Source organism: Sorghum bicolor, chromosome 3 (assembly GCF_000003195.3).
Source record: "Sorghum bicolor cultivar BTx623 chromosome 3, Sorghum_bicolor_NCBIv3, whole genome shotgun sequence".
NCBI lineage: Eukaryota > Viridiplantae > Streptophyta > Magnoliopsida > Poales > Poaceae > Sorghum > Sorghum bicolor.
Genome location: NC_012872.2, coordinates 59443036 through 59513622, shown reverse-complemented (window position 1 = coordinate 59513622; position 70587 = coordinate 59443036). Strand labels below are relative to the sequence as shown.

General features: G+C 42.9%; 6 protein-coding genes, 2 long non-coding RNA genes and 2 pseudogenes across 10 annotated transcripts; 5 read left to right on the top strand and 5 right to left on the bottom strand.

Moving 5' to 3' along the window:
- LOC110433739 lies at positions 8976-10060 on the top strand (annotated as a pseudogene).
- Positions 10251-12294, bottom strand: LOC8061866 (UPF0678 fatty acid-binding protein-like protein At1g79260). The gene is made up of 4 exons (XM_002456097.2): positions 12044-12294; positions 11782-11922; positions 11195-11263; positions 10251-10731 (listed from the first exon to the last, which is right to left on the bottom strand). The coding sequence occupies exons 1-4, from the start codon at positions 12215-12217 to the stop codon at positions 10612-10614; spliced, it is 504 nt and encodes a 167-aa protein (XP_002456142.1). The 5' UTR covers positions 12218-12294; the 3' UTR covers positions 10251-10611.
- LOC8061865 (aspartyl protease family protein 2) lies at positions 13338-18022 on the bottom strand. The gene is made up of 2 exons (XM_002456096.2): positions 16966-18022; positions 13338-14480 (listed from the first exon to the last, which is right to left on the bottom strand). Exons 1-2 carry the CDS (start codon positions 17613-17615, stop codon positions 13571-13573), a joined length of 1560 nt encoding a protein of 519 aa, XP_002456141.1. The 5' UTR covers positions 17616-18022; the 3' UTR covers positions 13338-13570.
- LOC8068018 (DNA-directed RNA polymerase III subunit rpc3) lies at positions 27286-37291 on the bottom strand. Its single transcript, XM_002456095.2, has 14 exons — positions 36913-37291; positions 36647-36791; positions 36457-36563; positions 35102-35189; positions 34807-34955; positions 34132-34275; positions 33350-33457; positions 32363-32462; positions 31109-31249; positions 30713-30750; positions 30264-30356; positions 29979-30062; positions 28361-28516; positions 27286-27589 (listed from the first exon to the last, which is right to left on the bottom strand). The coding sequence occupies exons 1-14, from the start codon at positions 36979-36981 to the stop codon at positions 27491-27493; spliced, it is 1521 nt and encodes a 506-aa protein (XP_002456140.1). The 5' UTR covers positions 36982-37291; the 3' UTR covers positions 27286-27490.
- On the top strand, positions 39833-41971 carry LOC8068017 (annotated as a pseudogene).
- Positions 42459-43501, top strand: LOC110433948. The gene is made up of 2 exons (XR_002451402.1): positions 42459-43078; positions 43233-43501. It is a non-coding gene; the product is annotated as an uncharacterized LOC110433948 (long non-coding RNA).
- LOC110433947 lies at positions 45398-49694 on the bottom strand. Of its 3 annotated transcripts, none has more exons than XR_002451401.1 (7): positions 49478-49694; positions 49309-49403; positions 49171-49221; positions 48630-48730; positions 47134-47223; positions 46022-46075; positions 45398-45752 (listed from the first exon to the last, which is right to left on the bottom strand). It is a non-coding gene; the product is annotated as an uncharacterized LOC110433947 (long non-coding RNA). The 3 variants fall into 3 exon arrangements; XR_002451400.1 differs by having other exon boundaries at positions 49309-49373; positions 49478-49692; XR_002451399.1 differs by having other exon boundaries at positions 49309-49690.
- LOC8068016 (heavy metal-associated isoprenylated plant protein 2) lies at positions 58599-59870 on the top strand. Its single transcript, XM_021455306.1, has 3 exons — positions 58599-58892; positions 58974-59046; positions 59197-59870. The coding sequence occupies exons 1-3, from the start codon at positions 58887-58889 to the stop codon at positions 59574-59576; spliced, it is 459 nt and encodes a 152-aa protein (XP_021310981.1). The 5' UTR covers positions 58599-58886; the 3' UTR covers positions 59577-59870.
- On the top strand, positions 61400-66327 carry LOC8061864 (transcription factor-like protein DPB). Its single transcript, XM_002458270.2, has 9 exons — positions 61400-61591; positions 61688-61812; positions 63319-63362; positions 64313-64363; positions 64470-64607; positions 64691-64759; positions 64917-65012; positions 65774-65844; positions 65940-66327. The coding sequence occupies exons 1-9, from the start codon at positions 61497-61499 to the stop codon at positions 66019-66021; spliced, it is 771 nt and encodes a 256-aa protein (XP_002458315.2). The 5' UTR covers positions 61400-61496; the 3' UTR covers positions 66022-66327.
- On the bottom strand, positions 67919-69891 carry LOC8068015 (30S ribosomal protein S20, chloroplastic). The gene is made up of 3 exons (XM_002456094.2): positions 69588-69891; positions 69299-69489; positions 67919-68486 (listed from the first exon to the last, which is right to left on the bottom strand). Exons 1-3 carry the CDS (start codon positions 69742-69744, stop codon positions 68250-68252), a joined length of 585 nt encoding a protein of 194 aa, XP_002456139.1. The 5' UTR covers positions 69745-69891; the 3' UTR covers positions 67919-68249.

Genomic DNA, 70587 nt, shown 5'->3' with positions numbered 1-70587 from the left:
TCATTCCAGTAAGAAAGGATTATCGAGCTTCTGACTATGCTAAGATATACTTTAACAGAATTGTGAGTCTACATGGTGTTCCAAAGACTATTGTATCTGATAGAGGGACACAATTTGTGAATGCTTTCTGGAAGCACTTGCATAAGTCCTTAGGTACCAAGCTTCTGCATAGTACAGCTTATCATCCACAGACTGGAGGTCAGACTGAAAGAGTCAATCAGATCTTAGAAGATATGTTAAGATCTTGTGTGCTCAGTTATTCAGAGAAGTGGCACGAATGTTTGCCTTTAGCAGAATTCTCTTATAATAATAGTTATCAAGAGAGCATTAAGATGGCACCATTTGAAGCTCTATATGGCAGAAGGTGCAGGACACCTTTGAATTGGTCAGAACCTGGAGAACATAGTCTCTTCGGGGTTGACTTAGTCAAAGAAGCCGAAGAGAAAGTCAGGCTCATTCGAGAGAACATGAGGATAGCACAGTCCCGGCAAAAGAGTTATGCTGATAAGAGACGTCGATCTCTTACCTTTGAGGTTGGTGATTATGTATACCTCAAAGTGTCACCTATGAAAGGAGTCACTCGATTTGGAGTAAAAGGAAAGTTGGCACCTCGATATATAGGTCCATATCAAATCCTTGAAAGATGTGGAAAGGTGGCATATCGTCTAGATTTACCACCACAGTTGTTATCAGTTCACAATGTGTTCCATGTCTCTCAATTAAAGAAATGTCTTCAAGTGCCTGATCATATCATTCCTGTTGAAGGAATTGAGTTAAAGCCTGATCTGACATATTCAGAATATCCTATCAAGATTCTGGATCAAAAAGATCGAGTCACTCGTAGAAGAACTATCAAATACTACAAGGTGCAATGGAATCAACATACTGAAGATGAAGCCACGTGGGAATCCGAAGAGTTTCTCTTAGAAAGTTTTCCTGAGTTCCTTTCTTGTGTGCTATCCTTGTAATCTGTAGTGTTATGATCTACCCCTGTTTTTGTAAAAGTTGGTTTTGGAAGTGCTTGATAAACTTCCTCTTCCATTAGTTAGTCTTCAAGTTAAATCTCGGGACGAGATTTCTTTAAGGGGGAAAGAGCTGTAACACTCTCGTGTTAAGCGAACTAAAACATGGCATGTCATCATGAGCATGGCATAGTTTATTGATAAGTAAACCCTGATGCATCAACTTAAAATAAGTTTATTTTGGATGAATGTGTTTAGGAATTTAAAGTGTGTTTATTTTATGTATGGATGCTTGTTTTGGAGTTTAAAAACCTTGGGTGAAAGTTTTTCCGAAAGACTTAGGGGGGGAACCCTAGTTTTCAAAATCCTAGATTTACCCCCTTTTATGTAATTCAAAAACCAAGCAAAATTTGAAGTTGAGTTCAAAAGAAAAGTTGTAGATCTTGTTAATATGTACAACTTTGGTGTTTTGAGTTTTTAAAGATTTAGTACAAAATCCAAAGTAATTTTGAAAATACAGATTTCCGGAAAGTGTCCCCTTTTCAAACATAAATCTCCAATTCAAAATCTGTTTGGAATTTTGAAAAATGGTCAACATGAAAGTTGTAGGGCTTGAAAAGTTGAACAACTTTCATGTTGGGAGTTTTTCAAGTTGTTATACAAAATCAAAAGTAATTTTGGAAATTCTGTTTTGCCCTGATTCAAAAATTTGGAATTTCTTTGATTTGAGTTTGAATTTCAAAACTGTTTGGCCAATTTAGCTAACTTCCACTCAGATTTGGCTCTGGCCACCAAAAGATGTTTTGTAGCTCACAAAATTTTGTACAACTTTTATTTTGATGAAATTTTGACTTCTATTCAAAGTTTGGTTGCATTTCACAAAAAGACAGAGAGTACTTTGGGAAAAAGGGGGGGATAAGCTTTGGCTCCTGTTCATGGCGGTGGAAAGCCGAGAGTTGATCGGTGAATGCCAGCGCATGGCCACCGTTTTACCTCATCCACGCGCGTGTTCACGTCCGTGACGATGTGGAGCACCTGCTGGCAACCAGGAGCGCGACGTGCCCTTCTCTCCTGCGAGCACCGACCTCTTTTCTGCCACCGGAGCACCAAGGAGCAGCACCTCGTCCCCATCCAAATTGGCCGTGCTCGATCCTCCTCGCATCAAATTGAGCTGTCCACGATGTTCGCCACCTCCTTGCGAACCCAGAGCACCACCAAGTCCACTCCATAAACCTCTCAATCGCCGGGACGTCACCATCTTCTCCATCTCCGGCCAGAACCGCCGCCGAGAAGCTCCCTCCATGGCCACGTGATTCTAGTAAGTGGCACGTGTTCCTCGTGGTTGTTTCCGGTTTCTCTTCCGCTCCTTCAGCTCATGCGTTCACTCTTTCGTCTTGGACGCGGGCAGGATCGCCGGAACGAAGTCGTGGAGCTCAGAGCGTCCGTCGGCAACACTGCCTCCGTCGCCAGCAACTTCAGCTGCTTCCCCGAGCCTTGCAGCGTGAGCACCACCCTCCCCAACCCCTGTGGAAGCTCACTAGGCCGTCAGCTTGCGCTCTATCGGGTCCTGATGGCCGGACGATGGTCGGTCATGGCGGTCGTCCGCCGGTGACGCGATTGGGATAGACAGAGAGCGGTAGAGCGCGAGCAAGTGGTAGGAATCGATCCGCGGAAGTGAGACGGAGCTGACGCGCACGCGCGCGGAGGCCGAGGACCTTGCTATCGGCCGCCGGAGTCACGGCCGAGCCGCCGCGCGTGAACGGGACGGAGCTGACAGGTGGGGTCTGCCTGTCAGCGTCCCGCGTGAGGGAGAGGGCGCGGGCGTGCGCAGCACAAGTTCGGGCCGGCCTGTGGGCCTTTTTGGCTGGGCCTCGCCCAGTTTCGAATTGCTTTTCTTTTTCCTTTTTTGTTTAAAAATGGTTGATGTTTGAATTTCTGCCATAAATTGTTTGGTGATCCAAAAATAATGAAAATTTTTGTATAGGCTCCCTGAAATATTTAGAACCCAATAAAAATATTAGATTCCATTTTCTGATAGTTTGCATGTATATGAAAATTGCCCCTGTTTATTAATGAATAAACCTTCCATGAATTTTAACAATTTATAGATATATCCAAAAATCATGAAATTTAATATGTGAACTTGTGTTAATATTATCTAGCTTCAGAAATTATTTCAGTTATTTTTGATAAAGTATGCTCTGTTTCTTAATAAAGCTATTTAAATGCTTATAAAAGAAATAGAAATAATTAATCCCTTTAGGATTTGGGTGATATTTTAGATTGTTTGACAACCAGTGGTCACTTAGCATAACATGCTCCCTGGTTATGATTTTTTTATATATATATGATCTTTATTGTTTGATAGATACCCAATATTGCTTAATGAAAATAATAAAACTTGTTTAGAAATAATCTATGTTTTTGGGTAGCTAAGTTAGTTGTTTCTATACCGTGAAGGTAAATTGTACTCGAGATAGTCATGTTTATTGTTGTCATCCAAGAACATGTAACCTGTCTTTACCATGCCATGAGAATATCATAATCATGCATATGCACTTTTACGTATAGAATACGCTTCGGAAGAATCTGATCCCCAGTGGGTTTCTTCCGAGTTTGTGGATCCTTCGAGTGTTGTTGAGTTGCCGAACTTCCCTTCCGGTCAAGGCAAGCCCCGGACATTAAACCCTATCCTTGTATTTTCATAAAGTTATTTATATCACTTGAGTTAATATGATGCATTAGGTGAATAGGAGTTGAATGAATCCTATTTGCTGCATTATCTACCTTGATGATTTCAATATTAACCTTGATACTTGCTTTATAAAAATGCTTAGTATGCTTAGCCCTGCTCATTAGATAAGTTTTCAAATGAGAAAGTTTGAAGGGTTGTTGTGGCATATTTTTTGGTCAATAATGTTTCAATTTGAGACCGGTCGGTGGACTTGCTTTAAGAATGGAGTCTTAAAGTAGTGTCTCCAACTGTGTCGATTAAGGACCGTACCGTTGATTGGCCTGTTGTGATTGAGAAATTTGAGTACAGCCCACATGCGCCGGTAAGCCTTACCTATAGCTATTCTGATACTTGAGAACGGCTAACCGCGTACTGGGAGTGGAGAGATGGCGAGAGTAGCGTGTACCCACCTTACGGATCTGAGATGACCGGGAAACATCTAGATTGGCTGTAGGATGGTGGTGTACTGTACTCTCGGGTGACGCTGGACCCGTTCTTGTATGGGAGGATCTATAGAAACAGGTTGACATATGCAAGATTAAGTTCTACATATGTCGTGTGGTACTGAATCCCCAGCTGGGTTTAATCGATTCGAATCGCCGTGTTTCCTCGGATATGGAGCCTCAATCCTCGTACCATCATCGTAGTAGTAAGTGAATCTTTGGTATAAGAAAAAAGGTGATTTGTTTATGAAAGTTGGATAATGATCTTGGCTAGTTATAAGTGATAATCTTGAGTTAAAACTTGAAAGTAGGCTTTACTCTTAGTAAGCTTTTATGCAAAAGAAATACTTGATCTTGATAAAGCTTTACCTTGAACCCCTATAGCCTGCATACCTGAGTCTCCACCTCTTTATTAGTCGGTTAAGTCTTGTTGAGTACTTTTGTACTCAGGGTTTATTAACCCCTGTTGCAGGTGAACCCTTTGATAATCCTTTTGATGGTCATGGTTACTTTACTCTTGTGGAGGAGAGTTATGATGATGATGAATCTGATGAGTGACTTTGGGCAAGTAAAATTTGTTGTGTGATCTATGGTTTATGTAATATAAAGTTCCGAAGCTTTTTATGTATCAAATACTTATGGTTTGTAAACTATGAACTTAAGTTTCAATCTACGTTATGTAACCTTTCCGCTTTTACTCTGATTTCTCTTATCTATGAAATGTTGTAATACTGTGATGCTTGATGAGGGAATTCCTGAAAAGAATGTTACGTGGATGATTCGGGTTTCCCGAGGACACCCGACAGACTTCTTGAGTCATTTGGAACTCATGCACGTCGATCAGAAGTCTTTGGGACAATGATGTGTGCATGTGGGCCACTTAATTCAGGAGGTTCTGCCACATTTTTCAAGATTCCCCGTCACATCGAATCTTTAGGCGTATGCATGAAGTATTAAATATAGACGAAAATAAAAACTAATTGCACAGTTTGGTCGAAATTTACGAGACGAATCTTTTGAGCCTAGTTAGGCCATGATTGGACAATAATTACCACAAACAAACGAAAGTGCTACAGTGTCACGAAATCTTTTCGTCCACGAACTAAACACGGCCTTAGTATTCAACTAGTATAATGCCCGTGCTAACGCTACGGTGATTGTCTATGCATAACACAAGCAAAAGACTATATGTTTTGATATTAAAGAATAAAATGACATATACAAGAGTTAAAAAAATGGCAGGGAGTTTCCATTTGAACACTAATTTGACTTTATTTGAAAATGCAGCACAACACCCATTTTGACAGTATTAACTGAAACTACAGACAACCTTTAACTTGTCAGATATACAGGGCTTTGGTGGCTCCTGCCTTGGAGTTTATCTGGGGAGTCACCATCAGCTGTTGTCATCAAATCAACCGATTTCCACCCATCAACATTATCAAGAACAGTCAAAATTATCAAGAACAGGATCAAATCAAACTGAAGTCTCTTTGGAAAGATGCCTGCATAAATAAATTTCCATAATTAGGGTAGTCCTTGGTTATTTTGGTTTAATCCATGATATGATGATTATTTGCTAGTAACTATTTTTTCCAACTCAAGTGTAATTTGTTAGGTTGATTTTTACATGGCATATTTTACTGAAGTTATCTTCTAAAAAAGAACTGAAACACAGAATTCTCCCATCACATTTGAGTTATGACATGACACCATAGATTGTCATTACGCTCTTCAATGCTCCAAATGCTGTCATAACCAACCTTCAATTCCATCAGACCATGAACGGTTAATAAACTTAAATGGTGGGTTGTGCAATTCAATTAGAATACCACAAAATCTGCACTTACACAGGCAAAAAATCCGCCATGCCATTTGGTTTAGATGAATTACCTTTGCGTATTGTTCTTTTACAGTTCCTACTTCATAGTCTACTTGAATATTACCAACGCATTTGTGTTCCTTAGACTTAAATACTGAAATTTTATTCCTAGTCTACTTAAATATTACCAGTGCATTTTTTTCCTTAGAAAAATTTAGACTTCGCTAATTGAAGGAGCCAGGAAACATATCATTTCAGTTCAGTCATACCTCACTCATTCATGTTCCCATGAACCAATTTCACCTTCAGAGCCCAACAAACAATATTTGAGGCTCTCTAGAAACAAGATGTCTCAGTTCCAGATTCACAGAAATAACTGAAGATTTCATTTTTTGTCAAACAAAAATTATTGTAAATGACAGTAGGAAGAGAACTATTGTGGCAGGAACATACTCTCTCTCCTTCAGTGGACATTGTCAAAGTTAACACTGAACAGTATATCAGCCATGTACTTCTGCAAGAAAATAAGATGGTAGCATCAGAACTGCACCAAACACCTTGTATCTCAGTAGGAGAGGATCCTTCTGCACTTAGCATGTACTGGAAACCAATACTGGGTTTCAACCTGAAGAGTGTCAGCAGTGTTAAAGTGAACTGACAATTCAAATAGAGCTAAACAGAAGGAGCTGGTAAAGCAAATGTAAACACAAAACGGCGGTGAAAAGCCTAAAAATTTTAATCATGATGCTAGAAAATGAATTACAGGAGTCTTTAAGCACAACATGGAGTGGATGTAAAATAGCTAGGAACCTACATCAATCATGTGCGTATATGCAGAGAGCTATCCATTTAATCAATTTTGTCTCTATAATTTTTCAGTCTCTTATAACCCAAACTGAGAACAAATTCTTTATTGCATATACATGTTTGAACTTGTAAGCAATTGTAAGCTGCATAGTAAAATTTTTGAAAAATTAGAGTGAGTGAAACGGAAGGTAGAGATACTTGCAGATAGCCCTGGACCTCATCTTTAACTTTGTTGCCACCATTTATCGAATTTTCAATCTGTACAATTCTTCATTCGCTTACAGCCTGAACTGAGAATAAAGTATTTTATTGCATATCTATAAGAATAGTCCGTACAATTAACAACTCTTACCAACGTATAGTTTAGTTCCTAGAGTGCATGCAAATTCTGATACCTAGATATCTCCATATTTCTGATTGAGCAATTAGCAAAGTAAACATCAAAACATATAACCAATGTGCAAAAGCATTTTGCCTCAGATAATCATCAATCATCAGCCAAACGCCTCTGATTTCCGAGATTCTAAAAAATAACCAAATAGTATGGTGAGATTAGATCATTTTTTGCCACCCAACACCAGCATCCCCAAATAGCCCTAGATTCAACCAACCAGGAACCCGTGTCTCCGACAAATTTGTACATTTAGGATTCCACGCTTCTAACTGAAACCCTAAATTGCTTCTGTCTGCATGATACACACACCAGGTACTGCAGCTCCCGGAACGGAGAGTCGATTCAGCGCGGAAGACTGCAGGCAATTTTCGAGAAAAAAGTAATGGGGAAATCGGGAGGCACCGACCTCTGCGAGACGAGATAGCGGAGATTCCCGTGCTTGACATTCTTCTCGGCCTCCCTGGTGAGCGCGTCAACGACCTCCCGCTCCTCCGCCGCCGTGCAAGGGAGGCAGCTCGACGCCTGGAGGAACCCCTCCGCGCTCGGGATCGTCATCCTGCCGCCGATCCGATCCAACACCCCCGTCCGATCAAATCCAAGCAGCACGGGCGAGACGCCGGATCGGGACCTAGGGTTCGGTCCGGCTTGGCAAGATGCGGCACCAGTCCGAGGCGGTTATCCGCGTCCGGGATCGGCACCAGCTCGACGCGGACCGAGGGCGGAGTTTTTCACGGATACGGAGATGACGGAGTTGACGCGAGGCCGAGGGCGGATAGTAGGGCGGAGAGTAGATGTAAGGTCGTGAACATACTTTTAATCTGGACCGTCTAATCTGTAGGACATCTGCCGTGGGTCGTTGATCTTGCAGGTGGGATTTGCCTGGAGAAGATTTCAATTATAGTAGAGATACACAATATTATTATCATAAAAATAGGCAAAACAATAGTTTATATGGCTGTACAATTGAAATATTTATAGGTATTTAAAAATTAACTGTGTGTTTTTTTGGGGGGCGGGGGGAGGCACGCCCCCGCTGCCCCCTGTTCCGCCACTGGTTTCAAGTGATTATTTCTAAAAACATTTTTTATGGGGTTTAACGGTGATCTTACTGAGAATCTGGAGTGTTTGGAATTGTGCTGCGAAATGCACTCTTAGAATATGAAGTAGCAGTGTATCAAGTTGTTTGGTCGTCAAGAATAGAAGTAGAGCCTAATTAAGCTGGTGCAAAATCTGTCCTCTAGCCTGACCTTGCAAGAATGAAATAAAATCCCTTTTTTTGGGACCTTACTTTCATAGTACGCATAATGTACTCCTATGTTTTTTTTCTCATGACACTGGCAACCAATCAACCCGTCCAGTCAAACTCTTGCACTTAAAAGAAAATTATTATGAAACTAGTTTTGGCACTGAGGGGTGACATAAGTTAGTAATTTTGTATAGCCCATACATCTAGAAAAAGAACATGGTATAGTTGTGGAGTCAATCCTAGTCCAAAATATTCCATTCCTGTACTTGTCCTAGCTAGCCTTTGAAGACCTAAGTTGATAAACAGTTTTCAATGTATATGTTTATTTCATAAGTTTTTGGCTTGATATATCTAGTGGCTTGTATCACTTTTTATGATTTTATGACATTTGTCACTTGCATGGTTAAATGATATTCTGGTTAACTACATATCTAATGTTAGAAATTATACTTGGTTCTTATGGCATGTCACTTTTACTTAATGTTGGTCTTGAAGATGCATCTGTACTTAAGTGCCACACATCAACCAGTTCTACTATACTGAACACATTTTGTATGACTGCAATTTCTTGATTTTGTTGTGTCTATGCAGACGAAGCGTACCAAGAAGGCTGGAATCGTTGGGACGGGATTAAATTGTTGTCTGTTTTCTTATTCATGCTAACTTTCTCAAGCTAACCCTTGCAAATTCCAATGTTACAGGAACTAGGTATGGTGCTAGCTTGCGTAAGCAAATCAAGAAGATGGAGGTGTCTCAGCACTCCAAGCACTTCTGTGAGTTTTGTGGAAAGATAGGTCTTATGTTAATTGTCTTAGTTATGCATTATTCTGTCTGCTGTTGAAATTTTGAACAATGTGCTGCAGTCTAGCTTAATGACTTTTGCTCGCCTGAACTGCCATAACTGTAGACTGCAGAATGTATTTCTTGTTAATCTGCTTGTTTGGTATCATATTTGAATGGTTTATGACATACTTATGCGTGTTGAGCAATTTGTTTCTAAAGCACATGTAGAATAGTATTTGTTTTGTCCTATTACTGACTTTGCTGTGCTTTCTCACCAGTTTGCTGTGAAGTGGAAAGCAGTTGGAATTTGGGGATGCAAGGACTGGGGGAAGGTCAAGGCTGGTGGTGGTGCTCACCATGAAGTATGTCCTCTTTCCGAATTCTTTCGTCTCCTTAAACTACAGTACATTGTGGTGAATATCCTAATTATATCTTGTGTCGCAGCACTGCTAGTGCAGTCACTGTCAGGAGCACAATCCGGCGCTTAAGGGAACAGACTGAAGCGTGATTGGATTTCTTCTCTGTTTTTGTAGCGTCTTAAGACTTGGAAATCAATGTATTGTCCTTTTGGACTAAGGACATCCTTAAATAATTGTCGGGTCTGCTTTAGGATCTCCAAAAAAAATTGATGCTAAAAACCTTGGCTCTCGTTGCAAATTTGACCTGCTTGACCATAGTCCTTACTTCATAACATCAAATATCTGGTTTTTATACTGGACTCTTGTTTGTCGTTCTACTTGCTTCATTTCTTGTGCAGCATATCCACAAAATCGACAGTACCCAAGTTCTCGGTGTGGTGGTTCTGTTTTTTGGTTCCTGGCTTTTTTTTTTGAGGAATTGGTTCCTGGCTTTAGGGCTGATCCTCTTTGTAAGAGGCAGCTTCAGAATGCAGTGTCTGTTTGAACTTTTAACCTCAGGACTCTGAAACATGACCCGCTTCAACTCCTCTACCCTCTGCTTTGAAATTGTGGAAATGCTCATTAATTCGATTTATCGGACATCCTGAACGTCCTGTGATGCTGCGAAAAACAAACACGAGCTCATATTGACGTTGTTGAGAAATGTAGCGATGTGTTCTCACTTCTCACTGTGCATGTTAAGGAGGAATAAATACGTCAAAAACCCTGAAAAATCTCATAGATTGCCATTATAATTTTACTAAATTGGAGATTTGCCATCCTGTCCCACATGTCATTGACTCATGTGCGTCCCATATGTCAGTGAGATACCAATGGCAAATCTACAACTTTGCAAAATTATAATGGCAAATCTCCAACAGAACTTTTATTTTTGAAAATGAGCTTTGAACTTGTAAGTTCATTCACTAACTAGTAATGACCAGAAGCTTATGCTGTGTAGTACAGGTGTCCCTCAGTTGGTTAGCCGCAGCGACGGCGCTATAAGAGATTGTCGATCGTCTTCAAATCCTCTTAAGAAGGGCCCTGAGATGTGGCTGTAGGCTAGTTGTGATTGTTGCCATCTGAACGACGTACGAGAGCTCCCCATCTGCCACTTGAAAAGTTCTCGTGATCTGCTTCACCTGCCAAATCCAGCAGTATATATTAGCAGAAAAGGACAGCTGCTTGGCTCCTTTTATCCCGTGGGTTTCAAGGTCATCAGAAACAGATAGATCCTATCTGCATCTAAACTCCTGGCATCTAATCTAGCACATGATAATATGTGAAGACGATGCAATCAAAATGCAAAGCTCAAAGGGCCAATTCAGATTAGGAATTCTGACAGAAACTTAAGGATGGGCCAATGCCCAAGAGCCAACCTATAGTAGCATGATTCTTGAACACAAAGGGTGTATGACAATAACAATATCGACTTCTTTATATAAATTCATGATACTGTTTTTTTAAGAAAGTTTCTTAATACTGGCTATGAGCATAGAAGCTTCCAATATTTGGTATCATGGTCTATCTTCTCTAGGGAATGGATGACTTGATACTGTAAAAGAAAATGAGGGCAACACATAAAAGTTACCCAGTGAGCAGTACCTTTGATGCATTTCCAACTAGTTCACTTTGGAGTGTCACTGTTTTCTTTTCAGCGTCATATGAACCCTTCTGCAATTTCATAGAAGCAAAAAAGTGGCTCCATAAATCAATACACGTTACTTATATACTTTCCATTTATCAACAGTTTCTAGAAAAGTAACATACTAGCTTTCAGCTAGCAAGTATGCAACACATTTAAATTCAAATGAGAACTACTATAAAGTGAACTTATATACTTTCTATTCATCAACAGATTCAAGAGGCACAAAGAGTATTAGTTGTTCCTAGACTGTCTGACGATGTGCGGCTCCATACTTCCATTCACTCACCTATTCTATTACCTGGTAGCAGTAGAACATTATTTCCCATCCACAAAACATCAGTTCCCTAATTTGCTAGTACAATTCTCTTCATACTTGTTTCCATCGATCGTCAATAATGCAAATCTCCTACTCCTAGTACATGAACAGAATACAACTTCTCCGAAGGAGGAATGCAACAGGCGATGGCACATGTGCAAGTGTCCCCAAAAATGCACACCCCAGCTATGCTTGAAGAGAAGAGGCCAACTGGCCCAAGGAGCTCACCTGGACCTCGGCGAGGCCAGTGCTCTGCGCGATGACCACGTCGACGGAGCCATCAGGGCGGGGCCGCCAGTACCCGCTCTCGGCGTGCATCGGCTCGCCAGACGCCGCCTTCCACGTCTTCTGCGTGTACGAGATCACCGGCTGCAGCCACCCACCACCGATCCGTAATAAGCCAAAGAAAAAAAGCTCTAAGAATTGGGCAGCCGAAGGGAAGATTTTCTCGCGATGGAAACAGCGCAGGTAGCTAGGGAGGGCGCCACACCTTGGAGGGATGATGCGAGAAGAGGAGCTCCTCGCCGTACCGGAAGGAGGAGATGGTGGGGAAGCTGCCCTCGCCTTCCCCGCGCCACTTCCCCAGCAGGAAGGCCAGCGGCGCCACCGCCGGGTGAGTCGGCGGCGGCTCCGTGGGCGGCGAGGCTGCGCCGGCGGCTTCCATTCCTCCTTCCCTTTGGCTCCGGTTGGGCACTGGACTTTCCGTTGGTCAGCACCTCGTTTTCCTCGCGGAGCACAACGGAGGGCTCAAGGCCTTTTGTGTTTTGATCCATTCGGCTTTGTCTCCTACCAAGGCCGGCTTGTTTAGTTCACCCCGAAATCCAAAAAGTTTTCAAGATTTCCTGTCACATCGAATATTGCGGCACATACATGAAGCATTAAATATAGACGAAAATAAAAACTAATCATACAGTTTGACTGTAAATCGCGAGACGAATCTTTTGATCCTACTTAGTCTATGATTGGATAATATTTACCGCAAACAAACGAAATTGCTACAGTGCGAAATCCGAAATTTTTTCGGAACTAAACAAGGCCTTGAATTCGTTGGGCTTTGGAAGTACGCGACACACGCCTCGCCCACCGGCCCACGCCACACGCCAGCATACGAGAACCAGGAAAAAGGGTCAGCAGGAAAACAGTGAGACCATCGTGTACTGAACTTTTAGTTAATGAATCTGAGATTTTGAACTGAAGTGACTAAGAAATATTGCTAAAGGTCCAATCGTGTATTGATTTTGAAAATTTTGAATGGCTATAAACTCGGCTAGAGTCCTCCTCGTGCTTGCAGCAGTGCAAGTAGTTTAAACCGATAGGCAAAGAAACTGTTAAAAAGCAAAATAGTTTGAGATTTCCAATGCAAGATCGTTTAGGAAGCTATTAAAAGGGTAAAATTTAAGATAGCTATTTCTTCTGTTAATCTACTAGATCTATTAGTTTAGCAAGTAATAAACTGTACAAAAATCCTGGAGATGCTTATATAGAGTTTCTTCAAATTGCTATTATATATAGGAGATTGAATAGAATATCTAAGTAGAGATGCTCTAAAATTCCAAGTCCCTATGTCCTTAGTCCCACTATTTCTGTCAAACGCGCAGCCTAAATCTTTTTATCCTAACCCACGGACGGATTAAACATGCGGGAGATTGAGGAGAAATTTGAGCGAAAAGAAATTCGGATGTAGGTAGTTTTTTTAATTAAAAAAAATAAAAAGTTCAAGCTAACACCTTAGTGTCATATAGCAAAATCCTTCTATAACAGTTATGCACAGATGTGGAACCGGAAGCAGTGAACTCGGGATGAATATATTCACTAGAATTAGAGGAACCAGAGAGTGGGAAAACTAAAGGAAAACTGATTACAACTTATCACTTTGCATTGCAAGAAGGTACATTTTCTCATTGCATTAGTATCTGAACATGGGTAAAGAAGAAAAAAAGAATCAGCAAGATCACCACCACCAAGGGGTAAAAAATGAAGAAGTGGAGGGAGGAACGATTGGAAGACCGCGGTCCAATCATTGCGTGCACCGGGACCGCTTGAATCTTAGCCGTCGGTTCTTGAGATCGAACTCCCAGAGGTGCTCCTGCTGCAGGATGTTGCCGATGACGGACACCCCGGGCCACTCGCCCTCCTGCAGGCCGATGCACTTGACGCCGGGCGCCGCGTCAATGACGTAGCTCTTCGCCGGCGGCTGCAGCCGCGCCGACCCCGCGAAGTGCACGGCCAGCTCCGGCATGGCCACGGTGAGGTCCTCGCCCGTGGACGGCGACGTCCAGTTGTAGCAGTAGTCGAACGGGTCCATGGTCACCCTGGGCAGCCCGGCCAGCTTCTTGTTCAGCGCCGCGACCACGGCGCGGTACGCCGGGCTCACGAGCACCGTCAGGCTCGTCCCGGAGTCGAGGATGGCGCCGCCGCCCTTCGCGACGTCCCAGACGAGGCGCGGGATCCTGAGGAGCTCCCCGTCGACGGAGATGCCGTTGACGGTGACCGCGTAGAACGGGCGCATCCGGTGATCGAGCAGCAGCGGGGTCTGCCGCGCGCCGCCGGGCCCGGGCGGTGCCGCCGCCGGCGAGCCGCCCCCGGCGCATGCCGTCTTGGAGGGTGGCGAGGACGACACGGCCGGGTTGGGCCCGAAGGTGAGGTAGCTGGTGGCGTTCCGCGGGGCCAGGTGGTCGACGAGGCAGTAGGAGAAGCGGCCGCCGAAGCGCGCCGCGGCGCGGGACGCGAAGGAGATGTTGCTGTACCCGAGGCTGAGCACCCCGTCGGAGGCGAGGAAGCTGTCGCCGGTGTAGGACGTGGTGCAGCCCAGCACGACGCCCCGCAGCTTGGCTTGCCGCTGCTTCTTCTTGGCGCCCCGCCCCGACAGCGCGATGGTCGCCGAGTCAGTGCCCACCGTGCCGCGCGCCGCCGACCCGTCCTTGTACCTGCATTGCATTTGCATGCCCCAGAAAAAAAAAATACGTGGCGGTTAGTCACCGCGCGCATGCATGGCACATGGCGCGATTCAGGGATCCATCGCCCGCCGCCCGCCGCCCGCCGCTACCATACCTCGGTGAACCCTCATCTACTTCTACTCTGACTAAAAACAAAGCATTTTCATTTGCAAATTGCAGTTAAACAATTGCTTTGGTTTAGCTGCCTGTACGCTAATCGAAACATCTCCTGAGTGCGACTACCAAGTTTGACCAAGAAATAACAAAGGCCGTACAACTATGTAGCAACAGAAACAGACATATGTAGGTATACGTATCTTATTATGCAGTACTCGTACTACTCTGCGTTGCGCTCTTTCAACTTTTGCAGGCAACAGAAGCCGCACACTCACATCCAGCTGATGCTGGCCCTCCTCTTGAGCAGCAGAATCATTGAACGTCACGAACAAGGGAGACTGTGTGCAAAAGCATCCAAGAAGAACATGGCCTAGCATGGCGGTGCAGTGCCAACCTGATTAGCAGCCTTATTACGTTGCATGTCTCGTCAGAGAGACAGCGATGGCAATCATCGCCGCAGCAGCTCACCGAATGCCAAGCAATTTTTGGTCGCTAGCAGAATGCGTTTGAACTGGAGGATTGGCTATTCTATACGTATAATCCAGCAAGGAGCTTTGACCAGAGAGAACGTGGCCCTGGTATGGTATGGTATGGTATGTATGGTCCACGAGAATGGATTGTATCTGTGACGCTTGGCGACCTCCACATTGGCCATTATTCCCCCAGATCCATGTTTTGCCGAAACAGGCACCATGTGCATATCCTACGATATGTCGACATACTCCTCCTAGTTGTAGTATGCAGATAAGGCAATACTCCTAGCTAAATACAAACATTAGCAAAATGTGAGGGAAATATTTTTCCAGACAGGAGGCTGGGCCTTTGATGATCAAGTTGCCAGGCAAAGCAACATGATGAGACCGGACCGGGATGTCCTTTTGGCCATGTAGCCCGACATGTTGCTGCACTCGACGCGAACTCCAGGGCCAGTCCAGCCGGGCAAATCCGTGGAATCCCGAAGCGTTCTGTACCGTTGCCACCAGTCTCCGCTTGCTTGCTTGGGCGCGATGCATCATCCATCCCTTTCTCGTGTCTCTTGGCACAATGGCGTCAGTGAAAAGCAAATATAAACAACGGCCACCGTCCCTGCCAAGGAATATGTTCAATGTCCTGACAAGCTGACACGGCCACCCATGGGGGTGGAGTACACTACACCCCGAACCCGGCGTCGCATTCGCACATGACGGAGCAGGGGCAGAGCCAGAGCCAGAGCGTGGCTGCTGCAGCCGCTCGCGGCCATGCATCGCCATGTTCGGGTGCCGGCTCTCTTTCCGCGGCGCCGCTGTTGGCAGGACACGGGCAACAGCAAGCGCCAAAGCGGCTTGGACCTGCCTAGATACGAACGCCGCCAGCAGTGCTCACTGCTCAGCATCCAGCAACCTCACACCCCCCGCGTCGACGCCATGGGGGTATCGATGGATGCCCTCGTGCCCGCCTGCTCGCCATGGGCGTCCTTTTCTGGAGCTAAAGGATCCAGCGCACATGCTCCCGCGCGTGCACGTAACATGATGCTTATCGGGGCGCCGACGCCACTGACGCCGATCGGTAAGGAGATCGGTCGGTCGGCGTCGGGGGGCAACCGTCCGTCACTGTCATTGTTGTTTGCCTTTGCCCGGGACGCTCCAGCTTTTGGGTGAGCAGCGCGCTGAACGCATGATGGCCGCTCCGTGACTGGAAAAGTGGCGGGGCGGGGCGGGGCGGGGCGGGGCGGATGAGTCTGCTTGGTCCCCGAGAATGCGACGATCCGCCGATCGCCGGAGCTCCGGCGCAACCAACACAAACCGCCTCGAAATGAAATCGGCCGGAGTTGGCAATCAGAAAGAGAAAGGGCCGCCGAAGGCTCAGCTCGGCTGGCATCGGCGTCGCGTGACCCCCAATCGCATCGCAAGAGCACAGTGCTACAGTGGCAATCTATCGTGCGTGCAGAGGGCGGGAAGCTGTGGCGCATTGAACACGCGCCTCCGATGCCCACCTCGCGCTGCTCCGCCGTTGCCGGCGGCACGGCTTCTGCCTTTACAGCCTCCCGAGATCTCCCGACTCTCACTCACACTCATCACCCACCAACCAACAAGGCAGCCACTAATTGCAGGCTGCTGCTGCCGCTGCTGTTGCAGCTGCTTGCATCTCATCAATGCCAGGACCGAATTAACCACGCACGCCCCACACCCGACCCGCGCCTGCAGACCCAGATCGATCGATGGGTGGACGAAGGACCGGACCGGCCGCCATTAACGCGCAGAGGTTTATATAGGAGTAAGTAAAGCACGGGTTAATGCTCTCCTGCTTACGACTTATGTTACGAGGGGATGGATGGAAATATGGAATGCGAGCGTGTGTGGTGGGGGTGGCGGGGACTCACCGGTAGTCGTAGGCGCAGGGGCTGCCGGGGGTGGGGCAGGCGGCGAGCGAGAAGGGCAGCGACGCCGTGCAGGTGTCGGAGGAGCACGGGATGGGCGCCCACGTCCGGGACCTGTCCGGCCGGAACACGCGCGCGTGGGAGGAGGAGGATGCCGCCGCCGCCGAGAGCGATGAGGTGGAGGAGTCGTTCGACGCTGGGGCGGCGTACCCGTAGCCCGGGGCGGGCGCGTCGTGGTCGTGGCGGTGGCACTTGACCCAGGTCAGGTCGCTGCCGGTGTCGGCCACGAGCAGGAACGGGCGCGCGGGCGTGCCCACGCGGAAGCGCACGAAGTACTGGCCGGTCCCCGTGTAGGCGCCCGACGAGAGCGGCATCGCGAAGGCCTCGTCCGCTGCCGGCGCGCCCTTGGCCTTCGCCTTCGCCTTGTGCTTGGCATCGCCCGCCTCCGTCGCGCGGCGACGCGCGTGCGAGCAGATGAACGCCGTGCGCTCCTGGTCCATGCGCGCCACCTCGTCCCAGGGCGCCTCGTCCCGGTGGATGAGCTCGAACTTGGCCGAGGGCTTGCTGCCTGCTGCGCCGGCGGCCAGGAACGCGGCCGCCAGCATCAGCATCAGCATCGGCGGCGGCAGCGTCACCAGACGGCGGCCCGCCATTCGCGGGGACGCCGCGTTTTTGGCTTTCCCTGATGGCGCAGCGAGCTGGGCAGCTGGCTAAGCTATATACTCCTATTCCGCCAGCCCAACGCGATAATGGGGTGCCGGCGACCGGCGGCAGGCAGGCCACGCCGCGGGCGGCGCCAATGCGCGCGTCTAGACCTTGCAGCTCAGGCTAGACGAGCTGCCATTGCGAACGAACGGTGGTGCTGGTGCTGCGGTGGTAATGGTGGTGTTGATTGTGCTCGCGTTTCGGGCTGCGTGTGTGCGCGGCCTCGGAGTGCGTATTTATCTTGCGAGCGCGGTGGCGGTTTACTGGTTTATTTACTGGGAGTAGTTATACTATAATATAGGAGTGGCTTAAGGTTAGGCCTTGTTTAGTTCCCGAAAAATTTTGCGAAATTTTTCAGATTCCCTGTCACATCGAATCTTTAAACGTATGTATGGAGTATTAAATATAGATGAAAATAAAAACTAATTGCACAGTTTTATCGGAATTGACGAGACGAATCTTTTGAGCCTAGTTTGTCTATAATTAGACGATATTTGTCAAATACAAACGAAAATGCTACTATTCTTATTTTGTCAAAAATTTTGAAAGTAAACAAGGCGCTAGTTTAGGTGGCTGCGCAGGGGCAGGGCGCAGCATGCAGCCTTGCAGCAGGAGACTACTAGGGCGCACCTGCCGCGCTTGGCGCTGTTGGCCTGGCTGTGGCTCATGCCAGTCTCATGGGTCATGGTCTCATCTCATGGTCATGGACACGGGGGGGGGGGGGGGGGGGGGGGGGGGGGGAGTGGCCTGCTGGCTGTGTGGGCTGTGAGTGGGTGGTGACGCTGACGCTGCGCTTCGTGCGGCGGCTTGTGCTTGCGTCGTGCGCGCCCTGCTGGTGCTGGCCGCGGGCAGGTGCTCTCGCCGCGGGTCAAACTCTCCCGGCGCTGCGCGGTTGCGCCGAATTTCGGTTGGATCCGCGTCGCGTGTGTAGCGCCGTATCTCGCCGTCTTGCAACTGAAGGGTCTACAGAGCTCCAGACCGTGGTGGCACACGAAATTCAGAAAGTATTCTTCGAGGATCATGTATGGCTGACATGTGGCTCATGATCTATCTGATTTAATTACCATCCGTTTATTATTTTACATTAAACAAAGTAGGAAACATAAAAATGACATCTCACGATCTAAAAAGTCCGGCCTTGATTGTTACGGCACCAACGACATATAGCTGTAGGTGCACACCGTTCGCACTCTGACAATAGTGTTTTTGTCCGTTGTTTGACTATGGCCTTGTTCAGTTCTCACTGAAATCTAAATAGTTTTCAAGATTTCCCGTCACATCGAATCTTACGGCACATACATGAAGCATTAAATATAGACGAAAACAAAAACTAATTACACAGTTTGTCTGTAAATCGTGAGACGAATCTTTTGATCCTAGTTAGTTCATGATTGGACAATATTTGTCAAATAAAAACGAAAGTGCTACAATAGCGAAATTCGAAATTTTTTCAGAACTAAACAAGGCCTATATATATTTGTGCGGTCATGACCAACCGGTGTAAATGTGTAATGACAGGGGACAACACCGATGGCGAGCCGGCAGTAATAAGTGCAGAGGATTGGTTCGTTTCTGGTAACCCACTACGTACTGCTCGCCTACATTGAGCAGGGCCGATGATCGGTTCTGTTTCGGATCAAGCTGCTTTGTAGCTTATGACTTGCCACCAGTGCCTTGCTTCACCCTTTGTCTCTGGATTGGTTGGATGCATGTAACCGTGGTTTGGGACTGACGGTGTGACTAAACGAGGAGCTTAACGCAGACGTAGCAGGTTGCCACGCATTGCAATTCAAAGGGCATTCCTTGTGCTGCATGCGTTTTCTTTTCCCAGATCGGAAGAAACCCCATACATGCCCGCCCGCCTTGTGATAATGTACTCTTTGCAACATTCTATCATTGGGAGACTGTGACTCATCACGTAAGGGAATATGCACACAAGATAATTGGCTGTAGGTCCATCAGTCACACTGAGTAATCAGTTGTCAATAACTGACGCGGCATATCCTGGCATGAATGGAAGAAACAGACGCGTTGAAAGGTAACGCTTTCCGGTGATGTGTACGTCGACAATAATCCATCACGGACACAGTATTATGCGTGTAAGGCGCTTGTTGCATCGGTTTCATTTCGCTGTCGTCTCCTTGGCAAATGTTACTTATTATATTTTGTGGCTCGTTGCTTGGGACGACACTCTGATTCCCTAAAATAAAAATGTCGATCGCATTATTGTATCATGCACGAGTTGGACCAAAATACATGATCCAAGCAAGCTCCCAAGCCAAGCACAGAGCCAACAATAGAGCACCACGAGTCCACGATCACGTCCACACTCAACTGCAGGCGTCAGCTGTGTCCGCGTCGCTTCTCCCTTTTGCTTTCGAGGTCGCGCTGCCCGTGTCTTGATTTGAACTTATTATTGCGTTCTGCGATGCCGCCACGCAACAGATGGAGGCCATATATAAATGCACGCGTTGCTGCATCTGTTATGTTGGTTTAGCTGAAAAGTTATGATTAAAAATATTATTTGCTAATTTTTTATTATTAATAAAATATTATTAAATAGCTGTATGTATTCCACAACCGCTCGGCGCTCGCGGCTCGCTGGCATACTACGTAGTACACACACATGCATTGCAAGGTGTGCAGCCGTGCAGGCCTCTGTGCCATATTATAACGTCCTTAGACAACTGCTTCTTGGCTTATTAGGCTGTGCTCTTCTATGAACCTGCCAGCCTTAGGTCATGTCCGTACTGAGATAGTAGAAGAGGAACGGCGGTGCCATCGCGTACATACAGATCGCTAAAGAATGAAGACAGAGCTGCGATCCTGTTCTGTGTTCAGCGCTAAGGCGCTTCTGTGTAAGTCCCTTTCCTACTTAATACAATGATGCGCAAACCTTTTGCGTATTCGAGAAAGACAGAGCTACGATCCTTTCCAATATTGATCGGCTCACTCGATTAGTGTTGGCTTTGTCGATTTGAGTTCATTTTTTCTAATTTCACAGAATCTCACGGAATTTCCTATATGCAATGCTAATTACAGTAAATCCCAAACAAAAAGACCCTTACCTTCATGCATGGCTGCATTTGCATACAGAGCTGTGTGCACCACGAGCAGAAACCTGTACTTAAACTAGTGTTCCTGACTAGATCTCCTCTGTGATGCAGCCCTCAACAACTATACCCTGGCCGGCTTGGAATTTTGCCCTTTGGCCCATGTGTTCCGGGTTCCGTCGAGACTCGAGATACGCGGGCGACTGCGGCGCCGGCGCGGCGCGAGATAAAATGTCACGCCTGTGCGCTGTACAGCAGCCGGAGCCGGGGCGACGGGGTTGACAGATTGTTGGATATGTGTTTGGTTGGTGACGGCCGGCCCCTAATGCCCGGCGCTGAACGCGGCATCATATCGCGCCCGCTCGGCAGCCGTAAGCCACGTACGTACGAGCCCGGCCGGCCGCCCCCCAGTGATGATCGCTCGCCGTGTGAGCTAGCGTCGTCGTCTCTCTGTGCTTCGGGGAGGATGTCAGAAGAGCGCATGATCGAGCTGCAGCGTACTTACTCCGGCCGTTGGTTGGTTGGTTGGTTCGATTCCCTCAGGGAACAAACACATTGATGATGCGGTGATATAACTAAGCCAACTATTATAACTAATTAACTAAAGTCTTGTTTAGTTCCTAAAAATTTTCAAGATTCCCCATTACATCGAATCTTGCGGCACATACATGGTGCATTAAATATATATGAAAATAAAAACTAATTGCACAGTTCATCACGGATCTTTTAAACCTAATTACTCTATGATTAGATAATGTTTATCAAATAAAAACAAAAGTATTATAGTGTCAAAATCTAAAAAAAAAAATTTACAGAACTGAACAAGGCCTAACTAACGCGAGACGGTCAGCGAGATCGAACGCGTTTCTTGGCAGGTGTATTTATACGAAGATCATGCAGGCGGACATGGCTAGCATGTCTCTCGGCCCTTCCGTTGTTTGTACGTTAATCATTTATGTTATCATGACAGCAGCACTTAGCTAGTAGAGGGCTGATGATATATTAATTTGTGTGTGGATATATACGTACCGTTGACCTCTATCGATCTCTCGTACTTAGACGTACTTACAGTCGATATCATCCTATAATTTGTTCAATCGTCGAGGAAGCCAGCTGCCATATATAATAAGGAAACCGTTGAGGTTTAGAGCTTCCATGGCAACATTAATGCATTATACTGTAGAGCATTACTCTCAAAATGCACGATTATTGGAGACGTACGTGGAAAGGGTGCTACATTATTTTTTTTGTCCTGCAAGGATAGGGGATTATTCTGTCATATCGTTAAATTTATATGTAAGGATGCAGTATAGCTAGATTTTGGTAGGAACGAAAAGCAAACGGTAATGATATGTATAAGATGTCTGGATGGACGACGCTACTGTCTACTTATTTTATCCGCTTCCGTTCCACTCGTTGCCTTTTTCTCTCTCTCACGCTGCTGTCCACTCGTTTTATTCACTACTTTTCATCTTCTCTCGCTGCTCCGCCTCTCTTACCGTCCACGCCAGCACTCTACTGCGCCGCTGGCGAGCCATCCCTCTTTCTCCCTTCCTCCCTCCCTCACCCCGCTACAACCTCTATGTCTCTATGCCACCGGAGTGGAGACGACGACGGTGGCTTGCAGCGAGCGGCACGTCTCTCTATCTTCGTACTCTCTTCCTCGCTCTGCGACCTCCATGGATGACGGCGCGCCTCCGACGAGGTAGGTGGGGAAGATTTGGATCTGAGGACTCTCTTCCCTCTCCCTCCTCCTATGGATCTAGATCTGAGCCCTCCTCTTCTTCTGTGGATCTGGATCTGAGCCTCCTCCCTCCTCCTCCACGTTCTTCAACTCTGCTCCTCCTCCTCCTCCTACTTCTCCTTTGGGTCTGGATCTACGGGATGTGGTGGTGGTTAAGGTTTCGACGAGCTTTTGGGTTTCAGCGCCCGCGCATGTTGTAATGATGTCCTCTGGTTTTTGCAGTACGTTTTTAAGTGATGTTGCAGTAGGGTAGGGTTTTGGCGAGCTCTCAGGTTCAGGTCTCGTCATCATTGCAATGGTTCTCTCTAGACGTTGTAGTAGGTTTCAATCGTTTGTTGCAATACTGTGTTTCAAGATGTTGTTTCACTTGCTTCAATCTGCATGTTCTAGTAGTTTCTTTCATGTTGTTGCGGCAGTTGTTCGGTATTGTTGTAGTACTATGACCATGGTGTTTTAGTTGCTCCATCTAATGCTTCAATCTTCACTGTTATATTAGTTGTTGCAACAGTTGTTCGGTGTTTGTTGTACTACTATATCCATGGTGTTTCGGCTTCTCCACCCAATGCTTCAATCTAGCTATTGTATTAGCTATTACATGTTGTTGCAGCAGTCGTTCGTTGTTGTTGTAATACTAGGTTTTATGGTGTTTCAGCTGCTCCATCCAATGCTTCAATCTGTATGTTGTAGTAGTTGTTTACATGTTGTTGTAGTAGGTGTTCGGTGTTTGTTGTAATACTATGTTTTATGGTGTTTCAGCTACTTCAACCTATTGTTGTAGCAGTATATCTATGTTGTTGTACTATCACGCGCATTGTGTTGCAACGTTAAGTCTATGGGGTAGGCTGTCGGGACGAGTTGACGACGGACAGATGTGCTAGGGACCGGTGAGACGAGAGGCGAGGTGGATCCGGTGCTCGCGGTGGTGGGGACGGGCTCCTTGCTTGGGGAGCGGACCAAGAGCAGTCCTCCGTGCGGGGCAAGTAGAGCAGGGCGCGAGATGGTTGCGGACGGACGGGTTTCCTTTTTCTTTTCTTTTTTTTCTTTTCTCAGTGTGGTGCGGGTGGAGGCTCGACGTGCGGACGTGTTGTTGACGCTTTGTATGGCGCGGGCTGGAGGCTCGGCGTCCGGACACGGTACTGGTGCCCGACGTCCGGGCGCTAGCAGTCCCAAAAAACAAATACTATCAAACAAGAAAAAGCCATGCAAAGCCGTCGTCGCACACAGGCAAGGAAAACAGAAGATGGCGGCCTTGTCTTGTATGTCTAGTAGCACATGACACGAACTGCTAGCTTTAATTGAACCGAGAAGCATAGTAATGGTGCTGATTAATGACAAAAAGGGTCGTGCGCCCGTCCCCGAAGTCTTGGTCATACTCACATACGGGATGAGAATAATGGCCCCAGCCGGTTCCCCAGTGCAACCAGCACAGCCGCAATCCACCCGCAGCGCGCGCTCCCGGGACGATGGATGCCATCGGACGCGAGACGGACTGAACGCGCGCTCGACCGCGGCGGCCGAGGGGATCGTCGAGAGGCGATGGATGTCTCTGTCTTCACGGGGCTCGCGCGAGCCAGCCGCGTCCCGCCCGCGGGTCCTGGAGGCTATCGATTGCGAGCCCGCCGCTCGCGATCGCGTCGTGGAGGGTCCGGCGGCCGTCCGGTCCGGGGCCGGGGGGGCATTGGCTGGCCATGGCCATGCGCGAAAGGCAGTGACAGGCCCAGGCTGCCGGGACGGGGTGGTGCACGCACGCGCGCCTCTCGAGCGGAACAATTGCTACGGATGCCGGCGGGGACGGCCACCGGACTCGATCCGTCGATCGACCGTACCAGACTGCTAGTGCTAGCTAAGGTCGTCACATCACGGGCATGCCTCGGGACTTGTGCTTCCTTTCTCCGAGCAGCTCGATCTGCTGCATGACTAGAGTGCTGGCGCTCGGCACGCCGCGCCGGGCCAGCACGGCCTGGTGCTGCCCTGGACTGGACCCTGTTTGGTGGGCCTGGTTCTAGCTATGCTCGTGTTTATTTGCTGTAGCGAGGGTACATTGACTGCATTGCCTGGGGGGTGTAGGTGTAGCACATGACACATGTGCACATGTAGCATCATATCTGGTTCAAACGTCCACATCGTCAAGTTCCTATATCCGATATTGCGGCCCTGTTTAGTTCACCCAAAAACCAAAAATTTTTCAAGATTCTTCATCATATCAAATCTTGGAGCACATGCATGAAGCATTAGATAAAGACGAAAAGAAAAACTAATTGTACAGTTTGTCTGAAAACCACGAGATGAATGTTTTGAGTCTAATTAGTCCATAATTAGATAATATTTGTCAAATAAAAACAAAAATACTACAGTGCCGAAATCCAATTTTTTTTTGGAACTAAACAAGACCTCCGATTCGCTAGACAGGTGCACACAATTTTCCGTTTCTGGCTAACAACTGTATTCCACGATCAAGGAATGGAGTGTAAGATGAGCTAGATGCAGCGGTGGCGTACGTCCGAATCCCACTTAAAATTCCACGCAGGATTATGCCCGCCGGCCGGGTCCGTCCGTCAGCCATGATAAAAGCGACGACGTCGCAGGCAGCGCCGGCGGCGGCTGGAAGTTTGTCCGCGACTGGTGGTGGTGACCGGTGAATGATTGGAGCTGAGGAGCGCGGGGAGGAATGAAGCAAAGCCCACATGCTCAGGCAAATATGTCACATGCAATGCCTCTATACGAACGAAGCCGGCCAGAGCCGGAGCCAGACCCAAGAGCCAGGGAGAGGGATCGGAGAGGGCTGCTGCTAGCTTGTGGCCACTGGCCATTGCATGCATGCTGCCTTGGCTTCCAGCTCATCATCCATTGACCGTGGTACGTACGTCAGAGAGACAGGGTGAGGGTGACACACTACCGCGTGTACGTTCACTCCATCCAGACAGACAGTACCATCAGTAGCACTGAGGAATACGAGCGCTCTATGTTTCCACAGGCCAAAGGTTCTTCGCAATCATCCAACCGGTGTGTGTACTGTGACTGTGTAATCATCCAGTGTGTTTAGCTGCTACCGGTAGATGTGGCATCAACAGGAGCAGGATGCATATGTCCGCGCCCACGCGCGGTGACCAGAATCTCAGACGTATAGTAGCAGTATATGGTTGGTGACAGCGTAACCCTTCCAGTACTAGAGACCAGGGTCAGGTAGTTGAATGGAATCATGGCAGTCTGGTTTGAAGCTGACTGACATTGCTTTACCTTTCTACTGCATTGTACTGCTACAGCAAGTTGTCGCAGTAGCAGGCAACAGGCTCGTCACCAGCCAGCAATGGATCCGAGTTCGATCGAGTTCCCTTCAAGAGACATTCAGCTTTAACCAACCACCGCAGGTTCACATTCAGAGAAACACCTACTACCCAATCATGTGATGTTAGCCTCGAAACAGGGAATTCACAATTGAAAGGGGTGGTAAAAATATATATAAAAAAGGCCTGCCTCAAAGGTCAATCACGTAAAAGAACTAATGTATTTGGCGCACCGAATGGTCCATGTCGACAGCTGCTTCCCCCTTCCCGTAGTGTAGATACGCATACGCAAGCTGGATCAATCATACGCAGAGCTGCAAGTACGTACGGCGTTTGTCTTGTACGCGGATTTGCGTCTGACTTGTTGTGCGCGGCCTTGTCATGCTGGTGTTGTTTACGTGGTATGTCACCGAACATTCCCTCCCTATGGACAGGATCACAGGACAGTAGCTTCAGCCTTCGGTTGTTGGCTACGTATATTGTTTCCAGCTAATCGCATGCAGTTGACCTGATAGCCGGCCCTGCAGGCTCTCTCATTCTCATCAGCACCAGCAGTATATCTTAGCTGGAACGTGCCGGTACGCACATGGGCGTTTATACGGTAGGGCACGTCTCGCAGAAGTCCATGGTCATTACGTGCGTGCGTGCATGCCCACGCGGTTGCGGCCTCAGTTCGGACGATAACGATGATGGGTGGCCGCTCCAAGTGGCGCAATATCCGAGCTCTTTGCAACTTGATTATCCACTTGCAATCATCGGTGACAGCAGGCCGGTAAGAGCGAGTGCCTCTTTTTTTTCTCAGTATATGATAAACGCAATCAACTGACAGAAACTACACATCATGGCTACCCAGACACCGGTTTCACCATCGATTAATAGTATGGAATGTAAGCAGAATATAGCAATGATATAAATTTTGAAACTACTTTTAAATACAAATATAACCATTATCATCTTTTCAATAGTTTGTTTTGAAATATTCAGAGCATGGAACAGGGGGCAATGACGCATTGACGCCTTCACCCAAACATTGGCCTTAGGGCAGGCCCAACGCGAGCGAACACCATTATGAGGCTGTTTGGTTAGCTGCCAGAGCCTGCCACTGCATGTATGCCCTCCCCCAACACGTGTTGTGCAGACGCATGCCTTTTGTCAGATGCATTTGACAGTGCAGCAGCTACTTTTTCTCCCTTTCTCTACTCCCCAAGCAGCCAGTTTCTCTCCACAACGCACTTTTCATCGTTGGCTTCGGCCTTTTGTCAGTTATGTAATTTGTTTTTATTAATTTCTTCTCTACTCCCCAAGCAGCCAGTTTCTCTCCACAACGCACTTTTCATCGTCGGCTTCGGCCTTTTGTCAGTTATGTAATTTGTTTTTATTAATTTCTAAAAACCTCTTCCGACATCCTTCCGACACATCCAATGTGACACTAAAAAATTTTTTATCTCCAATGTAAACAGGGCATAGACATCTGCGAGACCACCACTCTATGACATGAAATCCGGGCGCCTACATGAATACCGGGACAGTACCATTGTGTTGCATTGGGGAAGCCCTTATGGTAAATATCCATTGTATCTGGCAGACTGACACCATCTAATGATCAAAACATGAAAAAACAACAAAACACATAATGCATAAATAAAGACTTATGTGCACAAAAGTTAAGCTACTTTATTTTAGTCATCTAACTTTACATCCATATATGTAAATATGACAGACCAGATCCAGATCCAGTGTTCTCAAAAATCATGGAACAGCATAAGGGATTCATCATGTCTAGTGAGAGCTAGGACCAAAATGTTTTTTCTGTTCCGAAGCTTGATTTCGTCCTTTGAACCCTGAAATACATGGTTTTTAAAACGATGTATGAGATACACGTGAATTATGATTGTAATGTACATGTCTCAATGTCTCACATAACTCATTATGTTATCAACAAAACACTGGGAAGATGAAATTACGACAACTCAAGCCAAACATTGCAGGGTAAAAGTTTATCGGTTTGCTGGTAAAAGAAGATGAAATCATTAACTTTGCTGACCAAAAACAGTGGTAGTATATTGGAAAATCTACAGATTGTTATTCCATGCCATGTCTGAATTTTGAATGAGACTACTACCAAGTGGAATAAGGTTGCACCCAATCGTTACTTTCAGTGGATACATTATTAGCTGGACAAGAAACATTTGGTGCCTATATGATAGGAAATATTAATTTCAAACTATCTTAAACCGCTACATAAAGTGCTTATCTTCCTGTTCTGCATTCTGTACACAATCACTGCTTCCCAATAGTGAAATACAAATAAAGTCCAAAACTAATTTTTCAGAATTTGATCAAAGAGAACTTTAGATTTATGCAAATTTGGGGATAGAACAACAATAGAAAGAAAAATAAAATTCCACCTACCCACAGAGAATTAGATAACACAAATAAGAATCATTATTTTTTTTATTTTGAGAATAGTGGTTTGACTTGATCATGTAGTCAAATAACATTCAGACTAGCCAAGGCATCCCAATTACATTTTCTAATTAAATTTTTGATCTCCAATGATCAGCTTATAAAGTTAGGATCTAAACATGCAAATCTCAGGTTAAATAACTAACCTCAAGTAATAGTTCAGCCATGTAATTGATCATCTGGCGCAAGTTTAAAGCAGCATGGTAAAGATGGTCCATGAAGTGTTCCCTATAAATATTTTTTACTCTCCAAACAAAGAACTGAGTGCTTCCGGTTCCTGTTCCTGATGTAGAAGGGACTCTCTGCAACATAAATACATAATTGACTTACTGTGAGCAGAAGCAGTCTTTTGTTGTCTATTTGAAGTATGGAACAATATGCTTACAAATACTTAAGTCACGATAATACTCTACTAAATATAAGTGACAAGTGTAACAATTCACAAATTCAGTGATTGTCTTCACTGCTGAATCCAAGAACAGAGTGGTCATTCTGTCAATCAGGTTGAAACATTCTGAATTTTGCCCCAGAAAAATAAAAAACTGAAGTTGCCATAAAATTGCATCCCTATTTAGTAATATTGCTGAAGAAGTATTGATGCTAAACTTGACATGTTTGCAGACAAAATAACTAATTTGCAACCTACTAGTAAATCATTAAGAGCAAACAAAAGCTTAAAAACAGTGATAAAAGAAGCACCAAACATTTGCTATTCTAGCCTGAAACTTTGGAATTGGCAGTTGGGAAAACCCACTTTCCCATTAATTGTTTATGTTTAGCTTATTAATTAGCTAGATATAATTGCTAGCATAATGCAGTCAATTCCAACTATGCTATCGTGGAACTTTAGGGTAGAGGACATTGCTATGGTTTATTGGTGTAAACAACTTGCCATACAAGTTTTGGTGTAGGCAAGGAGTTTTAAGGTTTTAAGGAACATTGAAGTGAGCCTCATGAACATGAAAACGAAATCACTAGTCCATGGGACTCATACTACTTCAACACTTGTTTGTTTGAACCTGGCTTGGGGGCATTTTCTACCCCTTCTGACACTGAAAAATCAGCGTTCCCTTGTGTCCTCCGATGTCTAACCATCTTTCGCTAACCCAGCCTCCTCCATCTCACCATACATGTAATACAGAAATGCAAGTGCCCCCACCCCCACTGGCACATACATGTCAAAAACATGCATTGTGCAGCTGTCATGTGCATTGTCAAGTAGGATCTGTGATCTGTCCTACACCATTTTGAAATTTAAATTCTTAATGAGTAAGTCTGAGGTGTAGGAAACACTATGACGCACAACAGAAGGTGTAGTTACGGGGTGCATGTGCCTATAGGGAACTAAACCCACTCCCTGAATTACACAACATATCATAGCAAATTTCTAAGGATGGTAATGTCATCTGTCTGGTTCAGGAATGTAAAAAAACATCCAAAGTAGATAATCATATCTTCCTTCACTCCAACCCACTCATTCTATTTCACAATATTTATCCACAACAAACATAAGCAAAGATCCAGGGGCTGCTAACTCTAAGAAAAGGTTCTGATACTGTCCAGACTTGCACTGTTAGATGACATACTAAACCAATTAACCTCTTTCACATCGTTAAAGTTGGTTACTGAAGACATTGCAATAAGTAAACTGTTAGTCTTCCATGGAAAACATTTTGATGCAACAACTCCAAAGTAACGAGGCAAAATCTTAAGAAGGATGAAGTAGAAAGCTTGTCTAAGGAAGAAATGCTATGTGTTCAGTACCTCTGAATCTATGTATTCGTCCTTCCAAAGTTTGTATAGAGTTTCATGAACAACCTGCTTGTCTAGAATTGTCCTGTCAGTAATCTGCAAATTGTGATGAAAGTCCAGCATTACACACTGAAGTTTGCAACACGAAACTGTGCCATTTAATGAATATTTTGTTAAAAAAAAACACCACCACATAATGAAGAAAAAAATATAATTGATGCAACAAGTATTAAAGTGCAACTAATAATAACACACAAAAGAGAAAAAAAAAAATCCTCAGCATAGAAGATTCCTTACTTCATCAGTCTCAACCGGACAGCCTTGTTTCAGCAATAACCTAAAGATTGTGTAAGCTTCTTGCCCATGTTTCTTTTTCACAAGGGACTCTATCTACAATGCACAAAGAAGAGGAACCAATATGGATCTGATTAAAGGAAGCTCCCTCCATTACAAAGTTTAAGAGGTTTAAGTTTTTCCTAAGTGAAACTTCTTTAGTTTGACCAAGTTTATAGAAAAATATATTTTAACATCTACAATACCAAATAAATGCACTATAAAGACATATTTCATGGTGCCATGGTGGACATGATGAAACTAATTTGGTGCTGTAGATGTTGATGCATTTTTTTTATAACTTGGTTGTTAGAGAAGTTTGACTTAGGACAAAACTAAAACCCTTTTGAAACGGAGGGAGTATTTATCTAACCCTAAATAATAAAGGATGAAACAGTAAAGCATTCATGTACCTCATCATTTCGACATGTCTCAACCAATTTATTCAAATCTACAAAGAGGATTACAATTGATTAGCTTATCCTAAATATCGCATATATTTAAATTTTAAAAACAGAGGAAGCAGCATGTTAACTGTTAAATCATAACCACAAGGATCAGGACCAACAAAATTGCAAGCTAGTTCATTTTGCGAGCAAATTTAAGGTTGTTTGTACCAAATAATCATACAAAATTGATCAATTAAAGTTTCAATCAGGTAGGATTTAAATCAGTCAACCAGACTAAAGTTCATAAACAGACAATTTCTGCAGAGTGTGACGTAACAGTCCAGTCTCCAGTTTATGCACAAAAAATCAGTTATAGGAAATGGATGTATCAAACTCATGCATAGCAGTATAGGTCCTTACCGAATGTAAATTCTTCTGGGTTATTAGTGGTAGAAGTACACTCTAAATCATTCAATACACTTATTATCTGATCCAAAGTCATTGACGTGCCTCCTTCCTTTTGTCCTACTCTCTCCAAAATTCCATCTATTGGTGATGTCACTGCAAAAATCAAGAATTCATTACTAAAACATTTCCTTCACTTACAAATAGTTGATGCTTCGACCAAGATCCAGTCAAAATTTTGATAGTTTGACCATATTAACTTTGATCAAATTTATACAAAAAGGTAATATTTATGATACCAAAATAAATATCATTGGATTCTTCATGGAATGTACTTCGCATATTATATATATTTGGTGCCATAAATATTGATACTGTTTTATAAATTTTGCCGAACTTAAGATGTTTGACTAGAGGTAGAACAACAACTGCATTATTTTCTGGACAAGGGTAGTGTCTCTTCTGAATTCAAGTCCCTATCCACCCACCAGAACAAATCCTTTAAAACGACAGTACACAACTAAATGCCCCTTTTTATTGGCCATCTAAATTGAGGATCACATAAGAGACGAGACGACAAAATTAGGGCTTAGCAGACGAATTCCTGGATCAATACGGTTAGTGGCTCAGAAGAAAGATGAAACAATGCAACTTTAACAAAGACCATATACCAGTGCATAACTAACTATTAGTTCCTTCATTTCAAGATAGTTTACCAGTTTATCAGGATTCCTCATTTCAGAACGGTTGTCCAGCGGAGATCAACAATGTAGTTATTTATGCCATTTCCGAATCCTTCTCCTCTCTTACTAATGATGTTAAAGATGTCAAATGGCCTCTTATGTCATTAATAATGGTCAGATACCATTGTTAACAAGATTTTCTGCCTCTTTGGTCTTTTACATATAGGGTAGTTGGTCAAGTATTTTTGAAACGGATGAAACGCATGGCATACTCCAAGTATCATGTTCAGAGAAGACCCTTGTAGACTAATAGGTTCAGAATTATCTGCTTAATGGACATTGTGGTTGAGTATAAAACAGTAAATTTTTATAATCTCTTCATGAATTCTTATGAATATTTTAACTAGGAACCCATTTTGGCAGGGTTCCAACTTATAGCTCCACGTCACATATAGTGTTTGTAAGCTAAAATAAATATATTATTTTTGTTAACACTTACTAGCCTCAGTTTCTGATATTGTTTAGTGCTGTGATACTTTGAGGATCTAGTAATGAGAGAATTTGATATATTGATAGTGGGTATTACCAGTCTTGTTGTCGTTGTTTGTTACATTGGCCTCAAAAAATGCTTCCCATATAGCAAGTGTTCCAAGCCTCATCTTTGCTTTCTTTCGTTCTGCACAGAACTTCAGTACAGGAAGAAAGATTAAGCAGTAGGAAGTTCAAGATCATGCTTCTCTCAAAAGCATCCGCATGTACAGTTAAATAAATACATAATAAATGAGATGTTAACAACCCATGCATGTACACACAAATAAATATATATACAAAAATGTGAAGCTAACAGTTTTCTTATTTTGGAGTGGAGCTGTTGAGAAGATTTTAAAAAAATAACATAATAACTACGGTGCAAGTACACGCAATTCAGTGGACAGATGGTAAGCTTATGTAAGATGTCTTTATAGAGAGAACCAGCCATAGAGCAAATAGCTTGGTTTTCATCCAAATACAATGATACACAGCTCTCCTCCATGTTTGAGAAAATAATAAAAAAAATAAGTATTATCCCGGTTGGTAGAGGGCTAGAGGCTCTGTTTAAGAGGCAGCCAACCAGAACCAGGCTTGAACCCAGGTGCTCACAGGTCATGTTATGTGAGTACCTTATGAAAGGGTTCGGTACTGCTCTTATGACAAAGCAAGGGGACATCTCTCCCCATGGCCGAGGTTTCTTTTTTCCTTAATAGAGAAGACAGTTTGATTTACTAACTTCCGATATGTAATGAGCATACCTTTTTCTTAGAAAAAATGGAATTGCACACCCTTTTTTTGTGGCTCAATCTGCTCTTAATCCTATTTAGCGATATATTATTCAGAAAACCTGCCCCTTGTTGTTTCTGGTAGAATATTTAGTTCACAAGAAAAAGGCAAAGTAGAATGAATTGGTTTGCGTCTAGATATATCCTGCTTCAAAAGTCCCATCTGCAGACAAGCAAATGGAAGCACGAATACAGAGGCGAAAGAAAACGAACACATGCAACCACATATATGCTATAAATTAGGTAGATAAGCAAACCTTCTTCTTTAAACAAAATATGAACCTCTCAAAATTTATCCGCCAGAGAAATTCACTTTCTGCAATTATGGAATCCTCTTCATCAACTTCTAAGGCTTCATGTTTTCGCTGGGAAAAAATGATAAGATAATTAGGAGATGAACAGAGTAACATATCCCATGCGTATTTTCAAACAGTGTCAAAATAGAATGAAAGCTAATGATTCATGTTTTAATGAAAAGGCAAATACGATATAAATTCTAACAAAAAAAGGAAAACATCTAGTCCCAAACATGGTGGACCACAATGATGATGCATGGCTAATATCTCAGGAAAGAAGAAAAATTGCAACTCAAAAAAAAAAGGGGATACATATGTCCATAATTTGGTGGATTCTAATGAGGACTACATTATCCTCAGTAGGACCAAATACGTAAATCTAACAAGAAAATTTATGTAGGAAAAGTTTAAGCTCAAAATAAGAAAGTAGTTTGGATATCAAAAACCATGCTCATCTGGATCTATATCAAAGTCAAATGTGTTATCTGGAGCAAACTTAAGCCAAAAAAAAAAGGTCCAGCACTAATTTTGGTCTATGTATCACCTAGACCATGCAGTTCAATTTTGTTGGTCAATCAATCATAGTTAGCAAATAACCTAGAAGGCTAGAACACCATGTTTGCCTTTTCTAGTTTAATAACAATAGGAAAGCAGAAACAGGATCAGCATTTACACTTCACTGTTGTAATGGCATGACACCACCGCATTGCAACATGATGATCACTCTGAACAGAGCATAATACCTTATTACCAGCAACAGCATGATGGCCATCATTTGCACTCGATGACCCTTCCATGAAGTATGGTATCTGAGAAAACCTTTCAGCATCAGATAGAGCTGCAGTAGAGACAACTTTCTGCTCAAGTGAAAGAACCGCCTCAACAATCTGTCCCAAAGATACATTTGTCAGTGTATGTTTATAACATATAACAAGATCAAGACCTTGGTATGAGGTTACAAAAAAGACTACAAGCCAGTTAACTAACATGAAAAATGTAAGGACAAGGTACATATTCATCAACAGCCCAGAAGAAAAACAAGATATGCAGTTCTTTGTCATGAGGGGCAACAGTGTGCTATTCCTTCTATCCCTGCTCTGCCATTGTTCAACCACTGAGTTCGCAAATTTGTTTCAAATCAATTAGCTTTCGACTATGAATAGGCTAGTCATTTTTCATCAATCCCTACACAATACAAGTCTAAACCAACAAAAATTAAGGCACTAAATCTAAGACATTCCATTATATCTCACCATGCATGCCCCTATCAAGTGGCTTCTCTATTAATAAGGTAATAAAAACAACACACTCCAAGAAAATAGAATATTACTGTGAAACAAAAGGAGTATGAAATAGAATATGATCAGATTCCAAAAACTAATAACCACAATGGATAATAAGGAATGAAAGTGACTTACTTTAGGAGCTCGTTTCCTTGTGGATGTAGGTTGTTCAACTGCAAGAGGATCGAAAAAAGGTTCCGATTTTGGGCAGCGTTCCACATAATGTGCATATACAAGTTTGTTGAAGTTCATTCGTATTTCTTCCCTTGTTGGTAAGGGGCTGCCTGAAACATTTACTGACCCATTAATGGGAAGTATAACTTTGAAAATGTTATGGCTAAAAGGCCAAAGTTTAGACAGAAAAGAAAGCAAACATTATCACAAAAAGAGCAAAGAATGGTCAGATAACCCCATCAATAAAAATACTGACCTTCTGGTACTTTAAATATTGTTCGCTCCACAAGTTGCTCAAATGTTAGCCTACCATTCTGAAGTAATCCTTCGAGAAGAACTTCTGACTGCGAGTTGCAAAACGTCATCAAAAAGCTAACTATGACCAAATATGTTGGGACCTAAAGTTACAACAAGTACTTCTTTCTTACAGAGAATAAAATGAAAAGAATGACAATTTCAGTGGTACAAGTAGTACATCGACTAAAGAGAAGTTGATGTTAAGAGTTAAGACCATGCCTGTTAGTTCACTTATAGTCTTATCAACTGTCACAAACCAATAATTGCTACCGCAATTAGCAAATCGCAAAAGAGCATAACCAATTAAATCGAACATTTAGGATGGGCATCATAAGTTGCACTTTCCAATTCTAAGGTTAATTGATCAGTTCAAACATATATGATCAATATTGGTAACCAAAATGCTTTCTAACACTTATTATAACTCATACAACAAGTTTAGATGCAAACAAGACATAATATCTTGACATACTCAACCTTTACAAGTAGGGACATGTCAGGCCAGCTGACTGTCCAAGGAACACCAGATCAGCAGCAGGGATGATGCAGCGGCATTAGTTTGTTAGTATATTACATATATGTCCAACTTTTACATAGGTTGTTAGTTAGATGGATTTACATATCTAGGTTCTGAATTTTTTTTTGAAATAATATTATTTTAATAGATCATCATCTGCCCCTCGGCCTTGTGTTTGGATGCCACCGTCCAAGCATATGCCCATTCTCAAATCTCAAGTGTGCCGTTCAGGCGTTCAGCATCCATTCACCCTCGAAGACTCTCAATCCTCTCATACGGCACAGCCCCCTAACCCAGGCCATAACAGAACATGAAATGGAATATTTCAGATCCTACAAAACAGGGCGTAGAAGTCCGAAGTCCAAACAAGATCCCATTGGAGGAGGGAGAATAATATGTCCGGCATTGCTAGCTTGATCATACCAAATGCAAAGTTCCAGATAGAAAGCATTAACTACCCACTATTCTCCAAAAGTTTGAAATATTATGAATGCATCAATGTTGTTGACAACATCTAGTGCTAACTACCTAAGGCACCAGATCTGACTAATGGTGCACATTCTTGGTTGTCCTGACAATCTTCAGTGTAGCACTAAGAAACTCAACTGGCCCGTAACTCAACTCTGGGACATTAAACAAGGTGAAGATGCATCTACCAAACAACCACATCCACCTACCTTTTACTCCATATTTACTTCAGCAATTAGAGAAGAACTGTCACGACTGATTATACCAGTTTCAATTTTGAAATGTAATAGCATAAACAAAATGATTGCAATCAAACTTATATAAACTACCTCTGGAATATCCACACGGACGACAGAAAGGAACTTTGAGAAGCGCAGCCGGTGCAGGACATTGTCAAAGATGGCCAAGTAGAGCGTCACCGTCTTATCGCCACCCCCTGCAAGCCGCCCAATAGTGGCATCAAATTCTGATAGTGCACCAGATCAGATGCTAAAAGCAAGGTTTCGCAGAGGGGCTTGCCTCTGGGGCTTGTGTAGGCCTGGACGCAGTTGTGCTGAATGAGGATGAGGAGGGAGTTCTTCACCTGCGCGGGCGAGAGCTCGAGGCGGCGCCCGATCTCCAGCAGGGACAGCGCGCCGTGGCGCAGAAGGCAGCCACACACTTTCTGCGAAAGAGGGGAGACCCCGCAGGCGGGTGTTAGGGCAGGGCAGCGCATTCGCGCGTCGCTCCGCGGGCGTGCGAGGAACGGTGGGGAGAGGAGAAGGAGAGGACGTAGTCGGGCTTACGGATACGATGGGGCCGAAGTGGTCGGAGATGATGTTAACAGCGAGGAGGATGCCGTGCTGCGACACCATGGCGGCGCGCCGGCGGCGGCGAGGGAGGCGCTGGTTTTGGGTGCGAGATGCGGTGGCCGACGGTGGTCTCGCCGCGCCTAAACCCTCGTCGAAGAAATAGGGAAGGAAAAAAAAAAGCGTGTCTATAGATGTCCAGCGGTGAGGGAAGTTGGGCGGGAGGCGCCGGCGGGGAGCTGTGGCTCGTCGCCACGAGATGTGGATGTTGGGCGGGACCGCGGGAGACAGCGGCCGGCGGCGGCGCGTGTGCGTGTTCGCTCGCGCTAGTGGAACGGAACAGGGAAGGGGCGCGACGCACGGGATGGTATGGGAATCGGCTCGTGGCTGGCCTAGCCGTGGAAGCAGGGTTGAGGGTTGGGCCTTGTCTTTCGCTGGCCTGTTAGTTTATTACCGGGCCTAGTACTGGACCGAGGGTATTTATCGGGCTATGCCGTGCCCCCCACCATGCCTAGGGAGTGGCCCTACACATCACATCGGGCCAATCTGGGCCCGCTAGTCAGCGGGCCGTGCTATCTCTGTGCTAGACCAAAATACCGGGTTTCGGAATGTGCCAACGGAGCATGGGCTGCATGGACCGCTTAGACCACCGTGTCGGTCCACTCATGTTGGACACCACGCCGCGAGCAACAGGCTACCTGCGCCACCTGCGTGGGGTCCTCATGCCATGCACCAAGCTTCCACACCACCTGTCAATACCCTGGGCCTTCGGGTAATACCGAACCAATCGGTTCGGTTCCTCGGTACTTATACAAATTCGGTTCCTGAGAAAACTGGTAAAAAAATTCGGTACCGAGCTAATTCGGTATCGGTTCTTTCGGTTCGGTTCCGGTATTTACCGAAAGAACCGAACATATTAGAGCAACATGTAACATCAAGTTTAATAGCCATTTTTAATAAAAATTCAGCGTGATTCATATAGAAATAACAATGTCAAAATCATATATATATATATATAATGCCACAATATAATAGGAGTAGATTAACACAAATATGTAACATAATTGTCTATGATAGACCCATCAACAATATTACATATTGCTAGTAGTCATATTCGGTACTAGTTCGGTACTTCGGTTTACCGAGGTACAAAACCGAATATACCTCGGTAAATTCGGTACCGAACAGGGAACCGAATTTTTCGGTTTCGGTAAATTCGGTTCGGTTCTCGGTAAATTCGGTTCGGTTCTCGGTAAATTCGGTTCGGTTCTCGGTTTTCGGTATTTGGTGCCCAGGGTGACCTGTCATCACCTAGAGCTGCATGCACCACCACATCGTACCGCTGACGACTCATGTCATTGTGTCGTGGCCCTTGCAACACCTACATTGAATCCCCACGCCATGCGCGCCAACTATGTTGTCAGGGAGGTTCTCTCTCGCCATGCATGGTGTATCCCTTGCCTCGTCCGTACCAGATCCCCACATCGTGCGTTGCTTACGCGCAAGCTCCCATACCACCCATCGCTAGCCGCCTCACCTGTGCCACTACTCCATGCCTATCAAGGTAGCCCATGCCACCGGTCAGGGCCAGGTTCACACCGGAGCGCCAACTTCCTTCTCCTGGCCACGGCGAAACTAGAAGGAGTGCACACAGCGCTAGATGAGGAGTCGGAGCACACATACGTGACATGAGGGAGTACATCACTCGAGAAACCTAGCGCAAGGTGGTCAAGAAGTGTTTACTGAGACGGGCAATCCATATACCTCAATGTAAAGGTCACATTAAATCACAAACTACCGAGGCGGTTGATATGCCCGCCTTAGTTAATCAATAAAAAAATCTAGTGAACCTGTTGATGAGGCCGGTTGAGCCCATCGACGAGCCTACCGAGCCCATCCGTGGGTCATGACATTGTCGCTCGCCAGATCTAGCCTCCCTGTCGCCATAACGACAGATCTGGCCTCCCTGCCGTCATGATGTTGGATCTCGTCTCCTTGTCGTGCGGAGTTGACCTTTGTGATGCCAGGTTTGGCTCCCTTGCTGTCGTGGCACTGGATCCTGCCTCCTCGTCACGCGAAGTTGATGCAGATGTGGAGGAGTGGCGTCACTTCCCAGAGAGCTAAGGTCAGCAGAGGAGCACCACTGGATCTGAGCTCCTCCTCACTTGCGCTTGCCCGATTCAGGAGGGAGGGAGGGGCATCGTGCTCAGGGAGGGAGGGAGAGAATGAGAGAGTGCAACGCTCAGGGAAGGAGGGAATATGAGCCGAGAAAGATGTAAGAAAAAACCTAAGTATCAATATATACCTGAGTGTCTTATTGAATTGAGCTGAGCCAGACTGCGATTTCAGCTTGTTAATCGAGACAGGCTTACTAGGAGGTCCGCCTCCGAAAATATAAGTATTTTTGAAGTCGAGTCTTTTATAAGACCTGCCTTGTTAATAGCTTTTAGGAGGAGGTTATTTTTTTGACCGCCTCGATTTTGCGAAGCGGTTCATTGAAACCGTCTCGGTAAATATAAATGATCGCGGTCGAATTTTGTAAATGGCTCAGTTAGTAAAATGGCACTGCTTCACAGAAAGATTTTATGCAGCAGTAGAGGAAGATACATGGACGCGTGACTGTGTATTTTTTTTCCTTATGCGGGCTTGGTTTTTCCAAGTGCTAAAAAGTTTAGGAGATAGGGCTAGTAGTTGTCGAAGATGTGTTCTTTTTTTTTTACCAAAAAATTTGAATTGAGAGTGTTTTCATAACTCTCGGAGATGCTCCGACCCACCAATTTATCCAAAATCTTCAGCTAGAGGCTGAGTGAAAACTGAACTTCCTCCTCAACTTTCTCCTGAGTGCCTATCACGGACCACCTCTTTGCTCTCCTGAACCACCACCTCATTTTTTTTATCTATGCTAACGTCCCCTAGGCCCTAACTCTAGTACTCTACCATGATCCTCTCAAAAATATTTACTCTGCCATGTTGTGAATCTAATGCAATGAAGAAATGCTCGACGTTGGCCTCGGCGTCCGACTGATAGTAGCTGCTGCCGCTGGGCCTCCAGTTCCAGCACCACCAGGCAAACCGCCCTTTCCTCTCTCCTCCTCCTCCTCCTTCCGCCGCCGCTGCTCCAGCTGGTGGTTCTCCAACGGCAACGCCCATGGAAGAGACACAGACACCACCACCACCACCACGATCAGCAGGGCGACGACGAGGAGGTGGTGGTCCGACCCCGACGGCAGCCACCCTTCCTCTTCTCTAGAGGAGGACGACTACGATTACGATTACGAGGATGAGGCTGCGTTCTCCGGATTTGGCTGGACCGGGGAGATATTCGACGAGTCCTGGTTCTCCAAGGTCTGCTACATATATATGTGCTGCACAAGATTTATGTTCCTGTATTTTTTTTCTTCCTCTCTACGCTCTCTCATTATATATGTCATGCATCAATAATTTTCTTGTGTGCTTGAACCTTACCTAACTGTACAGTGAGCGTATAATGGGATTGGGATCATAGATCCTTTGCCAGTCATTCTGAGTTACAATTTAAAATGTTTGAAATTAAATCAAACCATCCTTCATTTTTTTCGGGTACTAAATCAAGCGACTACATATTTATTTTGCCTAGTATATCTAATTAAACTAAATCGCTAACTTATTATTCTCTAAATAATTGGGATCTTAGCTGCTCACTACAAATTACAATCAATTAACCCAGGCCGGCCAGACTTATCAGCTTCCATATTCCTGATGCTTTTCATTTCATCAGTAATTTAGCATGCATACATCAGATCAGTACTGTAATAAAATCAATGAACAGATAACTGTGCTTCGTTGTTGTCTTAGTGACTGATCAATGGCCTCTGCTTGCTTTCTATACTTGTGCCTAGGTATCTAAGACGTACGGGTTCGTTCTACCAGTGATGCTTACGTCCATGTTTGCTGCAACGGGGCTAAAGGCCTTTCTAATGGCCATGGCGATCCCGCTCAGCCAGTCGGCCATATCATCTCTGCTTAGGAGAAAAGGCAACCGCGACGACTGGTGGGGGCTTTTCTTCAAAAAAAGTTACAAGTGGAGGAGGAGACCATTCCAAGTGCAAGAACACCCCGATGACGCCACTGACTTTGCGACTGGTGGTCGACGCAATGGATACAGCAGGAGCAGCAGCAGAAAGTATTACGAGTGGAGGAGAAGGAGGCACAACTACCAGTCATGGGTTTCCAAAGATTTTGCTGCTGCAGCTGCCTCAACTGCCGTTGGAGCTGATGGTAACACCAACAGCAGCAGCAGTGGAGATGGCGGCGGCAACAACAAAAGTGGTGGCGGATATGGAGGATGGGATGAGCTTCTGGACGACGACGACACTGCTGCTGCCCAGGAGGCGAAGAGGAGCAGCAACTTATATTCTCAGCTGGTAACGCTGATTACAGCACGAAGTCGCGGCCTTCAGCGACTAGGGAGGAAGATGCGGGTTATTACCGCCGCCGGTGGTGGCGGAAGAGTGGAGCAGGGAGTAGGAGCTCCTCCAGCAAGGATGAGGATGAGACGACGGCGGATGCCAAGAACGATGGGGCAGGGCAGTACCAGATATAAGCAGGCACCAGCACCACCCTTGATGCGCTTGTTGGTGGCAGTCTTCGCGTTCCTGGGATCATGGTTCAGGCTTGCACTGAATTGTGTTATATATTAGCCCATGGCGGTTCATTCATGAATTCAGAAAAAAAAAGTACAAGTGATCAGTGGCAGTAAAGAAAGGATTACAATTGTGAAATTGCCTTCATCCTGTCTTCAGGCAGTCGCAGAAGCTTGATTTAGTCACAGTGACTTGATTACCCCTATAAATGGGCCCTTCTCTGGTTTGTATGCCATCCAGTGACGATTTTCGACTGTCACTTCGAGACGATTGGTGTTCACAGAAGATTGGTAACGGTGAATATTCCGTTGTTACAAATAACATACATTCCCATGTAAAAACTGAATGAAGTACTACAGGAGCACTCGTGGTTGTTACAAATAACATACATTCCATATTCTAATAGGACGGTTATTGCTGGCCCATTTGGTTTATTTCATAATTTGTCAAGCCCAAAAATTGGCAATCAAAAGTTGTCTTTGTTTACAACTAAAAGTTGAGTAAAAATATTATTTGGCAACCTAAATATGACATGTTAGTAAATTTTGAGAACAAACCAAATAGAGTCCAAAAACTTTTTGCTTGTCCAAGTTCTGGCAACCATAATTTAGCTATCAACCAATCAGGCTCTCCATACCTATTATAGTCCAGCAGCAACAAATGAAACTTTAATCTAAATTACTCTATTTTATTTTAGATTGCAGCTGAGGGGTGAATCTATTTAGCTTCTATGGTAGCTCCAACTCCCAAAGAATACGAGATTGTCAAGAGAACAAATTAATATGCCCCTTTTATAAAACCGGGGTTGGACATGAGCTGATGACTGGACAGGGCCGTCGCCCGTCGAATCGATCGTGTCGGCCCCGGCCTATCATTCCTATCCTCCAGAATAGTTTCATCCTACCCTGTTTGTGTTTATATAACCGCGCCGGCCCCGTCCAAACTCCAAAGTCCAAACACAACGGAATAAACTAAACCGCTATCATCAATAATAAGTGGCCCGAAAGCAACAGCATCACCATCAGCCATCAGGCCGGCCGTGAGTGAGATGAAAGCGAAGGAAATAGGAAAAAGGAAGCTGTCCCTGTCGTCGTCGTCGTCTCTGGTCTCTCTCTCACCAGTCATCATCACGTAGTACTTAATCCCACCTCCTGTAATTAGACAAGCAATCAGATCGAGAGGAAGCAAAGAAACCTCCCGTCGTCCGGATCATCTGGTTTTTGCTTCAAAGAAACCTCTTCAACCATCCCGCATCACCTTAAAAATCCTCTGATCAGTCTCCCCTCCCCGCTCGGGCTCGGCCGCTCCACCACCACCACCACCGGTGAAGGAAAAAAGAAAAAAAAAAAAAAAGGCCCACACCCGACGCGAGACCGAGCAGGAGGAGGCGAGGAGCAAGAAGGCGCGGAGCGCGTCCCATCAAGCATGCTGGAGCTGCTGCTCCTGGGGTGCAGCAGCGTGGTGGTGCTCCTCCACGGCGCCAGCCTCTTCCTCCGCGCGCTCTTCGCCCCGCGCCACGCCGCCGTCGCTAGGCCCATCAGGTGCGTGCCGTGCGTGCGTGATCTCCAGTTGCATCATTGCATGCCCACCCTTTTTGCGCCGCGCGCGCGCGGGCATGAGCTCCCCCATGGAACTCCCGTTTCTGCGTGGTCTGATCTCTCATCTCACAAAGCGGTGTTTGTTTGTTTCGTGCAGCTTTCTCGGGTACGTGGCGTGACCGGTCACGCGCGAACGCGATGGGCCGGCGGTGGATCGGGTGCGGTCGTGCGGAGATCATCGTTTTCCTTTTCCAGACTTTAATTAGCTGCCAGCCAATGGATTAGATGGTGCTAGAGCCCCTCATCGAGGATCGAGATCTATCGTTTGGTGTAGATATATGAAGCTTGCCGGATGTATCACTGTGGCTCATCATGAAAATACAAATATACATATAAATTGTTAAGGGGGTGTTTGGACTGCTCTGCTCCACGTTTTTCAGCTCCACTCCATATTTTTTAGTTAAAAACGGATTTAGCTCTACGCACTCGGTTCGAAAAAAAAATTTACAGAGCAAACTTTAGTTTTTCGTAAAGCTACTCTATGATAAAATTTATAGAGCAGAGTTTGTTGAGCAGTTTCAAGCACCCTCTAAAGTTAAGCGCCCCGTGCATACCAACAACTTTACAGAGCTGTGCCCACAGGCCACAGGTTCCAGACCAGACAAAGTTTTGCGTTCTTTGATCTGCTTCACGGTGTGCAGAGTTTGTGTGTGGCCACAGTACAGTAGTCGGTTTGGCAGTTGGCCCCGACCCACGGTCGTGATTTTTTTTTTTCCCAGGAACCAGCCGGCCGGTGGAATGCCGCTGTTGTCGAGCGATACCAGCTCGCGGCGGAAATCGCGCGCTGGCGAAGCAATAAACAAGTCTCGCCTCTCGTTTCTGCTTTTGGCGTGATTGGTTATCCGGCGACCTCAGCCTGGCTCGTACCAACCCAGCCAGCCCCCTTCCACTAGGCTCAATCCATGCAACAACACCTGTTTGGTTGGTTAGCACAAGAGGTCAATAGACAGGCCCGCAAAAAACGGATTGATAATATGTTTTCCGAGAGTCAGGGCGAGGGACGGCCCTGTTCGAGGTTGATTTTTTACGAAAAAAAAAATATTATTGAATGACTGATAGATTTGAGTTTCGGTTGATTTATTGTGAGAAAAAATATTATTAAATAATGGGTAGATTTGAGGCTAAGCAAAAGCAACTGATGGATTGATTTAGTGAGTGACCAACAACACCTGGACGTGACAGCAACTGCAGCCTCGCGCACGCAGGATGCAGGAACAAACTGAAGTTTCGATGTTCACCGTATATTTTTACTTAAAACCATATGGTAAGCATAATGCTGAACAAACTAAAGTTTTGATGTCAACCGTATATTTTTACTTAAAACCACAAGGTAAGCATAATGTTGAGATATTCAGCACGTAATTAACTGGCCGACGATCGATCTGGTTGTGCTAACTACAGCCCATAAAAAAAGAGTCGTTATAAGACTCGTGCTAGCTAAAACTTATATTTGTAGAAAAATATTAACAATAGTTATACTTTTAAATAAATTTTATAAAAACATATGCAATGCTCTATCTAATGATATTAATTATATACCATAAATACTAATATGTTATTATATGTATTTGGTTAAAGTTAAAAGTCTTTGACTTTTTGAGAAACAAGAATGATGATATTCTTTTATGGGACGTGGGGAGTATATACTAGTGTTTCATCTTGGTGTACACTCGCCTCAACACCAGTTAAAGTTTGTAGTGCACAATACCTCTTTCTATAACTCGGCCATATATGAGATATGTTTTTTTGCTCAAATCTCAGCTTATTACTAGCCCACAATCTACATATAGTTTTTTTTCTTGTTTGGGTGCACGTTCGCTCTATTGATCTAATAAGACATGAGAGTACTCAATGCAACGCTCCTTCTTGCTTACATACACAACATAGAATCTAGATTATTGTTTTTTTAAATCACCAGGACTATTGTTGTTCTCTAAATACGACCTCTGTTTGTTGTGGCTGTGGGAGAAGGAAAAAAGTCTACTTTTTCTCCCTCAATTTTCACAAAAGTCCGAATTTTCTTCCTTAACTTCCAAACAGCGCAAAATTAGATTTCTATTTTATGATTTTTCTGTAATTTACTATGATTTTTCAAAGATTTAGCCGAAAAAATAATAAAGAAAAAAAAAACAAAACCTTCGTGTGGAGTCCAACAAAAATGAATTTTCCATTTTATGATTTTTCAAAGACTTAGCCAAAATAAATAAAAAAATAAAAAGATAAAAGTGCTATCATTGTAGCAAACCCATCATTCATTGTAGCAAAACCGTCTTCAAAACCACTATAAGGAAGTAAAATTCACGGTTTGAAAAGTTTAGGAAGATAAATTGCTCGGTTTTGAAGTTGAAGGAGGAAAAACAGTAGAAGTTAAGGAAGGAAAAGGAGTCTGTCTACCATACAACCATGTGTTTTAGCAGAAGTCAGCACTTGGTTGTTGGCTACAAGTAAAACACATGATTTCCAACAGAGACAAATTTGTGTGTTTTAGCAGAAGCTAGCACTCGGTTATTGTCTGCATGTGAAACACTCACGATCTCCATCAAAGACACATTTGTGTGTTTCAGGTGCCTATAGCACATGAATTCTATCACCTTTTTGATTGAAATCCAGCGGCTGGCTACAAAAGATAAGGTACGCACACTTAAGAGATGTTCTCAGAAAATAAATGCACAATAAATATGATCTTCAAAAATTACAAAACACAAATATGAAAATTGCACATTCCGTATAGTGCAAATAATACATGCTCTTAATGCGATTATACTCATGAACGAGCCTGCTGATAGTACAATTAAACAAGATAGGATGGTGTATTGTGTATATAGAAAGAATGATAAATTGGAACAGAATCACACAAGCATGACCAAAAACCTTGATGACATATACCTGCACACTGCTGCTAGCAGGCTGACTATGCAAAGGCCACAAACATTGTTGCACCTGCAAAGAAAAACATAAAAGTGCAATTTACATATCTCACACTGCTAGATGCTGAAAAGCTTATACATATGAGAGCATACAATTTTTAGAAGCACAAAATAGCCAAAAACAATCTTCACATGAGCCTCCACTTGACAACACAGAAGACAGATGTGTGTTCACACAAATCACAATAATATATGGTGTGTGCTAGCAGAAATCACAAGTGATAAATATATAGTGTGTGCTAGCACAAATCACAAGAAAGTAAAGGACTGACACTTGCAATTTACATTATAGTAGATAGGATATCAGCTAGCAGAAAAGAGACAAAAAACAAGGGAAACGGTTCAAAAACACCATATTGCATATTCTCAAAACTATAATTGCAATGCTAGATAATTGTAATTTATATTACAACAGACTGCAATTATGTAACTGAATCTTTAGGTTGTTTAGTTTATATATATGCTCAAAAGTAGTTCTTTGGTATCACTAAAGTGCTATGGAAAAATAAAAACAGATGGAAAAAATGTGAGATTCAAAAGTCATACCTCATTTATCAAAAAATAAGTGGGCACTAACAAAAGGGCAGGACCAACACAAGCTTACAGATCTTAAAGAATACAGGAAAGTGGATAAACACTACCAAATTTGAATCTACCAAAATTACAAGCTATCGGTAGTATCCACGTAGGTCAATTTTGCTCCATATTAACATATTCACAAATCATAATTTTGTAAAAATTATAATATATCATCAACCAGGTACTAGTAATTAACTCTTCCCAAGTTCTAGAATAGACATTAGTTTGGAGTTCTAGCAAACCCTTTCAGCTTACAAGAGTTAAGCGTATTTATGTGGCTTGTGAACTGTTCAAAGAGACAGAACTACAAATAGTAAGCTAAAAATTCCAGCTACCTGCATAACATCATCTTACTATACCATTTCTTTCTCTTCTATTAGCCCAGTCTTTTGTAGCATTGGATGTAAAATTGTAGTCTACTTGAAATGTAGCAAGATCAATCCATCAGATTGACATTTAAAAAAATTACATTACCAGGTAAAATTTTCATACCTCAACTTTTCTCAGCTCTGAAAACACCAGGTGTTAAGGTGATCTCCAGTTCCCGTGCCAATGATAGCAGAAAATGCAATAAGAGAAAACCTAGCACGAAACAAAAGAAAGATGAGTTGAGCAGCGTGGGTGACTGTTGGGCGTCTTGACACCTTGTAAAGATCCTATTTAGTATAGGATTAGCATACTCACATATAATAAATTTGTTGTCTCTGATAGTCAAGAACAGAGTATAAAGATACCCTATCATATAGACTTACATAGTACAGATTTAAAGGTGTGTTGGCATAAATCACAAGAGACAATTTTTTTCTATGCAAGGACAAAGACAAAAAATAGGAGTGTGTTGCACAAAGCACAATCAACAGATTTCAAGATGTGTTAGCACAAAGCACAAGAGATAATTTTTTTGTATCGAAAGACAAGGACAAAAAATAGGAGTGTGTTGGTAAAAATCACAATTAACATATTTCAAGATGTGTTAGCACAAATCACAAGAGACAATTTTGTTCTATGGAAGGATAAGGACAAAATAGAGGAGTGTGTTGGCACAAATCACAATAAATAGATTTCAAGATGTGTTGGCACAAATCACAAGAGATAATTGTTTCTAGGAAGGACAAAAACAAAAAAGAGGAGTGTGTAGCACAAATCATAATAAACAAATTTTAAGGTGTGTTAGCACAAATCACAAGAGATATTTTTTCTACAGAATGACAAGGAGAAAAAAGAGAAGTGTGTTAGCACAAACCATTATAGAGAAAGTCCAGCAACTTTCTGCACACCATAATTCAACAAGAATTTATAAACATAGAAACAGTAACCTTCTTGTACTGCATAACCTCAAATAGTAGGAAAGCCTAATCACATACGAATGGTACTAGGATTACATAGATAAACTGTAATCGAATAATTTAATTTATAGTATTTGCCTTATTTTTTATCCTAACGAACAATTTTACAAGCAACCATAGTTGTTTTGGTGCTTGCAAAAGACAATATCAAAGGAGGTCTCAACAGGCTACAATACAAGAACCACAAGTTCGACTGTAATACAAATAATAGACTTCCCAAGTACAGTACTCAAACAGAACAAGTTGTGCATATATGACACGCATGTGATGGCACAAAGAATCCCAAAATAGGTTTGATGCAAAAACTTAACTAATACCTATCCTTTCAAAAAGGAAGTCTGGTTAAGGTCCTCTAGCATCTGACCGGTAGATATAACTAACATGATCTTCGATGGAAAGACAACAACAAGAATCTTTGTGGTAAACTCATATTTTTTCTAAATCTAGAATAGCATTCATTTCAATTTATCAGTCACAATTGTAGTATTCTTTTATTTCAATTTAGCAGTCATAACTATAGGATTTGATTCATTTTACATATCGAGGTGGCACCTCACCACTAGTCATGCACATCATGAAGGCCTCATCAAAATAAGAAAATGGTGTGATCCCGACAAACAAATTCAAATACTAGAAACTTACTCATCAAATATGCATCCAACCAAACTAACCACTGCTTGGGCAGGCTTCTTTCCACTAAGCATGCTTGAAGCAGAATTCTTCATTGACATGCTATCTACATCCTGTAAGATACAAGATAATCAAAAAAAGAAAGCAAACAACTTTTTCTATGATAGTGCAACAACAATAGAAAAAGAAAAAGGTAGTCAAGTTTAGTGCAACAAGAACAACAAATAGAGGTGGTACGACTAATAAGGATTAATTGCACATGATGAGAACTACAATTACAGTAACCAATAGCTACAATTTACATTCTTGGTGATTGCAATTATGTAACTGAATGTTTTATTTGTTTGGTTTTCATCAATAGCAGATATTAATAGTAACAGAGCATTTCAAAATTCAGTAGTATATTGTGGATGCATCTTATTTATGTAGTACTACAACAAAACTACCGAAAAGTAGCTTGAGCATATTTTCTAAGCTCTAACATTTTGTGAACTCAAATATAAGTATTTTTGTATTTGAGAAAATTATATATCACATAGAAACCAGCCATCACCTGAAATGTTTCGGCTACTATCAGGACTCCATTTCTGGTTTGTGACATTAACTACATTGAAGACCAATGTTATTATAAAAATCAATCATGTTATAGCTTTGGGAAAGAAGAATATTGTTGATGATACTAATAGTTTACCTATGTAGGATAGGTTGCCAAGTATATGAGGAATCGACTCCACCAGTTCATTCTTGCTAAGGTATCTGAGAAACAATTTGAAACAGAACTCATGGCTAGTAAAGATAAAGAGATCCATAAGCATTGATTCAAGTGTCTCTTTTGTACTCATAGGAGAACAAGAGCCTACGTGATGCCAATCACTTTTGGAATTTTGTCAGCCATTCTATTTTCTTGAAGTGACCTATAAAACAACAATGTAGGGATCAAACGGAAGGATTGCATGGTACATATACATATACATATACATATACATATACATATACATATACATATACATATACATATACATATACATATACATATACATATACATATACATATACATATACATATACATATACATATACATATACATATACATATACATATACATATACATATACATATACATATACATATACATATACATATACATATACATATACATATACATATACATATACATATACATATACATATACATATACATATACATATACATATACATATACATATACATATACATATACATATACATATACATATACATATACATATACATATACATATACATATACATATACATATACATATACATATACATATACATATACATATACATATACATATACATATACATATACATATACATATACATATACATATACATATACATATACATATACATATACATATACATATACATATACATATACATATACATATACATATACATATACATATACATATACATATACATATACATATACATATACATATACATATACATATACATATACATATACATATACATATACATATACATATACATATACATATACATATACATATACATATACATATACATATACATATACATATACATATACATATACATATACATATACATATACATATACATATACATATACATATACATATACATATACATATACATATACATATACATATACATATACATATACATGAGGTCATAAGTCTGCTGACGTGTAGAAGATTTTACTGTAACCACTAATATACCCAAAGTATAGGTGGATGCAAAAGTGACCATATCTTAAAAGACTTCTTGGTAAAAGGCAGTCAGAAAACAAGAATAGAGAGAGCTAGAGCTTATAGATTCTTAAGCTGATTGAGCTTGGAGACGGAGAAGGAGATGTCTCCGTACAACAACAACAAGTTTCCAGACAAAACCCTGCAGCGACAAGAAAAAATAGAATACCAATATTACATTAGTCTATTCTTAGTAAAATCTAAAACTGAAGCTATATTATCCAAATTTGGAGCACCTAGGCATAGAACAATAAATCCTCAAATAAATCTGGTAGCACAATGCAAACTTCCTAGTTTTCTCGAGTTAGCTAAACTACTCTAAATTCCTAGTTAAATTAGAATGATCTGCACTTGACATAATAATAATAGAGGTATTAGTAAAAAAACTACAGAAAAGCAATTAAGATAAGTCTAACAAAAAAGCCAACATATTTGAGAAAGCTAATCATGGATGATCTACAATCAAGATTATGTCATACATTCAAAATAAGCAATGATAACTGCAGGAACTTGACCCATTCAATTTCAAGTAACTAGGCAGTCAAAACCTTCCATGTAACAGAGTAAGAAATATTATGCCAAAAATAGCCCAAAAAATAGCAGAGATTGAAAGCCCTAGTTTGATTTTGGATAATTGATGAAACACTAGTAATAACCTCTATGCTAAGTATGTGTAGACTTAATGAGGTTGGTACATGCCAAGTGATGGAGCAAGAGATGATCATGGTGATGATGGTGATGACCACAAGATGATCAAGTGCTCAACTTGAAAAAGAAGAAAGAGAAAAACAAAACCCTATGGAGATCAAGGCAAAGGTATTGCTTAGGGTTTTGGTTTTGGTGATCAAGACACCATAGAGGGTGTGATCACATTTAGGATCGATAGCCGTACTATAAAGAGGAGAATTCTTTGGCTAAGCGGTTATCAAGTGCCACTAGGTGTCTTGTTCATGTGCATGCATTTAGAACCTAGTGAGCTAATTTAACTCCTTTGAAGAAAATAATTGTGAAATTGCTAACACACGTGCACTTGTTGGTTTACACATTGTGGTGTTGGCACACTTTGAGAAGGAGGTGGAGTTTGAAGAGTAGAGAGAGGATGGGTTCCTCTCTCCCTCCCGCCGAGCTTGCGAGGCGGGATTCGGCGCTTTTTGAGAAAATAAAGTGCATATTTTCTATTGCGCCGGTGGGAAGTTTGGAGAAGTCGCGGGAGTGTTCCTCGCTGAGAAACACTCACCGGACGCTGGCCGTTGAGGCACCGGACGCTGTGGCTGAGCGTCCGGTGTGCTGTGGTGCTAGGGTTAAGCACCGGACGGTGAACACCGGACACTAGGAAGCTTTTGCTCAGCGTCCGGTGCTATCTGACTTTGGTCGGAGTGTTTGACTGGAAGCACCGGACGCTCAGGGAGCGTCCGGTGGTTAGCGTCCGGTGTGCGGGCGTTTTGCAACCCTCTCTGCGCAGGTCCGGTGAGCACCGGACGCTACCGGTGCTTAGCGTCCGGTGACCCGCAGGTTTGTGGAACTCTCTGCGCATGAGTCCGGTGTGCACCGGACGCGTCCGGTGCCAACTTGCTCAGCGTCCGGTGCTCTACAGGTTACCGTTAGACTCTGACACGCGGCTGACGTTGGAGCACCGGACGCTGGTGTTGAGCGTCCGGTGCCCCTTTAAGAGCGTCCGGTGACCCCGAGTTTTGTCCAGTGAAAGAGCCAACGGCTCTATTTGTTTGAGGGGTCTATAAATTGTTGTTGGCCGGCTTAGGGCTTACTCCTTTGGCATTCTAGCATACATAACATCCTTGTGAGCCTAAGCAAACACCTTCCACTCATCTCCTTCATAGATTAAACATCTTTGTGAGATTGGGAGTGATTCCATGTGCATTTGCTTGAGTTATTGCATCTAGTGGCACCTGAGGATCGATTTGGCTGCGGTTTTCTTGTTACTCTTGGTGGTTGCCGCCACCTAGACGGCTTGGAGTAGCGGAGGAGGATTGGCACGAGTTGGTGATTGTTCGTGGCCATCTTCCGGCGATTGTGAGAGGTTTGTGCCTATCTCGGCGGAGAGCCAAAGGCAACATTAGTGGATTGCTCGTGTCATTGAGCTACCTCACTTGTGGGTAGGTTCTTGTGGTGTCCTAGTGAGGACGAGGTTTGTGCTACACCTCTTAGCCACCGAACCACCAAGTGTTGGTCGACACAACGGGGATGTAGCGTGCCGGCAAGCACGTGAACCTCGGGAGAAAAATTGGTGTTTCAATTGTGATTATTCATTGGATTTCTCCCGGTGATTGGACTTCATATTATTGGTTTATCCCCTCTACGCGGCGGTATAAAGATCAAACTATCTCTTTTTATATTTCCGCAAACTAGAGTAGCTTACTTACTTGTATAGAAACTTTAGGTAGCTTTCTAGTGTAAGTAGTGACTTAGCTCTTGTGTGCCTAGTGATCATATCAACTAGAATTGTTGGATAGGTGGCTTGCAAACACCCCGTTAGAACTAGAGCAAAAAGCTTCGCTTTGTTTTATTTACTAACCTCTTGCTCTAGTGAGTTTGTAGAATTTTTTAAATAGGCTATTCACCCCCCCTCTAGCCATATTAGGACCTTTCAAGAGTGCAGTCAAGATACACACTTGTTCTGACATGCCAACCACAAACTTCTTTTCTGGCTATAAAAGTAATGAGTTGTAAAAAATTAGGGAAGATAAACCAAAAAATAATCAAATATAGCAACAAAAAACAAACTAGGTGCCAAAAAATACAAAGTCGTAATGTAAAAAAAGGACTGGGAAACGAGAACTACTTAGCAACCTAACATGAGAGGTAAGATGCAGGCTGTTACAAACTACTAATGTGGAGTTTTTATTGTTGCTTATGAGCTAAAGAAACACAACACCTTCTTATTGCTAGCAGAGTCTTTAGGGAGGCCACCAATGTACTCACAAATCACAGAGGCTATACAATATACTAAAAAATAAGTAGCAGAGAAAATATTCAGTACTTTGTAGGTTTTAGTTATTGGTGGTGATGATGAAGGCTACCAAGGACAAGAAAATATTTAGTTAACCATAGTAAAAATAAAGAACAAAGAGGCATTTAATTTGAGACACTTTTAGATCATGAGAAGCAGAAGTCCAGTTAAGAAGAGTTAACTCTAAGTCCAGTTAAGAAGAGTTAACAGGAGAGTGGCATTTTATACTAAATAAACACCCAAAGGGGAGCCAGTAAGAAACCTATAATGCTTTCTCTTAGAATTGTAAGATGAATGCTTTCTCTTAACAGGTGAGTGTCTAAAATTTAATTGTAAGCTGAACGCTTTCTCTTAGAAGACTAGCTAATAGATAAGTCTGAAATGGGAAGGGGAGCCAGTGAGAAACCTATAATGCAGTCATGGACACTCAACTCTGATTTATTATTATATTATGTTCTAAATCAAGAAAGAGATTTCCTGGCACTTGCTGAACTGAACAAATACAACAAACCAGTACAAAGGAGTAGAGGACAACAAGGCCACAACAATTTTGGTATAATGTAACAAACACACATGCATATGAAAATAGGACAGTACTATGTTCATGCCATTAGAACATAACTGACCTTCAGTAGCAAGGCAAGAGTCTAAAATACATCATCGATAAACTAGGATACAAAAACACACTAGTTCAGATCTCTTGCACTTCCAACAAGCTCTAACTACTTGCAAGCTGGCAAATTAAATCGCACATGTACATAGACAAACACTATCACAATAACACATGCGCCTCCTCCACACATGAATAAACAACACTAGTTTTCATTAGGACAATATTAACATCTCTCAGAAGAATAAAACTTTAGTGTACACACATGCTAGGTGATATAGGAGCAGGACAAGTTAGATTCATCAAATATGCAATTACCTATATATTTAGAAGCAAAGACGTAGAACTGGACAAAGTCTACACAAATTCTTGGAGTAATAAGCCAGAGTCTTACAAATGCATGAACTAATTTAATTAACTTGGTAGATGGGCCTAAACATTGGCATGGCATTCATGGGAATATAGGAGCACATAGTAATATTGATGGGCCAAGACTATACAAATGCATGAAGAAAACCCATCCTTGCACAAGCTTGTTGGCCAGAGTCTAAAATTCCAATCTCAGTCTGTATAGAATTTGCTATTTGCGGGATTACCAAATTCCCTAAAATGAAAAATTCAAAATAGAAAAATCCAATTTAAGAGTTACCAACAAGGATGCTCGTTCTTGGGTTCTACTAGTTGCCCAAACACAAAGAAACAAGAACTAAAATTGGGTTTGCATTGAATGATTGTACCGATGATAAACCATAAATGACAGAGTTGCTGGCTTGACTTGAGGAAAGAAATGATCGCCTCTACCTAAACTCATGTGTACTACTAGTGTCTGACGATGACAGACCAGTACACCACATACAGAGAACACACAAGCCTAAACTTGGAAGTCTGATAGATTCATTCTGAAATAAACTTTGTACGATTTGCAGGCAAAACAATATGCTGATGAAACGACAATGGCATCCCAGAGCACAAGGTGTGGCTCACAACGCTGGACCTATCAGTGGCGGAGAAGGTACTGGAGGCTGTTACTGGCCTCCCATGCATGGCTGGAAACCACGCTAGCCACAGCAGGGATCTAAACAAAAGCAGGAGCAGCGCCGGTCCCAAAGCAGAGATCTAAACAAGAGCAGCAGCGGCGCCGGTTAACAACGCTCGCACTAGCACCAATCGCTCATCGTCTCCCGTGGACGCAAAGAAGAGACCACACCCATGGCCCGCGCAGGCGTCCCAGATGCGAACGAGGGTTTCGCGGCGTCATCATTGGTGCTGGTCCTTGCATCTCCTACACCCATCGAACCCTACCGCCTGCTTACATTCCAAAATCCCCCACCCAGATCCCCATTTCTCTGACCTCAACAAGTATAGATCCACGAAATGCACTCCACAGATTATGAAACATGAATTGACTACACACCTTCGGTAGCACTCCATTCTGGGAGAGCGCGAGTTCGCCGGACAAATCGCCGTAGCGCCAATGAAATCGCCTTGGGCGCGTGTCGCGGGGCAAAGCTTCGAGGGGAAGGAAGAAAGACAAAGGGAAAATGAAACGCTCAGAAGTGGGGAGGCGCAATTTCTAATTTTTCAACAGTACCAAGAAAAATGGGCCTTCCAAATCAGAGAAAGAAACGACGGTGGCAAGGACACACGATGCGCATCCAACGAACAGAAAAACTATATGCCAACACAACAAAAAAACATATGGGTGTGATATAGCATTTCTGCTTGCAAGAAACAACCGGTGAAAACAAGCCTGCACGGTGCCTTGTTGGTCCATTTGGACCCGAGATTGTTGGGGCTCTTGGCGGAAGCTAGGCCTAATGAAAACCTAAAAATATACTCTTCACAAATATCAGCTGCTCTGTAGTCCTCTCAGATGAAATTACAAAATAACTTATAAACTGAGAAAAGTTCACTCCCAACCTGAGTCTTGCAAAAAAATCCTGGCCCAAATCTAAGTAATGGAAAATATTCGGATGGGGTTTAGATTGGGGAGCCGACCCTTGGAATATGAAAGAAAAAAAGAGTAAATTGCTCTGCCAGTCTTTAAGGTATTACGTGTTTTTCATCTAGGTTCTTAAATTATGAAATCATACATCTGACTTCCTAATATATTTAAATGATTTCATCTAGGTCCCTAAACTACGAAATCGCACGTCTAACTCCCTAATATATTTAAATGATCTCATCTAGATCCAAACTATATATAGTGAGGGTTAGAAGCTGACATGATCATCAACATAGATATGATTTAAGCACATGACTCCTGATTTAAGCCTACATGTGCAGCCGCTGGCTCGTCCCTGCTCACCATCACAGCGCCCATGGCATACGATCTGGTCATGTAGGCGACAATGGTGGCCAGTTACGCGAGTGAGCGTAACACCGGATGACCGCAGACCAAGCCTCTCCCCTCCCATGTCTACCTCACCCCGCTCGGCAGCGTAACAGGCCACCATTGCCGCCTACATAATCAGGTCTTATGCGGCGGGTGCTGTGACGATGGTGAGCAGGGGCAAGCCGGCGGCCGCACACGTGGGCTTAAAATCAGAGGTCATATGCTTAAATCATATCTACGTGGATGACTATGTCAGTTTCTAACCCTCCTTATGTGTATTTTGGACCTAGATGAGATTACTTAAATACATTAGTGAGTCGGACGTGCGATTTCGTAGTTTGGGAACCTAGATGAGATCACTTTAAATACATTAGAGAGTTGGACGTGCAATTTCGTACTTTAGGGACCTAGATGAAACCACGTAATACTTTAAGGATCGGTCGTGCAATTTAAAAAAAAAATCAGTGGGGACAGTCACCATGAAGCAGGCGTGAGCGATTATGTTGTATAAATTTAGGAGTAATAATTGGAAAGAAAAAACTATATATCTCAAATGCACTGAATGGTTTTGTATGTACACGTGTCGTGAATGCATGATAGGTTTTCTTCATTACTGTCTGTCTGTCTCATATAGACTGTCCCCACTGACCCCCCCCCCCCCCCCCCCCCCCCTCGAAATATAGAGACTTATCTAGCAGAAAGCGAGTTTCGATAGGTCGGTTAATGTGTTGGCCTATCATCCCTCCACAGCTTTGGAGCCCAGCCACATATAAACCATAAACGTACTAGTGCTTTTGTACCTTTGATTTGGTGCTTGAATCAGTGATCGAGATGGCTTCTTGAGAAAGATTGAAAGCACACAAAATCCTAGCGTGTTCAACCGCAAGTCAATATAAGGTTCGGTGTTCGTTTCTCGGTTGTACTGTAGGACGAAGGCTCATGTACGTTGATCAGGTCGGTATCACAAGATTTCCTGTCGCCCCTTTTTCTTTCGTGTAATTTTAACACCATTCAAGTTTTATCTAGACTCAAGTGGCTTTGGTTGCATGTAAAAGTACTGTCTCCTACTCTCCTTCGGTCCTTCCTGGCGGAATATGTACCTATGCCCACCTGATTAGATTCTCTCTAATTTAACCTCACCAGATCGACTTTATATGGCCAGCATTAGGCTAATTATTACTTTTTTTATGGTAGGCGAGGAGGTATCTGTGCTAACAGCAAGGTGTATGTACTGACTTTGTTATTTTGCATGTGGACTATGTTTTCAAAAAAAAAAAAAGCATGCATGTTCTTTGAGAAAAAAAATATAGATATGCTTCATACAGAAGGATGGGCTGTCATTTTTTTCCCTTCTAATTTATCACCTCCCCGGCTATGTTATTAGATTCCCAGAACCTTAGGAACCAACTTTCAGGACGAGATGATGCTGGCAGCGACTTCGACAACACAGAACTCCCGGCAGGTCTCTACGACATTGCACCCATAGAAAAAACCTACAAATGCCCAAGTACGAGTACTATTATTTTACTAGTATTAGTTGCTGACATTTCCAAGCCGCCACCTGCTCAACTTGTCTTCTTCGTTAGTTAAAGCTAAACCAACCGAAAAGAAAAGAAGCTAATTGACATCTACTGATAATACCAGTACTTGTCGGCATGGCAAAAAAAAAAGAAAAGAAAAAAAAACTAGAGCACTCAGGAACATGCATTCTCTATCCATTCACGCCATGATTAACTTGCTGGAGATTATATTCTTTGAACTGGTTGTTAGAGAGTGCCAACTTGCTGCAGCATTTTATAGCGAAAACCGCCACTTGAAGTGATTTGGCAGATCCTACGATGATAGGGAAAAATTTAGAAACATATCGCCACTCCAGTTTTTTTAGCGCTTCAAAATAACTCCAACGACCATGTCTCTTTAGAGCAACTCCAAGAGAGTTGGTAAAAATGGATGACTAAATTCAAGATTTAGCCAACCTCTAAAATAGAAAATCATGTAAAAAAAATAAAAATCTCCAACAGTCTTTCTATACAACAAATCATATAGCTAGCGAGACATGTATGCTATATTTACCATGCGAGAACTCCGGGATAGATGACTTGCTATTTTAGCAAACCAAATACAATAGCTGTTGGACTCTTTTTTCTCTCCCAAAATAGTCAAATATAGAATACATAACATGGATAGCTCTTCTCTTGGAGTTGCTCTTATATATGTACGAGCTGCACCTACTAACTACGTTACTACGTAGACCGAGTGCTTGACTTGCTTAGTCGTCGATCAGCAATTATTGTAAGGGATTTGTGTATTTGGGTCTCAACTCTCAACGCACTGCTGCGTCCCAATGATTAATTTAACTTCTCAGAGGGCTCTCTGTATGACCATTGACAAATTCCAAACCATGGCATTGTAACATCCACCAAAGGCCCTTCTCTATCCTGCTGCTTGTATAAAGCTCTACCTATAGCAGAAGAGGCTTTCGGCTGTGCTCGTTGCACAAACGATATATAAGAAGAACAAATCGGTAACCACAAGCATTACGTATATATCTAGAGAGTCAACCTTGCAACGCGATGAAGGTTAACATTTAAATTTTCTTGATCCCTCCCTCGATTTTTCTATGGTCAATTAACTGTTCTTCTCTGCATCATCATCGTCAGATAGTGCTTAAGGTGGCCATCACCTGCAAGAAGTGCAAAACCTGCGTCCTTGGGATCGCCTCGAAAGTTAAAGGTAAATTTATCCTCTCTCCCTCGCCATGGACAATCTTTTATTTCTGTGTATACGTTTGTCATTCAAGGGTGTTCATGTCTGGTTGGTCGACAATTCGACATGGATGCTAGCTTTGTGTGGTCATGAGCTGACTGATAACGGTGCCTACAGGGATCAAGTCCCTGACATACGACGAGGAGAAGAGCACTCTCACGGTGGTCGGAGACGTGGACGTGGTGGTCATCGTGGAGCATCTGCGCAAGGCGAAGCATCCGGCAGAGGTGGTGTCGGTGATCGACGAGAAGAAGGAGAAGGAGGCCGAGGAGGCGAAGAAGAAGAAGGAGGCCGAGGAGAAGAAGAAGAAGGAGGAGGAAGAGAAGAAGAAGAAAGAGGAGGAGGAAGAGGAGAGGAGGAAGAAAAGGTGCTGCCTTCCGCCTCCGTGCACGCCGTGCCCTCCGCCGCCGTGCCCGCCGCCGTACCCGTACCCGTACCCCAAGCCGTGCTACATCCCCGTCGAGGACGAGTACCCCGGGCCCTGCACCATCGTCTGAGACTGTTGAGAGAGGAACGCCATGACCAGCCATATCAGCTCTTTCAGCAGAAGGCACTTGAGTTTCCTGCGTCAGTTGATCATCGATTTGGAATTGGTTTCCATGCACATTCTCTTTCTGTCCTTTTGATTCTAGCGTGGTCTTTCTCCATCATTCAGCTTGTAGATTGATGATAGGTGTCTGAATGATATGATGCAATGGACACATTCAGGTAAGTGCTATGTGTACAGCTTTGTAACAAGCTTCCAATTGAGTTTCAACTTTCAAGATTAATTAAGATGCCATTGCAAGAAATTCCAAGCATCCGAACTTCTTTAAGACAGAATTTTAGGCCTTGATTGTTTTTTCTTTACAAGTTGGGAGTCGGTAACGAATTACCTCGAGATGGGTTCGCCCATTCCCACCGGACAAACTCGTAGATAAGCAGCCTGGATCACAAAAATAAAGTAAGAAAAAGTAAAATAAAAAAAAGGTGGAGGAGGACAGGTAGGCATTGTCAAGCTTCCCGCAATGTCAAAAGTTGAATAAACTATATCAATTTGTCATTGATATATGTTATAACTTAATAGAATTTTTACGGTAATTGAATATGAATCGGTTGTCTTCTTTTCTCGGAGTCACCCATTTTTCCGCAGAATATGAATCAATTCTCAAGTCACAAACTAACATGATATAAAAACTCGATGATTTTCTTGGCAAAGTTAAGACAGTGGCAGAGGAGGTTAAGCCAGGAAGAAAGGCATGACCCTCCCATAATCTTAAACTTTCTAAGGAAATCACATGATCTTGGTTAATAAATTTGTAAAAATAGAATCTAGAAGATGGCTTAGAGTTTGTTTGGATTCTCTGGTCTGAATTTTAGTTGGCTAAAGTCGAGGACTAAAACTTTATACTACTTTAGTATTGTGTCGTTATGAGATTATCTATAGTATTTTAGATAATTTATTTGGCGCCTCAAGAGTTAAAGTGGTAAAGTCATGAGATCCTAACATGACCTAGAGATTAATATTCGGGAATTTTGACCAATCCGTTCCATCATATTTTTTTTTATTTTAAATTTACAAAAGCACCTTTCATGCCATGGCAAATAGATTTTGGCACTAGCACGAATAAACAAGGCCTTCCATATCATAAATAACACACACAGATGCGAAACATGGTGTCAAATGATTGGAGCGTGTTTACCTAGATTTGCAAAATAACAATATCTCTACGTTTTGTTGATTTGTGGTACATGCTGGATGCATAATAAATGGATGCAGTCCTGGTGGCGATGCAAATCCTCCTATAGCACATTATAATGTGTAGCCACCTAGACAGATTCAACTGTTTCCTATTATACAAAACAACTCTCTTTATCGCCGTGATTTAATTACTTGGTGGGTACGTGGTATCCAGGAGACCTGGACATGTAAAGTAGTATATATGACATCATAATTTTCTTTCTGAATCAAGTAATAATACCATAAAGTTAACAATCTCTACAAAAAATATATTATACTGTACTACCTCTATCTAAAAAGAATGTAACTCAGATAAAATTTTTTATAAAATTATCTAAAGTTTGTTTGATCAAATATATATAAGAAATAGCGTTTACGACACCAAATAGCTATACTAGAAAAATAAAATCTCATAACAAATCTAATAATAACTATTTGGTAATCATAAATATTAATACTTTTATATATAGCTAATCAAGCTTAAACCATTTTTATTTAATTTAAATACTGTATATACTAGAATTAATAGGAGGAAAAAAATAGCCACCGGCTTATTATAAGCCGCTTATAAAAGTATACACCTGAATACCTCTGCATCCCTGGGCCGCCGTATCTTGGTGCCTCCTGCACTCCAAAGTCCCAAAGTCCAAGCCCACTTTTCTCTGTCCCTCTCCTAGGAGACCGAGAGAGCACCGTAATGGCGCCCCCCTGCGGCGACGCGGCGGCGGCAGCCGAGCTCACCAGCACGCGCATCAGCGAAGGAGCCGGGCTCCCTCCGCTTCCTCCTGGACGGTACCGACTACCGACCATTCTTTCACTCACTTTCTGATTTCTTGACGAACGCTTTATGTCAGCCTTCAACCGAGGGTTTTGGGTTTGTTCGCGCAGGGGAAGCGTCGGCGGCAATGCGGGTGAGGGAGAGGAGGAGGGTGATACGAACAAGAAGGCGAGGAAGGAGAAGGCTGGTACGCAGCGGATCGCCGGGTGGGGGCTTCGCGAGTTCAGCAAGATAGGTGAGACGTCGCGCCTCGCCGAAAGACCATTTTGCGGCTTCTGTTCTCGACAGAAGGCCTGTAGGTGTAGTCGTGGCATCGAGCCGTTCGGGGAATCGGTGGGGAGCAAAGTTTCTACTTAATCCAATTTTGATCTAGTAGCTGTACAGAATTTGTGTAGGGTTTCTGTTGGGAAATTGTCCTCATGAGGTGGAAAATCTGAACCTTAAGCTAGCAGCCCTCTGAATCTTTGCTTTTGGTGTTAAGAACTGTGAAATCTTGAATCATGTTAGCCTGTAGTCCTGTCTAGAAGATAACTTGGTGTAATCCCACAAGCATATAGTGGAGGAGATTTGGCTGGGTATCGTGGCTACACAATGCCTCACCTTAAGGTTTGGGGAGCCATGACCAACTGTGGCAGGTCTTTGGTTAGTAGCCACAACTTAAGTTGTGCCAATCATATCTTCACTGGGACCCTACTGTCATTGACTCATTTCTTGCCAATTACTCTCTTCATTCCAAATTAGATGTTGTCGCCTTTCTAGATACTTACCTTTTGCTATGCACTTAGGTATACGTTATGTCTAGATACATAGTAAAAGCAATGCATCTAGAAAAGTAAAAACATCTTATAATTTGGAATAGAGGGAGTACTACCAAAGTTGTGGTGGCCTTCTTGCCCACCACGGTAACTGTGACAGCTTGGTGAAGGAATGGATCAAGAAGAAACAAGTTATCTAATCTCCTCACCTGTTCAATCTCCAATCTCACCTCTGTTGGGCAGCCAGGCAACAATCCTGGCGCCACCCCTACCTAGAACTAGCTACAATCTGAGAAATGAGAAGTCAGGGGCCTGCCAAGCTAGGAGTAGTCCAGGCCCTTGACAAGCAGCGGAAGCAGATGATTTGGCCGAGAACTTGGCTTTATTAATCTGGCTAATCCTAGAACAATGGCAGCAGCAGAGCCTGACGCCCTCCTTATAAAAACTCTACCTCTGCTTATCCCTCTTCGCTTAGCCAGCCCTTAGTTATAACACTTAATGGCCGGCTATCACGTAACAGAGTCAACAACCAAACGCATACAGATCCTAAACCCAAACGCATGCAGATCTTAAACTAAGCGCATGCAGATCTATCGTTTAGCCAAAGCCACTAAACAGATAACTATGGCTATTTTTAGCCACTAACAGTTGCTGATGCCTTCATCTTCTTCTTGCTGTATTGCTTCCCAATGAAAGCGTCCACAACATGGTTGCATTTGGAGCATGCTATGTTGGGTGATGCAGGTACCTTTTTGGTGTATGTGATGTCTGTGCAACATGATTCATCCACCAGACTCTTTTGGTTTACAATTTACTCGTGCTAGGACATAGGAGTAGTGTAATAGAATATTTGTTATGATAAATGTGAAGCAAAAGTACATAGGGAGTAGTTTAATTGAAATATTTATGTTTCGCAATTAGCACTTGTGTTAGATGTTTTGCTTTGAGGATGCAAGATGTAACCATCATTTGATTTGACATTGCAGTTTCTAAAAAAGTTGAGAGCAAAGGACGGACTACTTACAATGAGGTATTCTCTTATATATGTATCCCTTAAACTCACTAACGGACCAGGTTTCATAATGACGACTGCAACAGCAACAAAACCTTCGAAGCCAAGCAGGGGGTAGGCTAGAGATGAAACCCAACTTGAACCACCAACCTAAAGAAACAACTCAAATGAAATGATAAGGCACTAATAACATTACTATTATTATTAAATGACAATTCTTCGGGTATTTTCCATCATGTCAACTCTCTTTTTGCTGCCTCCTCCCATGTCAGGTTCAGCCACCCCTGCCTGTCCTTCGATTATTATCTTCCCTTGGGATTCCGCTATGCACCGGTGCCTCTAGGTGGGCCTTTGTTGGATATGTCCAACCCATCTCAACCAGTGTTGGACAAGTTTTCCTTTTGATTGGTGCTAACCCTAGCCTGTCACATATATTCCGAACTGGGTTCTTCCTTGTATGACTACAAATCCAACATAAACATGCATTTCTGCAACTCTCTACTGTTGAAACATGCCATTTTCAGTAGACTTTATAGATAAAATTATCGATAGAATGTTGATTATATCTAGATTTTTTTTAGTTTATATGCATTATCCTACTTTACAGTGTTTATTTCAACCTGTGGCCAAGATGAACTCTAAGGTCTCACAGGCATATGATGCATCCTAAATGCCTGATATAAAATCATTAGCGTGTTGTATAAATGCTGAAAGGTTAGCCCTGGTGTTAGCTGGTTGTAAGGATTTTTCTAGTTTTTCTTTTCCCTTGATATATAAATTCTGTATTTCCGTTGAAGTTCAATGGGAATGGGGAGATTCCTCGTGTTGAAGAAAATAAATAAATGCTGAAAGGTATCTCCAAAATACTACATTGGTAGTTTAGTACTACATATTTTAGCATCACCTGTGATTTTTTTTCTTTCCCATTTGATTTGTAAGGTACCTCAACTAGTTACTGTCTTTTCCAGGTTGCAGATGAAATTTGTGGGGAGCTGAAGCTGACTCTTATTGGTCAAGAGGTTATTTCGTATTATTATGTTGCACAAATTTTACTCCCTTGCCCCCCCCCCCCCCCCCCCCCCCAAAAAAAATGCTGATCGAAAGAAAACAAACTTATTGGTGTAGTTTGATGAGAAGAATATCAGGAGGAGAGTGTATGATGCTTTTAATGTGCTAATCGCACTACGTGTTATTACAAAAGACCAAAAGGAGATAAAGTGGATGGGCTTGTCTAACTTCCAATATGAATACATAAAGTTGGAGGTCAGTATTTGTGCTTTGCAGTGGCAGATAAATAATGATTGAGGAGGACTTTTATGTGATTCCTGTCTTGTTATATTTCAAAGGAAACTCGCAAAGAACTCATGATTAGGGTTAAGAACAAGAAAAAACTTCTCCAGGAAATTGAACGACAGGTAAGTTGTTTGTGAATCTAGCGAGTAGCATTAGCTCTTCTTTGCTTTTTTTTTGTTGAAGTAAAAACTCTGCTTTGCTTTCATTTAGAGATGTAACTACTGCTTTCTAATTGGGGTAGTTACTATTGTCTCATGATTCTTCCTTGTTTATTTCAAGTTTGATGACCTCCAGAATATCAAGTTTCGCAACCAGTTACTACAGAGGCCAGCAGAGAGTGCGAATGGTATCTGCCTTCCATTCTTATTGGTCAAGGTATTTTTCTTGATCTACAGCTGTCGAAAAATATCTAACCTTCAAAAGCAGCTTGCAAATCAGCTGTAATATCTGGATGTGCATAGATTGGGTTTCTATGTGTATCAAATGTTCAACCTACTATGGTTGACTTAGATGGTCCAGTCCAAACTTGTGTCATTGCATGTTTCAAATGTTCAATTAAATATTGTTCACATAGATGGCCTGATCTAGACTTGTTTATGGAAATATCCTACCAGCTACCTGACTTGAAATGTGGATTACTACAACTGTGCTAGGATTAGGCACTTTGGATAGTAAAATTATTCGATTTCATGGCATGAATACTGTATAGTAATAGTATAAAATCAATCTGTCATATATAAATGGTTTTGTTGGTTCAGAACTCAGGAGACACATGCAAACTCAAGTACAGTAGTACACGTGGTGAAAAGCAACAAACGCAGAACACACCAGGCAGCAGATGAATTTGATGTTTCTTCTGAACACATCTCAAAGAAACATAGCTACATATAGAGATAAAGGCAGCACCTAGCTGATTCCACATTGCTTGCTGGCTAGTCCACACAGGTTTCTGAGTTCACATTGACCTCAATCTACTTGGTGACTTGAGTAGCACACGACTCTTTGACTTATACGCATGCACGCAAAAGGGCTCATACCTCCTGTTTGCTTATCAACAAGTTTAATAATTTTATAACGTGCTGGACCTTTTTTTATAGTCTAGTAGGTAGTAATTAGTAGCATTTATTTTTGAACAGGCATCCAGAAAAGCAAGGGTGGAAATTGAGATTTCAGAGAACTCAAAGTTTGCTGGTTTCGACTTCAACTGGTATGTCTCTCATTGCTACCAGAATTCAAAACTGATGCTCCCTCCGAATTAACATGTCTTGATCCTAACCAAATACTCTCCACTCCATTTTTCAGTACACCATTCACCTTGCATGACGATGTCTCAATCCTTGAAGCGATCAGGTGTAATAATAATAGCATAAAAAGAGCTAGCTAGCTAGCTTCGGCACTCATCATTGGATGATCGAGAATGTGATTTGATCTGTTGACAGTGACAAAACTGATATAATCAGTTCCTTTTGCACAGCCATTAGTATGCGTAGGTAAATATATAGTATGGAAACTTGACCTAGTCCTCAAATCAGCCTTTCTGGCTTGTGAAGATTTAGCCTGCAAATTTTGCCCCTTTTTGCGCCTAGCAGGTTATTAGGTCTGAGATAGATTAGTCTCATATATAATGCTATGTATTAAATTGAGTATAGCTCCTATTCGAAAGCTTGTGTACAAGCTTTGCTGGTTATCATGATGTTCTTGTGCTCTGCCCTTGGCAAATCATGTACTCCCTCCCTTCCAAATTATAAGACTTTGGCTTTTCTAGATGCATTACTTGAACCATGTGTCTAGATATAGAATGCATAGTTATGTATCTAAAAAAAAGGCCAGAACCTCTTGTAATTTGGATCGGAGGGAGTATTTCTTAGCTGCACTGACTGAGAATGTATCTTCCCTTCAACATATATCTGCCTCTTAGTTCCTGCGGTCCCCTGTGAGGCATATGCTAATCTTTTTGTAATCCTTTTCTGGTACATTGTTTTCCAGAGTAAAAAAAATGTTTTAAGTAGGAAACATTTTTTTTATTCGAACCCTACCATTCCCCTAAGTTTTACCTGATGGAGAGCGAAGGCGTGGAAGCTACTCCCTTTGTTCCAACAAATTACTCTCTTTGTTCCAACAAATTATAAGATGTTTTGGTTTTTCTAGATATATTGCTTTACTATATATCTAGATATAATGTATAGTTAAACACATAGAAAAAAATTTAGAATGAAGGTAGTATTTAAAATCATGTAATGTAACGCAAGCAAGCAGTAGATCTCAGCATGGCAAATGATCCGAAACTGAAAGATTGCTCTAGTTTCATGACAGCCTATTTGTTTTGGCTTCTTTTTAGATATATATCTAGACATAGACATAGAGTACATAGTAAAACTTAGAGCCTGTTTGGTACAGCTCACAACAGCTTTGAGCTGTTTTTTTTTTGCCAAACACTTATTTCTAAAACAGCTTCATGGGTGAAGCTGTTTTTTTCCTCCTCTCACAAAGACATAAGTTGGATGAAGCTGGAAAAAAGTAGCTTATTGCAGCTTCTTCCTCATTTCTCTCTCTCAACTATGCATGAAGTAGTTGGTGAAGCTATTTTGCCAAACACTTTTTCCAAAACAGCTCAGCTTCATCTAGAAAGTCACTCATGAAGCTATTTTCTAAAAAAAACAGCTTCACTAGTGAAGTTGAGCTGTGCCAAACAAACCCTTATTTATCTATCAAAATATCTTATAATTCAAAATGGAGCATGCGGCTGAGCAAGGGGGCTCCCACGTTGCCATCCTGAGCTGCGGGCGGGCCACCACCACGCCGAGCTACGAGCAAGCCGGCCTTGCGCCCCCTTGCTGGCCACGGGAGAGAAGAGAGAACTAGCAAGGACTAAAGTGATTCACTTACATGTGGTCCTGCATGCAAGGAAGTTAAAGGGGATGCGATTTTTTCTCATCTGATAAAGCAACATTTTCTCAAAATTAGAATTCTAATGTTCTCAATCTCCAAAAATAACTTTCTGACAAAGCTGCTGCCACTGGCAATCTCTTCCTGAAGTGCGTGCCAATAGAAACAATCGAAAACAGCTATGATAATTTTGATATAAAAAAAGGGTATTATAAAGTAAAGTAGAGCTTAAACAATCGGATAGGAAGCTAGAATCCAGATGTTAGTTAAATACTTCAGAAAGGAAACAACGTGTAGTCCAGCCTTAACACGTTATCCTTTGTAGCAAATACTCCTAGTTACCATGGATTATCCCACCTTTTGCACAAATGGGAGTTCCGTAATAGAATAGAACATGTGTAATGGAGTAATATATTTTGTCCAGCTGAAGAAATCTGGACACACCAGAGAACAGCTATATTTAAATTTTTCTGACTTTAGTTTTACAACAATGAAGTGAACAACAACAGAAACGGGGGGAGAAGAGGTGGCCACTCTAGTCAGTAGTTTAACTGCTAATACAGAGCAAGCGCATAGACATAGAAGATAGCAGAAAAGGTATGAACAGACCATTTCAATAGAGAACTTGGCAAGCTGTCGAGATCCTTGAATAGCATATGTTGCCCAAAATTGGTGAAATTTGATGAAAAGCTGCCACGAATCCATGATAGTGATTTCTCAAGAATCCTAGGTGGCGGCGACAGGCTCAGCATTTGGAACATACCAACCACGGAGTATCTCGATGGCCTTCTTCCTCCTCGCCAGTCGAGACTTACGATGGTTCCCGGTGTTCCTATGCATGGCACCAACCTTCACTGTCTTGTCGATGGCTTTGTATGCCTCAGAGATCAATTTCTCTATTTCGATTATTTCTTCAGGTTGGGCATCAGGTTTCTTCCTAAGCTTTTCAAGAGCTCTTAAGACCTAATGAAAGAGCAAACGGTTTATGATCGTTTTTCAGAGAAGAGTATGCAATACTTCACTGTGTACAAAAATGATGAAGATATTGGTTGCCACAGGAGAAGTGGAATTTCATATTCTCATCCCCATTGACTATTATCAGTTTCATTTGTGTCATAAGATTCATCACATCAAACACAAAACAACTATTTGTTCACGCACAAGATAACCAGGGAATGAAATTCATTAACTTTCCTTGAGCTGTTTTTTCCCTTTGATGGCAATGATTATAAATAATAACAAAATATTTACTTCCATGTATACTAAAATAATGAGCTGACATTCTGATATTCAACTAAAGTCAAATCAATCTACATTTTTTATTTTTTTCATACCGTTTAACTCTACAAATATCTAATCTAGACTAAAATACTCAGACTGTTCAATTCTCCTGTCTTCCATGCCCCTCAATCAATAGTTCAATACACATTAGCCTGTGATAAATACCGGCTGTTAATCAACCCAATCTGCCAAAGCAAACCAAAACCCCCAAAAGGTCAGCTAAGGACAGCACTTCGATTGGGATGTATGATTCACAAATCAATCCCTTATAACAAGCTGATTCACATACTATTATCAAGCTAATTCAACAAAATGTACCGGCACTACAATCTTGCAAGAGCTTCTCCAAAGCTAATCTCCCTTTCTAACTGCATTATGCCACTTAAGCATTTCTTATCTCACAATGCGATTAAATTTCTGGCGAAATTATAAGCAACAAGGAGAGAGTCATATAGTCGCTGCCACTAAGCATAATCACTCATTCAGACAGGTACCTTTTTCATCCTGGTGCGCATCTCGGCCTTGCGCGCGTGATTGCGGATGCGGTGCTTGTCGTTCTGGCGCTCCCTCTTCTTGACCGAGTCCGGCTGCCGCCCTGTCGTGGCCTCGCACACCACCTCCAGCCCCCGCCGTCTCAACCTTCCCGCGGACGACGTTGAAGTCGCCGCCCAGGTCCCGTACCCGCCTGAAACCGCCATTCCCAACACAAGAGCCGATGAGTAAGCACAGGGGCATTGTCGAGCCGTCGAGGAATTGGAACCTGAGGTGCCGGATGAACCGTACCGAGTGGGGAGGCGAAAGGAAGGGAGGCAGAGAGACGGGCACGTGGGGAGAGGGCACGGAGCGAGAGAGACGTGGGGATCCGGGTGGGGGAAGGGAGGGAGGCGCAGAGGGAGGAGAGGGAGAAGAGCGGGGAGGTGGTGGCGGTGGCGGTGGCCATGGCTGCCGGTGGGAGGAGTTCGAACGCTTCTCGTGCCCGTGCAGATGGGCGTTATCTTATCCGGGCCGCCGAGCAGGGTATGAAGGCGGACGGGGGAATTGCGCAATCGACCCGCCAACACGGGATCAGAAAAATCGAGAGGGAGGTAAGAGTGAGAGAGAAACAGGAACACATATTGTTTGTGCATTTTAACTTTTTAAGGGCTGGTTCCTTTAACGTGGAATGGTTTCTCTGGAATTATTCCAGCTAGAATGATAGGCTTATTTGTACTTGATATGGATCAGCTGGAATAGTTTCCGGCCTCAAAACCGGTCAAACGAACGAGGTCTAAGTAAAAACATCTCAAGTTTAACAAAAAAATGTAGAGAGAATTATAAAAAATTATAACATCAAATATATATACTATAAAAATATAATTAATAAAAAATCTAGTGATATATAGTTGGTATTATAAATATTATTATTTTATTATATAAATTTGATCAAATTTAAGAGGTTTTGTATCTTCAAGAAAGTTTAAATGACTTTATAATTTAAGATGGATGGCTGACTATGATCCACGGACCATGAAGGTTCATGTGAATTTCAATGTTCATATGCACAATAAACAAAAGAACTATGGACAAAGAAAAAGCACGTTGCACCCAACTTTCCACGTTGTCAGAGGAGCATGTAGAGATAGCAGGCACCTCACTTGACAAACTACCATGAGGACTATATATGGCCTAGTTTAGATTTAATTTTTTAGATTTTAACACTATAGTTCTTTTATTTATATTTAATAATTATTGTCCAATCATAAACTAACTAGACTCAAAAGATTTGTCTCGCAAATTATAGACA

Coding starts and splice junctions, on each gene's coding strand:
- LOC8061866 (XM_002456097.2), bottom strand. CDS start 12,217: ATGGAAGCCGCCGGCGCAGCCTCGCCGCCCACGGAGCCGCCGCCGACT. Junction 11,923..12,043: donor TCTCGCATCATCCCTCCAAG/GTGTGGCGCCCT, acceptor GGGTGGCTGCAG/CCGGTGATCTCGTACACGCA. Junction 10,732..11,194: donor TAGTTGGAAATGCATCAAAG/GTACTGCTCACT, acceptor TGGATTTGGCAG/GTGAAGCAGATCACGAGAAC.
- LOC8061865 (XM_002456096.2), bottom strand. CDS start 17,615: ATGGCGGGCCGCCGTCTGGTGACGCTGCCGCCGCCGATGCTGATGCTG. Junction 14,481..16,965: donor CCCTGCGCCTACGACTACCG/GTGAGTCCCCGC, acceptor AATGCAATGCAG/GTACAAGGACGGGTCGGCGG.
- LOC8068018 (XM_002456095.2), bottom strand. CDS start 36,981: ATGGTGTCGCAGCACGGCATCCTCCTCGCTGTTAACATCATCTCCGAC. Junction 33,458..34,131: donor ATGCTGTTGCTGGTAATAAG/GTATTATGCTCT, acceptor ATTTTTTCCCAG/CGAAAACATGAAGCCTTAGA. Junction 30,751..31,108: donor CCCAGAAGAATTTACATTCG/GTAAGGACCTAT, acceptor TCCTCTTTGTAG/ATTTGAATAAATTGGTTGAG.
- LOC8068016 (XM_021455306.1), top strand. Junction 59,047..59,196: donor GATCGCCTCGAAAGTTAAAG/GTAAATTTATCC, acceptor CGGTGCCTACAG/GGATCAAGTCCCTGACATAC.
- LOC8061864 (XM_002458270.2), top strand. CDS start 61,497: ATGGCGCCCCCCTGCGGCGACGCGGCGGCGGCAGCCGAGCTCACCAGC. Junction 61,813..63,318: donor TCGCGAGTTCAGCAAGATAG/GTGAGACGTCGC, acceptor TTGACATTGCAG/TTTCTAAAAAAGTTGAGAGC. Junction 64,608..64,690: donor ATGAATACATAAAGTTGGAG/GTCAGTATTTGT, acceptor TATATTTCAAAG/GAAACTCGCAAAGAACTCAT.
- LOC8068015 (XM_002456094.2), bottom strand. CDS start 69,744: ATGGCCACCGCCACCGCCACCACCTCCCCGCTCTTCTCCCTCTCCTCC. Junction 69,490..69,587: donor TCCTTTCGCCTCCCCACTCG/GTACGGTTCATC, acceptor TGGCGGTTTCAG/GCGGGTACGGGACCTGGGCG. Junction 68,487..69,298: donor TGCGCACCAGGATGAAAAAG/GTACCTGTCTGA, acceptor CTCTTTCATTAG/GTCTTAAGAGCTCTTGAAAA.